Below are 72089 nucleotides of genomic sequence, written 5' to 3'. Positions count from 1 at the left end.
GGATTTTTCTCACAAGTTGTGTTTTTATTTTTATATTTGTGGCTGTGAAGTTTAATAACAATATATATATATATATATATATATATATATATATATATATATATATATATATATATATATATATATATATATATATATATATATATATATACAGTTGAAGTCAGAATTATTAGACCCTCTGTTTATTTGTTTCCCCAATTTCTGTGTAACGGAGAGATGATTTTTTCAACACATTTTTAAACATAATAATTTTAATAACTCATTTATCACCACTGTATATATACAAAGACATAAACATCATTATTAATCATAATTAACATTTTGAGTGAAAAAATCGTAATGATCATTTTGTCTGCTATCATGCAGCCCTTATCTTATATGGACTATCCTTAAATTTACCAAGTTCACAGTTTTTCCACCATCAATTCCTGTTAGTTCCTATATTTTTCCTTTAATTGCCATACAGTATATTTCCAAAATTATGCAACCCTATTAGACACTACATAACAATCAAAATGCTTTTTACATGAAAAAATAATAATTATATCAGACTGTATTTTCACATATGACTAGACCCACATGGAATCTGCGTGTGCAGAATTCCGCAGATCTTTAGCCCATCATTGATTCTGTTTGTTTACTTGAGTAAATGTGTGTGAATCTTTATTTATTCAGTTTTTAAATTAATTACAGCAATATTATTGACTAAAGTGAAAATGTTCATCTGATTTATGTACAACTGCACGGTAATATTTTCTGTATTTTTTTAGTTTTTATAAGAGCGATTTGCTTTGTTTACCAAACAAGGTGAATCTATTTGGATTTGCATTTTAAACAATAAATACAAGTTAAAAAGATATTATTTTTTTCACATATATTGAGATTTTAGTTGTGATACTCCCAAAATAATTCCACAGAAATCTGGAAATTTTTACCAAAATTCTTCGCAAAAATAGCACAAAACGTCCGCAGATTCCATCTGGTCCTACATATGACCAACCATAATTCAACCAATATAAACTAGCTAAAATCATTATTATTCATCTGTGAGAGTTAGATCTGACAGAGTTGACACAGCTGACAGTGGTGTTGAAAACCTTAATTTGTAGTCATTTTAGCTATCAAAAATGCTAAATCCATTATCCGCTTGTTAAGTGGTGACGTGTTGGTGACGTATGTAATACTGTTTCCAGGTCCAAGCCGCCACTCATTTGAGTTGAGAAATCATTTGTTTATGATCACTTTTTATTCATATCACACATTAAAGTTCATTTCATATAAAGTTATAGTGTACACAACAATCTCTGGGCTTGATGCATCACAAAGACCAAAATTTTACAATTTATAAAAAAAATGAATTACTTTCTGGCCATTGGTTATTAGGCATGCACATATATATTGTGATTGTGATTTTCGAAAGTATTAAATCGCTTTGTAAACATTTATTATTACCATTTCACGAGTCTCCCCATTCAGTTGAATAGAGCGCTTGAACACGGAAACCACTTTGCGTGACGTCACACTTAACAAGCGGATTGTATTTAAGCAATCACAACAAATGGTGAGCATGTTATTGTTATAACAGGGAAAATATTATCTAAACATTTCTAATAATTTCCCCAGCAACCGGATTACAGTGTTGATATATCATGGTTGTGACACAGAATATTTCACCATCTATATTTAAAATATTCCTAAAACAAACAAACAAACAAACAAACAAACAAACAAACAAACAAATAAATAAATAAATAAATAAATAAATAAATAAATAAATAAATAAATAAATAAATAAATAAATAAATAACACATACCTGAATCTTTTTTTGAACACACTGTTCTGAAAGTACCTGAAATAATAAAAATAAATAAATAAATAAATAATAACTTTTATTTTATTTCCCATTAATACAATAATATGTGTGTCTATATAATTGTACAGTTGAAGTCATAATGATTAGCCCCTCTTTGACTTTTTTTTTTTTTCCAAAAAAATGTTTAACATTTAACATATTTCTCAAATGATGTTTAACAGAATTTATCTTCTGGAGAAAGTCTTATTTGTTTTATTTCGGCTAGAATAAAAGCTATTTTTTAAAACCATTTCAAGGTCAAAATTATTAGCCTTTTTAAGCTTTATGTATAAAGCTTTGTGAATAATTCTAAAGAGAGTCCTCTCTGTTAAGATATATTAAGAAGACAATAAGTGCTAACCCATTTTATCTAATAATGATATGATTAAATTGAAGGAGATCATTGTGTTAAAAATGTTCTAATATCAATCCCTCAAGACATAGAGTTGAACTGTTTTCATTGTTAAATACATTCTATTATTATTACCTCATATCTAGCCTCACATAGAATCTGCGCCCACATACTCTGCAGATTGGCATTCTATATACACTCATGTAAAAAAAAAAAAAAAAAGTCAGTGTATGTGTATATATTGTGTATGTGTATTTCTTGATTTGATGTGTTGTGTATGTGTAATAGTTTTAACAAATATTTATTTCTGCTATAATTTCATTAAAATTATTATTTTTTTTTTTTTACATGTACAATACAATTTGTAAAGTAATATTTAATTTTGGATGCATTTTCTGAGAAAATTGCATAGCTTTGTTTGCCAAACAAGTGGTTAATAGATTAAATCAGCATTTTAAACACTAAATAAAAGTCCAACATTTTATTTTAAAATGATTTTATCTAATTAGCTTTTAGCTCTTATCTTCAAAGTTCATTTTGCAGAAATCTGCAGATAATAAAAACAAATATGCAGAAATATTATCTCTCAGAAAAAAATAAATAAATAAAATAATAATTAAAAAAGCCTTTTTTATTTTATTTTTAAACCTTTAAAAAATATTGGTACCACACAATTCCTTTATACTGTCCCAACACAAATCTATTTATTTATTTATTTATTTATTTATTTATTTATTTATTTATTTATTTATTTATTTATTTATTTATTTATTTATTTATTTATATATATTTTTTTTTTAATTTATTTATTTTTTTTACAAAATTAAGTTAAGCAAAAAAAAAAAAAAAAAAAAAAAAAAAACCTTGTCCCCCAAAAAATGTAATAATTGTTGTAACTGATTTTGAATTAGTAGATTAAACAAGCAACTATTTATTTATGCTAATAGCAGTTATAATTGGTGGACAGTGACTTAATTGTAACAACCAGCTTTATCTTTGTTAATGGTTGCAGGTGGTTTGTGATTGTAGCTGTTAATGTTGAAATGATTTTCAAAAGAATTGCAGCCTTCACATGCATGCTTATTTTCCATGTTTGTTCATTGCCATGCAGTCTTTATTTATTGTAAGTACAACATGTTTCTGGCTTATATTATATATAATATATATTATCCTGTCAGGGCCCATTACTTTGTATCTCTATGAAATACAGACATCCATCAATGTCCAAAAATAATAGATAGAGAAAGAGACCCAAAAAAAGTGTTGGATGGTGGAGTCAGCAGTGTTGATTTATAACAGAGGTATTAAGCTAAACATAATCTCAGTCTTGCTGCAGGACACTCAGTGATTTATGGACACTTCATCTGCCTGTAAAACTGTAGCAGATATAGAAGAGCATGTCCACCGAACAAGACAGCTTGATACGCTCAGTGATGGACAAGATAATAAAAGAACTCCATGGAGACGAAAGAAAACGGTTTAGTGCATACAACACTGTTTGTTATTCTGATACTGTGTGGTTTTGTAATCTGTGCTGTACTCTAATGTTTTACTAACACATTTAATAAAGATATGTATATTAAAGAATGTATAAGAATGTATATTTCTGCTGTTTAAGTTGCAGCTTGAATTTCAATATGAGAATACTTGGGAACCATTTTAAGAACAGTTGGTTTTGTTTGTTTTGTCTGTTGGACATGTATTGTTTACTGTTGTTAAAAAAAAAAAAAAGAAAAAAAAAGTCCAATTTCCTGATTTGTCATTGACTTTCACTGACTTAAAGCATAATTTCCATGATGTAGACTTTTTTTTGGCCATACTGTAAACAAATATCCGTAAGCTAACAGTTTTCTTTATTTTGTAATTCATGTTTTGTTTTTTGTTTTTTTCTATTGATTGGATAATTGGATCTTGATCCAAACAAGCATTTTGTTTAACTTTGTGTATTATTCAAAGCAAAATGTATTTTTCATTTTAGGCTGCCAAAAATTGTGAATTTTTGCCCAAAATCTAGAAGGACCTGTGGTGCGTTTCTGGAAACCATCGTTAGCCAACAAAGGTTGCAAGCTCCGTTGTTACAAATATGGATGTTTTCCACTATAACTAATGTGGTTCAAATGATAAATCTGCAACAAAGCAATACCGTTTTAGGACTCAATGATGCATCATACTATGGTAGTTCAGTCGCGAGTTTTGTCATTGTTTTTGAAATTCACCCCTAGTTGACCACTAAGCAGATAAATAAATCTGAGAATTTTTTTTTTTATTATTATTTATAATCGCACGTGTAAATTTAACTAATTATATTCATTTAAAAATTTTACTATTTGTATTCAACTAACTGTATTAATAATATTGTTTCTAATATGTTTAAAACCTATATATTTCTTATATATAACTTATATAGTTTCAAACCTGTTTGAAATCTAGAACAAAGTGTGTTTGAATCCTGTTTGAAATGTACTGTATAATTCATGTTCAAATACAGTTTGTATAATACTGGTTTGTATAATAACATAGGTATGACCTAAAGGTATTAACAGGAACTTTTCTAATTCAATGTCACAAATTAATTTTACTAATTAGTTACCCTGTAACAAGGACACCTTAAAATAAAGTGTTTCCTTTGTTTGTGTATTTGTTTGATAGCTAGTTAGTTAGTTACTCATAATTATTACTTACTTATAATTAGTCAGTATTTCACATGATGACCTAATTTATTATACACTGTAAAACACAAGTCAACTCTATCAAATGAAATGAGTGTAGTTCACTCAAAATTTGATGAAATGTTTTAAGGAAAATTTATTCTTCTGTTGAAGGTAATGATTTAATTAAATAACTATTAATTTATATTAATTTAGGTCAAATGGAGTTAGTTCCCAGTACTCATACAGATTGTTTTTTTTTTTTTTTTTTTACTCAAATGCTTTGTAACAATTGGTTTCCTTAAAAGGTTTGAGTTGCCTTAACGTATTGGGTTTTACTGTGCTCAAATCGCTTTGCTTACTCAAATGAGTTCACGGTGCTCATTAGGATTAGTTTTTTAACTTAAATGGTTTGTTTCAATCAGTTTTCTTTAATGGTTTGAGTTACCTTAACTTTTTGAGTTTTACAGTCTACATTTTACTAACTTTTATTTTCTATTGGTATATATATATATATATATATATATATATATATATATATATATATATATATATATATATATATATATATTTTTTTTTTTTTTTTTTTTTTTTCCATTTATTTATTTATTTATTTTTTGCAAACAAATCTACAATTTTTGTTCCCAGGTAAACTTTTCTATATATGTTAGTGCCTTAAGGTCTAAACAATCATGTAGCAGCAGCACTTTTCTTCCGCTAAACTATAAATAAAAGAGCAAATAAATAAATAAACAAGCGGCAAGAAGGGAAAATAGCTTATTGATCTTCATGCATTGTCTCGTTAATTATTCTGGAGGTGTAGATTTCATCTAATCGATGTGAGGAGATGCATCTTTATTCTTGTTTGTAACTTATTACTGTCTGAGAAATACAAGGCCGCACCGCAATTAGAGCTCCAAAGCACTCGCCAATCGATAGTCCAGATGTATGTCCGCGATTTTCAGGAAGCAATGCATTGAAAGAGCCACAGTGCATATTCTCCAGGCTAAAGGCTAATCTGCTTTAGTGCCCAGACGTTCTTTGCTGCATTTTGCTTCAGTGGTCGGGGTTAATAACTCTGACGACCCAAAGCTTTGTTCAAATGACTGGGTAAGGGAATATATGTTTAGTTAGAGCTAAGACTTTTTCTTCTCTGTTATAGATTGGTTGCCAGTCTTTGACTTGATACGTCTAAGAGTTTCTTAAAACCCACTGCTGAAGTTTATTGTCAAATAAGTCAAGCACTAAAAGAATAAACGTCATCACACTTTGATTTCATGTTTTTTTGTGCCATGTTGGTGTCACCCTGTAAAAATAGACAGCTTAACTTTATAATTAAATGATTTGACAGTTTGTTAACGAAATAAACGTATAATTAAAAGCAGAATTGAGTTTGTGAAGTGAGAAAAAAAAACAAAAAAAAATGCATAAGATTGTTTGTAAGTTAATTAACTGACATTTCACTGATCAACCAATTATGTTTAGGTTCAGTTAAAGCCCGCTCCACTGTGTTACACCCTAATAGGGTGTTTTACACTCTGAATGTTTACACTCTAAATTGCTATGGTATTTGGGTGCACTCAGATCAGTCCATGAGTGTATTTCTTTGAATCTCTAAACTATTGTGATACAATTTTCAATTTTTGAATGTTATAAAAAAAAATGAATACTTTTTTTGATTATATAGTCAGTTTAAATAATCAGTTTAACTTTAATACAGATTTAATCCATAAAAAAAAACTGAAGTTGTTTAATTTACAACTCCATAGCCGAATGTACAGGCCTATAGAAGTAGCATTAGCTTAAAGTGCATAATATTTTACACAAGTGCTACATTGGTGTTTACACAATATGAATGATTCTAGAGGTATATCATTCAAGATCATGCATGTACAATTAAAATTGTCACAATTAGTACAGTTTTAATTATTACAATTAGTACAGTTATAAGTCATAATTAATAGTCCTGTGATTTATTTTTCTTTATTAAATATTTCTCAAATGATGTTTAACAGAGCAAGTTAAATGTGCGGTTCATTCCGCTGTGTTGACCCCAGATTAATAAATGAAAAGAAAAAGAATGACTGAATGAATGTCTACAGAACAAACCATTATTATACAATGTCTTGCCAAATTACCCTAACATGACTAATTTAAGTTGCACTTTAAGCTGAATTCTATCTTGGAAAAGACCTAGTTAATTCTACGTACCTTATCTTCAGTCATCAAGGCTAAGAAAAAAAAAAGAAATAATACAAATTAGTTATTAAAATAATAAGGTTTGGGAATGTGTTGAAAAAATATTTCTGTTAAACAGAAATTGGTGGTAATCTACAGTGCGTCTGGAAAGTATTCATAGAGCTTCACTTTTTCCACATGATTATGTTACAGCCTTATTCCAAAATGGATTAAATTCATTGATTTCCTCAAAATTCTACAGACAAAACCCCATAATGACAATGTGACAAACAAGTTTTTGAAATGATTGCAAATTTATTAAAAAACAAAAAACCTGAAAAATCACATGTACATAAGTATTCACAGCCTTTGCTCAATACTTTGTTGATGCACCTTTGGCTGCAATTACAGCCTCAAGTCTTTTTAAATATGATGCCTCAATCTTGGCACACCAATCTTTTAGCCCATTCCTTTTTGCAGTACCTCTCATACTCTATCAGGTTGGATGGGAAGCCACAAAGTACAGCCATTTTCAGATCTCTCCAGCGATGTTCAATAGGATATAGGTCTGGGCTCTGGCTGGGCCATTTAGGGCATTCACTATGTAGATGTGAAGCCACTCCATTGATGTTTCGCCGGTGTGCTTGTGCATTGTCATTACGGGGTGTAGAATTATTTTAGGAAATAAATGCTTTTAATTCATTTAGGAACATAAAACAATGTGGAAAAAGTGATGCACTGTACACAGGGGGTAATAATTCAGGAGGGCTGATAATTCTGACTTCAACTGTATTTGTGATCTCTAAATAAATGCCTATAATCTTTCTCTCTCCCTCTCGTAAGCACACACAAAGCATCATTGCCTGAGATTACCAAAGCCTGTATTGATCGTTTCGAAACTGTCGGCTTTAAACAGAAGATGGCTGAAAAATTGCTGCAGCCTCAATCGTCATCAATCAACAAGCAGATCTGATGAAGGAACCTATAACGGCTCTCATAAATCACAGCTTTTTAAAGAGAAGCCAATGTAGCGTAATTTCTCCATAAACGCTGCCTCTGTTTGAAATAAATCACAAAGATACTGAAGAGCACCGATGGCATCTCACGCTCGCCGTCATCACCATTAGCGGAGGCTTGAAGTGGGTCATCTTTAACCCCCTGGAGCCGCTGTTTTCTACAGTTCTGGGTCTGCCTGGTCCGATCTCCTTTTAATTAAACTCTGAGTAAATGGAAAAAGTGGCCCCAGAGGGAGGGAGCTCTATGGAGCATGACTAAAACAGCCATTCGCCCCTCCTTCCACCTGTTGATAAAACCAAGGTCCTGTGAGGGAGATGCACATTACTGAAGGAGGATCAGTTGAGGATACATCAGATGATGCTGTTAAAACCGCTGAAGTACGACAAATGACAGGAACCAGTGATTGACTTTGAATCTCAATAACATCAGTGTTGATAACACCAGAGTTCTATAAAGATTATTAAGGGATCATCAGTTTGATATTTATATTTCTTATGGCAAGTATGACCTTGTATTGGTAAAACTTTATTGCCAAGGAATATTGGAGAGTTAATTTAAACATACATTTCAATAATACAGAAAACAGTATATGCTAAAATGTGTTTTGTAATATTTCTTATTTTATATGTTTTAGCTGATTATTATTATTTCTTTAAGACAGATTTTTTATGTGGACTCTTAAAGGGGTCTTGTGTGTGTGTATATATATATATATATATATATATATATATATATATATATATATATATATATATATATATATATATATATATATATATATATATATATATATATATATACAACAGTTCTGTCTGGTTCTTAAATCTGATTGGCTGAGAGCCTTGCAATATTCTGCAATATCAGAACTCTTACAGCCTCTTTACCCTTTGTGTATTACTCCGCCTACATACAGCCAGCAAAAAGCAGACACTACAGATCTAAAGTTTAAAAGATGCTTGCTCAACTTTTTATCTGTCAGCTTACGATTTGAATCCAATGTGGAAGAAAGTAGTTCCACATACAAAAGGGTTTTTGAGACTCTCCATGTTTGCAAGCCTCTCACCAGTGCCGATATACAGCCATATCGCACTGCTACGAGTGTGATATTGCTCATATTTATATATATATATATATATATATATATATATATATATATATATATATATATATATATATATATATATATATATATATATATATATATATATATATATTAAGGAGTAATTTAGCAAGTTGTAAAATAAGTCTCAGATGTCCCTAGAGGATGTATGTAAAGATTCCTCTCAAAACTCTTTGAATATGCCCAATTTCAGTTTTGATCCAAACTGTCGCTTCAAATTTAAATGAGAAAGCGCTCTTTTCAAAAGAGGGAGGAGCTACAAATGCCTATGTGTCAGCATAGTGGCAGATTCAAGAAAGCACTATAGTATATCAGAAGAACGTAGTCAGTGGAGACTTTAGTGTTCATTTGTGTATCATAAAACTCCACATTTACTGTATATTGCTTGCTGATAGCTGACATTAGCTTCTGCAGGTATCAAAGTGTTTCTGTAGAATCTTTTTATTAGGTGTGATTTTAAATATATACACACACACAGTTGAAGCCACGATTGTTGAAGAAATCTGCCCTCCGTTAAACAGAATTTAGGGAAAAATAAACAGGGGGGCTAATAATTCAGGGGGCTAATAATTCTGACTTCAATTGGATATAAGGTTAGATTTTCTTTTCGTTTTCAATTATTTCCTAAATGATGTTTAACAGAACAAGAACATTTTCACTGTATGTCTAATAATATTTTTTTTTCTTCTGGAGAAAGTCTTATTGGTTTTATTTTGTCTATATATATATATATATATATATATATATATATATATATATATATATATATATATATATATATATATATATATATATATATTTGAGCAATATCACACGAGTAGCAGTGTGATATGGCTGTATATCGGCACTGGTGGGAGGCGTGCGTTAGTGCCCCCACCAGTGCCGATATACAGCCATATAACACTGCTACGAGTGTGATGTTGCGTTTATACAACAGTTTGACAGCATAATCGTGTATTTAAAAACAAAATCAAACATGGAGCGTCTCAAAAACCCTTTTGTATGAGGACCTACTTTCTTCCGCGTTGGATTCAAATCATAAGCCGGCAGTTAAACAGCTGAGCTAGCATCTTTTGAAGATTCCAATGACATTTTAGATCTGTAGTGTCTGCTTGTTGCTGGCTGTATGTGGGTGGATATATATATATATATATATATATATATATATATATATATATATATATATATATATATATATATATATATATATATATATATATATATATATATAATTTATTTTATTTTTTTTAGGAGGCTGGCTATATTCGCACGCTGTTGTCACACAACTTTTTAAACTCTTTATGAAAGTGATTTTTGCATAATAGGAATAAACAAGTAGCATTTATGCTCCCAATATCCTGTTGAAAACGAAACACATGTTTATAATAGTCAGCATAGAGCAGAAAAAAGTAGTTCTGTAATTTAATAGTAATATGTCATGCACATATTTTTTCAACCTCTTATGTTATACTCACTATCGAACAAAAGGGTCATCGAGTGTGTGCACACACTAGTTGCAAAAGCAACAAGAATAATTTGACTTGTAGTTGATTATTTGGAAAAGTGGCAGACGGTCAATTTTACAGATAAATCATCTGAACTGCATTACAATCACAAATACTGTTGAAGACCTACTGAAACCCGCCTAGACCCCATTATTTTACAATCCACAAGAGAGAACAAAATCTTCACCAGCATAGCGCTGCTTGTCATATTTCACCCTCCACATCAATGTTCCTAACAGGAAAGAAGGTCAAGGTGCTCTAGCATTGGCCAGCCCAGTCACCAAACATTATTGAGCATGCCTGGGGTAAGATGGAGGAGGAGGAATTGAAGTTGATTCCAAAGAGTCTTGATGAACTCTGGGAGTCCTACAAGAATGCTTTCTTTGCCATTCCAGATGAATTTAGTAATAAGTTATTTAAGTCATAGCAGAGATGTATGGATGCAGTCCTCTAAGCTCATCAAAGTCATATGCAATATTAATTATTTTTCCACTGCAACATGACTTTACATTAGATACTTTACATTATTTCTGTTAAGTGACAAGACATTTGTCTAAGCAAAGTCAGACCTTACTGTCCTAATTAAATTATTTAAAATGCATGATCCTATTTTATTTGGGTAAAATAAGTGTAATCTAGAGGACTTTGCCTAACATATATGCCACTTATGTTAAACGAGAAATCAAGTTATTTATATTTTGTTCTTAAGACTTGGATAGGTTACTGTTAGATTATGTGTATTTGTTTTCATATGTGACTCTTCCCATGTGCTTCTTTGTTCTAGTTCCCGCTATTAGTTAATGTTCATCATTTCCACCTTTGTACCACCCCTTTTTGTGATCAGTTTAATCATTCCCAGTTTATTTTTACTCCTGTGTTTTGTTCAGTACTTTGTCTGATATTCTCAGTTGTGTCCTGTCATCATTCCTTGTCGTTTCTATGTCTACATCTGTATTCTCGATGTCCTTCCAAGAAATAAATCTGTGTTTTGATATATCCTGGGATGCCTTTGCCTTCCTTAGTCAAAGCGTTAAAGCGACAAGACTTTTGTCAGGTAGTGTACTCTTAAGACATTTATTAAAATTTAGTCTAGTATACCTTTTACAGTATATACTGTATATAATAAGAAAAATAATAACATCAAAATAGTAACATTTTCAAGTATTTTATTTCCTACATTTTTGATTGAGTGGCCTATTATTGTTTTATTTTGTATATTTACACATAATATTGTATATAGTACTTCTCCAGATTCAGAGATGAAGCTTAAGTACAGTCGTCTTGACATTACTGCCTTGACAAAAAAAAAAAAAGTTACTTGCAGTAACCAATCTTGTTTTGTCTTTGTGTTGCTTATTTATTTGTTTATTTATCTCATTTAAATGTCCTACTTTACCTAAGTTCTACCATTGCACAAAAAGGTACTTTGCTTTAGACATACTAGTAAGTATAGGCCTATTTCAAATGTGTTAATGAATAGCTAGCTTTGCTAACTAATGGAAGAACTAATTCTGTGTCTATATAATATCTGTAGCACAAAATGAGTTCTTCATTAGATAGCAAAGTTAGATATATCCATGAGTACTCAATGGTTATGTTGTGGAGTGACTCACAGATGCAATCAAAACCCAAATATGTCATAAGCAGAACACAGCTATCCATCAATCATCATTAAGCACCAGACAATCAATTTCATATATATTTTTTAAACACCCAACACCATGTTTTCTGCTCCACAACACCCCCTCTGGGCAGTTGTCAAAGAATGAACAATTTTTAACCTGGTCTTTCTATAATAAACCCAATGACATTTACTGCCCCCTGTAAGTCTCATTTTATTAATCAACTCAAAAGTCAAGGTTCAGCGCGTGCCTCTAAATGAGATATCAAGACATCCTTATCTGTTGACTGGAGAGACTGGGGCTCTGCTCAGATTATCTGTCACAGAGGAGGTGTTGTCACCAAGAGCTTCAGATCAATATCACTGCGACACTTTATCACTTCAGGAACATAACTAGACATATATTAAGCTATCACACACATTTCAGCATGAAACCGGAGTGTCAAATCAATACATTTCAAATGACACACCACCGCTAAGCTTAGTCATTTTCTATAAGTAGGTGATATTCTGAGATTTATGAAATTGAGTCGCATGTGTTAGCCTTTATAGAGTAAAGCTGGTTAATAACAAGCCGGTGTATAAATCTAAATGAGTAAACATCGGTTATATGTAGTAGGCAATTTTACTATCTGTCAAAAGTTTGAAAACATTAATATTATGCAAAGCTTTGAAAAATAAAGATGTCTTTGGCAGGCACGTGGGAATGGTGGGTGGGTGTAACTAGCATTAAAGGTACAGGCCACAAAAACAGCTACATTGTGTTCAAAGCAGAAATTTTCAATATTCTGAAAGGTATAATAAATAATCTGATGGGTGTTTTGAGCGGAAACTTTCCAGACACATTCTGAAGACCTTGAAGATCTTGAAAAAGGGGAAAAATATGTGCCCTTTAAATAAGTTTGTGCTGCATGCATATGGATCCCACTCATTCAACCTTTCACATATAAGGCAGAAGTAACACATGCACTTAGGCACATATTTACATGTATGCATACATATACATTAGAGCTGCACAATTAATCGAAAAAAGATTGCGATCTTGATTCGACCCCCTAAACCAGTGGTTCCCAACCTGGGGTCCGCGCCCCCCTAAGGGGGGCGCCAGAGTTCACAAGGGGGGCACGGGAGAGGATAAGTGTTGAGGTAGAAAAAGGCATAAAAATGCTCCACTATTATAGGGCTTTACAATTAATCAAAAATCCGATTTCGATTTGGGCTTCAAACGATCATAAAAGAGCATTAATCGAGATAAATGATTATTGCATCATATACCGCCACTTTCCAGTTGTACACGTGTTGTAGCTCTTAAAAGCGCGAAAGAGCGCGTGCTTATGTGTGTGCGCAGAACGCACACGCAGTCAGAAGTATGCGGCCGGTCAGCATTCGCTCTCATTCACACACTGAGACGAGCAGAGGAGTGCAGACATCTAAAGTCATCTTAACGTGAGCGCTTTAATGGTCAAATAGGTGTCAAAACGCGGTGTTTAGTGATTATTTATATTAACCCTGATTTGTGTAAAAAACAAACGAGTTGAGGATCAAAAGACGTGAAAGAGAAACTATTAAAGAGACAGTGCCCTATAATCCTTCTGCCGCCTGTTTTTATCATTATTAATCAAACAACGAGAAAGCCTTCGCTGCTCTTGACTGAAGAACTGCTGTAGCTAAAGTGTTTTTCTTACAGTGAAGATGCTTAAAGCACAGTTTGTTTCATATTTTTATTTTATTGTATTTATTTCTCTCTCCTTTGCAGGGTGGAAAATAACTGTATGTATACACTTGAAGTCAGATTAGCCCTCCTGAATATTAGCAACCCTTTTCCTCCCCAATTTCTGTTTCATGGAAAGATTCTTTTTTTAACTTATTTCTGAACATGATAGTTTTGATATCTCATTTCTAATTACTGATTTCTTTTATCTTTGCTCTGATGACAGCACATAATATTTCACTAGATATTTTTCAAAATACAAGCATTCAGATTAAAGTGCAATTCAAAGGCTTAGGGTAATTAGGCAAGTCATTGTATAACAGTAGTTTCTTCTGCAGACAATCAAAAATATATATTGCTTAAGAGGGCTAATAATATTGACTTTAAATTGGTTTCAAAATATTTAAACCTGCTTTTATTCTAGCTAAAATAAAACAAATAGAAGAAAAAATATTATAGAAAATACTGTTAAAATTCCTTGCTCTGTTAAACATAATTTGGGAAATATTTATAAAAAAAAAATCTCAGGAGAGCTAATAATTTTGACTTCAACTGATAATCTTTTGAATAATTGTGATTACAATTATGACCAAAATAATCGTGATTATGATTTTTCCCAAAATCGGACAGCCCTACTATTATATATGTATTTTTAAGTACCAAAAAAAATCTATAAACACATGCTTAAAATTCCAACATAATAGTAAAAATAATTAAAATAAATAACTTTAAATAATTATTTAAATTTTGCTCACTCACGCAACTTGCTTGTCAATGTGTCGTAAAGGCAAAATCAAAACAAAAATGGCAGAGAAACGTTAATGCAGTGATTCTTCAGAGGCGAAGAAAAAGATTAGACAGTATGACAAAGCCAACCTAAATTTTGGTTTTATTGAAGGCCAAGACAAGTTAAAACCGATTTATTTATATTTTCTATACATATTATACACAGACACACACACACACACACACACACACACACACACACACACATATATATATATATATATATATATATATATATATATATATATACATACATATATACATATATGTATACATATATACATATATATATATATATATATATATATATATATATATATATATATATATATATATATATATATATATATATATATATATATACATATACACAGTACATATGTGTGTGTGCGCGTGCGTGTGTATTTATATGGTGGGGGGGCTCCAATGTTTGTATATGTTCATGTGGGGGGGCCCCAGAGAAAAAGGTTGGGAACCACTGCCCTAAACAACCTTAGTCCAGCATTCTACGATTCTGCCATTTATATTTTCAGGTTCAGGGGGGAACAAAACGCAGGCGCACAAGTCTTCACACTGTTTTATATACGTTGCTCAGCGACATGCACACCTCCAAATGGTGTTGAAAAAGTCACATGCTGTATTTATAAGGTATAATTCACCCAAAAATGTCACTTCTGTCTTCAGAATGATGTATTCGCGGCCGCGAAATCACATTAGATGTGAGCTGCTGACCGTGAGCTGTTGCACAGAGAGGGTGGGCGCGCGCCCTACTTAATGATAGTCGTGCGCGTCTACTTTAGTGAACAGAACCTGGATACGCTGTGAATAACAGGTAATAAAGTTGTAAAAAACATTCAGTTTGTGGCACAGAGTGATCCTTTGGGAGTCTCAATATGAACCACACTTAGCAGTGAATATAAAACCAAAAGCGTAAACTTCATTTAAATAATCATATCGCATTTTAGAGTTATAATTATGACAAGCATTTAATGTGTTTTCCTTTCAAAGCAAACAGTGTTGTGCATGAGAATACATATTTAACAGTGTCAGGACAACTACAGTAGCCTTTAATGTTGAATATAATGCAAGAGGTTATCTGATAACGACAAATGTCTGATTTTACCAGTGAATAAATGTTTTAATGTTGTCAATGACAGATTGCAAGTATACGTCTCAAACGGAATAATTCAACTTCAGAACTATGAATAACAATAGCCTACTCATATTAAGCTTTATTTCACATCTACAGAAATGTGAGAAAATCATGATCTTTATTTTAAGCAAAAGAATCGCGATTCTCATTTTAGCTAGTATCGTGCAGCTTTATTATACATTCATATATACATACATACATACATACATACATACATACATACAGATAAAGTCAGAATTATTAGCCCCCCCAGTTTATTTTTTCCCCCAATTTCGATATAATGGAGAGATTTTTTTTTGTACACATTTCTTATCATAAATGTTTTAATAACTCTCATTTTTTAATAACATATTTATTTTATCTTTGCCATGATGACAGTAAATAATATTTGATGAGATATTCTTCTATACAGCTTAAAGTGACATTTAAATGCTTAACTACGTTAATTAGGATAACTGGGCAGGGTAGGGTAATTAGGCAAGTTATTGAGTGACGATGGTTTGTTTTGTAGAATTTATATATATATATATATATATATATATATATATATATATATATATATATATATATATATATATATATATAAATATATATTTAAAAAAAATGCTTTTATTCTAGCCAAAATAAAACAAATTAGACTTTCTCCAGAAAAAAAAAAAAAAATATTCAGGCATATTGTGAAAATTTCCTTGATCTCTTAAACATCATTTGGGAAATAATACAAAATAATAATAATAAAAAAAGGAGGCTCATAATTCATAATTCATAAATATATGTGTGCATACAACAATATTTTAAACTCTTTTATTCATCAGTGGTCCCAAAGACAGATGTTAACAGATGCTAAATTAGTCCTTTGTGTGAAATGGTAAATTAAAAAGGAAATTAAAAAGACTTAAGGAGGTTCAAAGATGATGATAGTTAGCTTGCATGCTGGATGATGATTGTGTGTGTGTGTTTGTGTGTGTGTGTGTATGTGTGTTATCATTATTATTATTTTTTTTTACTCTTTGTTTTATACATTACTGTATATGTATAGTGTATACTGTATTTTGCAGCCATACTTTGTTTATTTTAACAGCAAGGACCACAATGGAAACAAGCCCAGGTCTTTATTGTGTTTTTATCCTCAATGGTTTTATTTCAAAATATATTGGGATACCTGTATTTTTGTACAGTTTGTCTAACACCTGTTTTTAAAAAAATGTTTGAATAATAGTAGTTGTAATAAATAATTTTATTCCTTGCATCTTTGCCCTGATGACATTAGATAATATTTAATATTTTTCAAGTTATTTTGCATTGAAATGGTATTAAAAGACGTGCGAATAAAGCAGCGTTTCCATCCAAGGGATCAAAGCGAATAACAAAATTGTCACTTCCTGATTAACTTAACTCAGACGCTTTTGATTAAATCAATAATAATATAATAACACTAATACCCAAACAGTAAGGTGTTTTATAATGACCAAAACAACATTTCAGATGTTTTATAATGTGCTCAGCCTGATGGTTTGTCCATTCACACACAGTTTTATCATCACATGATCTCTTTTAACAAAATCACATAACCTTTATTTAATGCTGGAGTTTGTGTGGTAAAACTGTTTCCATCGCAGTTTATGCATATCTTTTTTTTTATCAAATAAAAAGTTTATTCTACTCAGTTATGCAGATGTTTTTTATGCGCATTTTCAAAATTTATATTCATCATGGCATTTCCATCTACCATTTTTCAGTGTGCATATGCAAAATGTGCATAAAAATAGGTGGATGGAAACATAGCTATTAATAAACACTGGTTTGTTCAACCCAGGTTCATTCTGAAAATGCACTCCTATATACATTTCTGGAGATCGCCAATTGTGCAGCTAGAACTATGCATGGCTGCATTTCGTCTTTAAAAGAGTTCTGTATGAAGCCCTTTATTTATGCGCTTACCAGCTGACTGTTGGATTTATGTAGCCAATTGTCTTTTGTAGTAAGCCTTATGTCCAGAAGAAAATTATAATAGGAAATACAGTGAAAGATGTCTTGCTCTGTCAAGTTTCATATCACAGAACAGCTGCTAATTTTGTTTTCGAATAGGTAATGTTGCGTAATGTGTACTTAACTGTATGTGTTTCTTTTAAATTATTTATTTTTTTTATTCAGTTTAAATGGGACAATAAATATTTATCTGTTTGTTTGTTTGTTTGTTTGTTTGTTTGTTTGTTTGTTCATATACAGGCCAGACATACAAAGACAATCAAACTATTTGAAAATATGAGATAAAAATGAATAAAAATAAATAAATGAAGGACTACTGAAAAATCATACTTAAGTAAAAGTAACATTACTTGCCTAAAAATGTAGTGTAAGTTGAGTAAAAGTATCAGTTGTGAAGATTACTCAAAATATAAGTAAAAAGTAGCCCTTTGAAAAGTACTGAGTAGTGAGTATTATGCTGTAATAGGCTGAAGCATGGGCGAAGCAGTGGCACAGTAGGTAGTGCTGTCACCTCAAAGCAAGAAAGTCATTGGATCGCTGGTTCGAACCAGTCTTTCTGTTGGCGTTTCTGTGTGGAGTTTGCATGTTCTCCCTGCGTTCACATGGGTTTCCTCTGGGTGCTCCGGTTTCCCCCATTGTCCAAAGACATGTGGTACAGGAGAATTGGGTAGACTAAATTGTCCATAGTAAATGAGTGTGTGTGGATGTTTCCCAGAGATGGAAGGGCATCCCCTGCGCCAAAACTTGGTGGATAAGTTAGCGGTTCATTCCGCTGTGGTGAGCCCAGATTAATATAGGGACTAAGCCAGCAAGAAAATAAATGAACGAAATTAAGCTAAAGCTTTTACATGTCATTTGTGAATGTGTGTAAACGTAACATTCTGTAGTGCATTTAGTTATTGCCCAGCAGGCACTTAATGTCATAAGACGTTAATATTAAGTTAGGTCATGACGTTAGGTGACCAAATTTCAATGTCTAGCCAGCATCGAAGGACAAAATTATTTTGATTTTATCAATGGCGTCAGATGATGTTAATGTTGATGGTTAATTTTAGGTTGAGTTAGAAAGTGACTAAAATCCAACATCTTAAATGTCATATTGACGTCAAATACTGACATTTATTCATCAGGTATGACAACCAAAATCCACATCTGATAGACATTATAGTAGTAACATCATTAGACCTTAATATTTGGTTGATTTTAGCAAGGTTGTTGGATATTGGGTTTAGATTTTGAGGCTAGATCTTGGATATCTTTTTGGACACTTTTGGTACTTCCAAACAGTTTGCTGCAATTAAAAATGTCATGAGGTTGTTCATTACCTTCTAGTTATCATTTACCTTTTATGTGGGATTTGATTGGACAGGAATCACAGGACTGATTTTTCCAATCCCTATAGACAAGAAAAAAAGAAGTAGTGACTGCAGGTTGAAGGAAAGTAGTGGAGTAAAAATACTGACACTGCACTAAAATGTACTTAAGGGAAAGTAAAAGTACACATTTTAACTACTTAGTAAATTTCAATTTCTGAGAAAAACTATTCAATTTCAGTAGTTTGAGTATTTGTAATTTGTTACTTTACACCACTAAAGGACCAAAACATTAATATGGTTAATGTAAATAACTTTGTCTACAAATGTTCCCACAAATGGCTGTTCATTTAGATTTAGTGCTGCGTAGCAAATGTTATGGAAAGAGAAAACGAAAACAAAATTAATAGTTAATGGCTTTGCCGTTTACATCTCTTAAATGCGTCTCTGGTGTTGCTGATAACAGAAAATAAGTAATGGTGCAAAAAGACTGAACAGAAATCAGATTTGCATTTCGTCCCAGTTCTTCAGCTCAGCTGATCTGAGCTCTGCTGGAGTTTTTAAATATAGTGCGTCACAAAGTGGCTGCGGAGAGAGTCACTGTGGACTTCAGGTCTGATTAAGGATCCTCTTTCTTGCTTTTGGTGTGAAATGGAAAGTGTGCGAATGGCGTCCCTCGTGCTGGAGAGGGACGCGCGATTCATTAGCGTTCGCTCTGTCTTTTCATGCCTGCTTTTCCCCAGATGCAGTACTGGCACTATTAGCCCTGGCAGAGCTGTGAATTCTGATTGCCAGGGCAGACCGACAGCTCGAAGACTCAAACTGGCTAATTTCTTTAATTAGCATTTTCCAGACATCAAACTATTTCTCATTCTACCTTCATTTCCCTAGATCAAACTGTGCAGAGTTAATTATTACCTGCTCACACCTCCCTTTCTCATGGATTTCGAAATCGTGCTCTCCCATTTTTCCATTTACCTTCATGCTCGGTGGACAATGCACTGCTTTTGTTGGTTTTGATTATATAGGACATGCTTTGTGTATAAAATCATCTGTTTGAGCCGAGCCCAAGACTGCAAGCTTTATTCTTTAATTAATAATTACTGAGGCGTCCCAGTTACTGTTGACCCAAGGCGTCAGTCATCCCGTCAGATTTAGTTGGCTAACTGTTCCCTCAGAAGACAATGAAACAAAGATGTTCAAGTGTCTCGTCGAACTGAACAGACAGAAGATGGAAAGAGTACGTACTGTGCTGTGATTTGTTCTTTGTCTGTTGTTTATTGGACGCATCTCAAGTGTAATATGCAAAATACAAATAGGGGCTTACTGATATTCTTTAAGAGGCTCAAGGCAGTTTAATAAAGGAATAGTTCATCCAGAAATGAAAAAAATAAAAAATTACTCTCCTATCCTTGGTTTATGTGACTTTATTCTGTCTGATGAATACAGTCGGAGTAGTTTTACATTTATCCTGGTTCCTCCATGCTATATAATGGTGTATAATGGTAGTGACTGTTATTTTGAATAAATTGTCCTGTGAAACAGAAGACTTCTATTAAAGTTATTTATATAAAACACATCAATCCATGTCGTGAGAAATTTGTTTACCCTATAGCAGAGTAAGGGTTACTTTGATGTTGGATTTATGTGCATTTTGAAGCTTTAAAATAAAAATCATCCTCTAACAACATTATACAGCATGAGAGAGCCAGGATCAAACATAATGAGGATGCATTGAGGGTAAATAAACTGTGATAATTTTAAATTTTTTGGGGAAGTAGCTCTTTCAGGAAGGGCTGTTAGATAGCTTATACTAATGTTAATTAGCAGAAATAAAGTATCTTTCAAAACCACCATTTAACATATATTTTCTTTCCTAAACCCCAAACAAAACTCTTATGCTGTGTTCACACCAGATGTGGCACAAATGCACTTTAGATTTGTGTCATGAGCAGGGCTTCTGTCTGTCGGGTGACTGTAGTTTCATTGCTAAATGGCTAACATGGATTTTATTGAGAGAACAGCTGTGATTTTGTGCTTCAGGAAGGCTAAAAAACATAGTAGATTCATTAGGTGCCATGTCTGTGTTCACTAGATCCTTTCAGAGATGCTCTCTGCTCTGAATTCATCAACTTCTCCAAAAACTATACCTGGATGACGGAGACTTTCAGCTGTGCTTCAGACTTAACCCAGTTTGATGAACTGTTCATGAACTAATCACAATCATTCTATGTTACAATCATTACAAGAGCAAGCTCATGATTGGTTAACACTGCAAGAATGTCCGCTGAAGTTCAGATTTTCCAACTTTAGTGATTCAAACATGCAAATCGATCAACTCACACCACTTCATTCGCCAAAATCGTGTCATTAGCGACGACTCATTTGCGCAAATCGCACCACAGGATGTTTATTCATGTTATTTCATTGACTCAACATGTATTCCACGTTCATCCGCATCTGGTGGGAACACAGTATTACAGGTCTATAAAAGTGAAGGCTTGCCTCAGTGGATAAAAAAGGGGTAAATATATTAGGAAAGGTTAACTCGACTGTTGAGAAGAAAATTTACAATTTGTTTGTGGCCTTGACAGAAACAAATACTTGTTTAGTCATTTACATTTAGTCATTTAGTAGACAGATTTTTCCCAAAGTTCTAGCATTCAGCAGTTTAAAAAGGCAATACGTGCTAATTATACAAAGGAACTGTTTGTGCTCAGATAGTTAAATACTAGATTTAGGAAGGGGGAGTTTTTTTGTTGTTTATTTATTTTAATTTTATTGTTTGTGAATCTCACTTCATAAATGCAATGTATTCAATCGTACTCATCAATCTTGTAAGAACACAGCCAAGTTGGCAAGTTTATTTATTTTTTTACTTGCATTTTTCTAATTTAATCAGGAGAGGTGAACATATTTCTCTGAGAAATTAAATACACTGTAAACATCATCATAAGTCATCAGTAGCTCATCTGTTATATGAGATGTCATTGTGCTAGTTATTACAGAAGGCTCAAGAACAGTAAGATTTAACAGATTACTCACCACAAGTTTTTTGCACTGTATTTGGACTAGTTTCAGTTTGAAAACAAACCTGTTTCAGAATATACACCTAAGATGACATCTATGAAAATGTACTGTGTATTTATACAGTGCTCAAATTCATGGATGTAATCACACACAAAAAAAAAAAAAAAGTTAATGTTGGCTGAGGTCGGTGATGCCGATGATAACGAGTGTCACCTGGGCACCACACTGGTCTGGAATCTGTTAGACTTGCTTTCAGTTTTGCGACAGTCGTCCTTGAAGGGGTGCCACTGTTTATTTATGGTGTGTTTATTTATTTATTAAAAATTGTTTAACGTTTCTTGGTTCTCTGCCTCCTTCCCAATGGGAAGTCATTAACTTCATTAGAGATGAAATATCAAGCATGCTGTAAAAAGCAGAAAAGACATCCATATGATATTATGTTAAGTAATGGCATATCAGAATTAAAAATATGTTGTGCGACTATTGTGCAGCGGTTATTTTAAGGAAATATCAGTAGTGAAATTTTGAGAAATTCTACACAAAGGTAGTAGTTCGATGCAGTGTTTAAATGTTTACACCCAGAGAGCAGCATTTAAAACGGATCTTTCAGTCCATAATATTGTAGTTATATTATTATTAACGTACAGTAAACTTAGTAACTCATTTAGTATGACTAAGGTATGTCTTTAAACACTGAAAGATACTGTTAATAATACAAACTAACTTTGCTATATTATAAACAAAGACCACTGATCTCTTACCAAATCTGTTGAGACAGGACAGTCAACACTAACTAGAACCACATCTTTTTTTTTAAAGGAGACTAGCAATAAATTGGGATTTCATCATTTGCAGATGCGAAAAGCTCTCTGGTAAAAAAAAAAATATATATATATATAAAATTTCCTTACAAATGTATTTCTGCCGCTTGTCGAATGCATTATAATCCACATGTGAGTGCAGCTGTGCTCTCATAGCGGGAAATAAAAAACAAAACCTTCGTTGCAGCACATCTATAAATGCAACACTGATGACTAGTGTCTCCAAACAATTCTTCTTCTTCCACTTGTTTTGGCAATACAATGTTGCATCTCTCTGCCATCTGAACACTGTAGCAGGTATAAACAGTATTCAAAGCTACTTCAATGCATATTACTGAAAATGCACCACATACACAATAGAGCGCTCTGACCATGCTCTTTCTCAGGATTTTTTTTTTTTTTTTGTGAAATATTTGTGTCCTAATAGTGTTTTTAGCAATGTGGGAAACATATATGACTGTCAACAGCTCAAAAAATGTGTTTCTGGTGTTTCATGACCCTTTAAAAGTGTCGACTTTGATACTGATCTAGAAATTTTTAAATAAACTCAAAGCCAATAAGCTTGATATGTCCATGAGCTGACTTATGATTGATGTGCTGTTGGATCAACTGATCGACATGGTTTTGAAATGTTCCATTGTTTGAAATTGAATGACCATGAAGAGTGGTAAAACAATGATCTTCTGGGCCAGTAACAGTTATGTGAACACAATCAATTATCTTAAAGAATGTGCTCAACAGCACTTGAATGTAACTGGGAATTGGACGTGTTAAAAAAAGGCTGTTTGATTGTATACTATTGACAACCCTAATCAAAGCATTAAAAAAATGCCTTTTTGAATCAATTAACCATGAAAACATATTGTTGCAAACTAAATCAAGACTTCATTAAAAATATAATTTAAGAAGCCGAAACATAAATCCTTGTCTGTAGAAATCTAATCAGAAACAAAAAATATTATCCAGGAGTCTGTGTCAGTATGTGTCAGTATTGTTGTGTAAATCAAATCAAATGTTTTGCAAACCCTTCAAAGACAGCTTGAGCTCATAAAAATGATCCCAAACCAGACTATTAGACTCGAGGTGAAAAGTCAGATGGTCTGATCAGCGAGTTTCATGCGTGTTTGCATGCACAATGAAACAATTATAGGTGGCAAATCCAAGCATTTAAAGTTACAGTCCTTAATTGCAGAAATAGGGCCAATTGGGCTCAAAAATTAGCAGTGCAATTGAAAACATATGTGTTGGAGGGAGCATAGACGCAAGTGTGCTTTGTTATTTCTGTATGCAATTTGTTTTTTAGCTGCACCAAAGACCTGCCAGCGGCTGTAGTCATGGACTCGGCTTTAAAGTTGCTTTTAAAATCTCAGCAGGCTAATTTATAGGTTTACCTCAGATTGCGGACTAGTGCTTGACAGGAACAACTGAAGCTGAACCCCCCACACTTCCACACTTCTAAAAAAATATATAGTAATAAAAGTTCACCTATACCAAAATGAATTGACTTTTAGATAAATAATGCAAGATAAAACATAAAACTAGTCTAAAATATTATTATTATTATTATTATTATTATTATTATTATTATTATTATTATTATTAATAATAATAATAATAATAATAATAATAATAATAATGTAAATAATAATGTAAATATTAATAGCAAATTAAAAATAACAACAGGTGGCGCAGAAGGTAGTGCTGTAGTTGTTGTTTCTGTGTGGAGTTTGCATGTTCTTCCTGCGTTTGCGTGGGTTTCCTCCAGATGCTACGGTTTCCCCTATAGTCCAAAGTGGGTAGGCTAAATTGTCCTTAGTGTATGAGTGTGAATGTGGATGTTACCCAGAGATGGGTTGCGGCTGGAAGGGCATCCGCTGCATAAAAACCGTGCTGGATAAGTTGGCGGTTCATTCCGCTGTAGCGACCCCGGATTAATAAGGGGACTAAGCCAAAAAAGAAAATGAATGATTGAATAATAATAACAACATAAATAATAATAATAATAATAATAATAATAATAATAATAATAATAATAATAATAATAATATAAATAATGATAACAATCTTATTATTATTATTATCATTATTATCATTATTATCATTATTATTATTATTATTATTATTATTATTATTACCATTTCCAACAACAACAACAACAACAACAACAATAATAATAATAATAATAATAACAAAGAAAAAGAAGAAGAATTGGACTTAATAATGTGAAAAAAATAATAATACAGAAAAGTTTATTTGTATTATTATTATTATTATAATTATTATTATTATTATTATTATTATTATTATTATTATTATTTAATAATATTATTGTTATTTTAATTATTGCACAATTCAATAATAATCATAATAAAATTTCTAAAAAACAACAACATGATCTTTGGTTAGTTATACTGACTTCTCTCATCATCCTTGTACACAGTCAGTAGGCAACCGTTCATGTCATCAGTCTCATCCATCATCTGATTGAGGTTATCCGGTGAGATTTAATTACGCGTTTTAATTACTCATTAAAATGAAAAACAATGCCTGGATCAAATATTTAGTATCATTTGGTTCACATATTCCATTGGGATACAAATTTCAGCAGAGTTTGATTGATCTACTTTATATATTTACTTCAAGTGAAGCAGTTTCATCACTCATTGTTGATTTATTGCTCTGTTTTTGAACCCACTTTGAAACAAAGACTCTATGCAGGAGAATTCAGAAAAAATGGATGCAGTGTCGTGTTCACTCCACCCTAAAAAATGTAACTAAGTTGCAGGGAGATGCAGGAAGAGTTTAGGGGAAATTGAAAGGTGAAAGATAGTGCCAAAACTCTTTCCCACAGCTGGATTTGTTATCTGTTCCCTTCTGCGAGAGATGCTGAGATGATTTTACAGGTTAATCTAAAAATGTGAAGCTGTAAAAAAAAAAGAAAAGAAAAAAAAGTCTGGGTTAAGTGCACTGAGTGCGGATAAAAACTGTTTATCACCTCAAACCTTTCAGCTTGAGTTCAAAAAACACTTTATATGTTGAAATTATGTTCAAAAATACAATTTGTGTCCAATATCAGATTTGCAGTGTGAACAGATCATTGTTTTAAACTGACCCGCATGCGCAAAAGTACAATCACAAACAGCACAAACTTATAATTATTTCTAATAATCTAATTATTCACACAATGTGTATACTGTATGAAGTAAACACGTTGTCAGATCATGTGATTATTGCCCTTTTCACAGACAACCATGGTGTATTTCATTAACTGTGAAGCATTGTTTTTCTACTACTAATGTGTATTTCGCTGTTTGTAATAAAAAATAAGTCTCTTGTGATAGAAAACACTGATCATTTGTGATTTATGACAACCATAGTGCGCGTCTTTCTGACCATTGGCGTAGTGAACTCATCAATAGTTAAAGAGCAGCTGCAGACTGAACTGTGAAAGCGGAGTTGGTTTGTTTGCAGAGCTATTTAATTTTACTTCATTATAAACAACAGCCACGTGCAGAATGAGGGTTTGGGTGCTTGAATATCTGCCCTTTTTTCCCTTGGAGAGAAAATCCCCTTTCCTTTGTGCATGAATCTCCTATCCGCAAAATTCATGATGCTCTCCAGCTTCGTGATTAACCCGTGCCACAATCGTTAACCAGATTAGTTAACAAGCACCAGTTTTGCCTTCAAAATCTTTTTTTTTTTTTTTTTTCTTTTTTTTTGAAATGAACAACCAACATTCTGTGGTAAAGTAATCCTGTGTGCTATTCTACTATGCTGGTGAGGAGTAGATGATGTCTGCAGCACAGAATGATGACCCATGTTTCTCAAAGATTATGTACTGTAAAAGTCACATGAAATCCGACAATACCGTTCACACTATGGTCACTTTGGAAAACATCTGATCTGTTTCAGATTTAATACTACATATGAAGGGCTTTGCTGAAAAATCCAGCTTAAACCAGCCTAGGATGGTTGGCTGGTTTTAGCTGGTCGACCAGCCGGGTTTTAGAGGGGTTTGGCCACTTCCAGGCTGGTTTCCTAAAACCAGCCAAGTGAAGAGCTAAAACCACCTTGACCAACCTGGTTTGAGCTGGACATAGCTGGTTTTGGCTGAGCTTCCAGTCTGGCTGGGCTGGTCAAGCAGGTTTTAACTGATCATCTCCCAGCCTGTCCAGCTAAAACCAGGCTGGAAGTGGCCAAAACCCCTCTAAAACCAGACTGGTTGACCAGCTAAAACCAGCCAACCATCCTAGGCTGGTTTAAGCTGGATTTTTCAGCAGGGGTGGCACAAATCTAAAGTGAAAAGGTCAGATTCTATGCGGTTTGGGCTGTTCACACTGACATTACCTGAGACACATTAAGGGCAAAAAAATCAGATTCGGGCCACATTTGCCTGCAGTGTGAATGGTGTAAAACATTTCAAGCTATACAACTGTAAAGTGTATTATTATTATTATCATTTTTATTCATTTGTTTTTACTTAATACTTTAATGAAAACTTTACAAAAAAAAAAAGATAGAAAGAAACGAGACAATGCTTGAGAGAATTGTTTCATGTAAACGAAATGGCATGCAACAAATCAATAAAAAAGCAACTGCTTTTCAAAGTACTTCAGTCTAGAAATGAAATGACAAGTGATCTGTGGGGACTGATCTTTCCAATATTGTGTAGAACAAACCTACATGAGCGTGCCTTGAAGGAAAACTTCAGACTGATTTAGGAATCCAGGCAAGCCTGAATGATCTGCTGGTGAGGAAAGACTCAAACAAGTGAAGTGGGGTTCCAGTAATTCTTATTGAAGAGAGTGTGGATAGAAGAATCTGATGATTCACAGTGTGAAAAGCAGCAGACACGTCTAGCAGAAGCAGAAATGAAGATTTAGAACAAGCTTTGGCAACCTGCAGGATTTCAGTGACTGATTTTATGGAATGTAACAGTAGTACAGTATGGCCTTAACATTCCAATACAGTACAATGCTGCTTTGAGGCAACCTGCCATTTTATGCAGTTTTAATTCAATTTCAATTCATGTTAATTTATATAGTGCTTTTCACAATGTAAATTTAGTTGAAGCAGCTTAAAGTTTTTAATAGTCTAATTTCCTAAAAATAAATGTAATAATATGCAACGCAAACATTTTTACAAATACTTCTGTATTAATCATTTTAAACACTTTGCTCATCTCATGAAATTTGTAGTTTCTTTTAGTTCTCTGTCAAATAATAATAATAATAATAATAATTCCTTACATTTATATAACGCTTCTCTGGGTACTCAAATCGCTTTACACATAGGGGGCAATCTCCTCATCCACCACCAGTGTGCAGCATCCACCTGGATGACACGACAGCAGCCATTTTGCACACGACCGCACACCAGCTGATTGGTGGAGAGGAGACAGAGTGATGAAGCCAATTATGAAATGAGAAGGGTTAGGAGGCCATGATGGACCCTTTCTCTTTTTTCAAAGAAAATATTGGGATTTTTAATTACTTCAAAAGATGGTGCTAATTGAGTAGTGTAGAGTCCCTGTCACTATACTGGGGCATTAGGACCCACACAGACAGCAAATTGGGCACCCAATGCTAGCCTCACTAACACCACTTCCAGCAGCAACCTAGATTTCCCATGTAGTCTCCCATCCAGGTACTGATCAGGTGCAGCCCTGCTTTGCTTCAGTGGGCGACCATGTGAGAGTTGCAGAGAGCTAGCTGCCGGCTAATGTGAAAATGCATTATTTTCACCACTATAATGCTCTGCTAGAAGCATGAATTTGATATCAGAATCTTATTATCACCCATCTTTGAGCCTTACCTTTGAGATTATTTAAATTGGTCCTCTTGGTGCATTCAAAGTGTTGATTGGCTAACAAATCTCACGTCAGAGTTCAACACTGTAGACAGCCTGTTTGCTATCTAAAATGTCACAAAATGTCCACAGCTTAAAACAATACAAACAATTACAAAAAGATATATGCATTGCATGTTTTGCCTGTCCATGCCCTTGTTTGGTTATTTAGTTTGTATTTCTGTCATGTTCCCCTTCCTCTTCATTTAAATATTTTTTGTCCATTAGTTTTTGTATTATTATATTTTATTTATTTTTTCAATAACAACCACAGGGAAACACACACACAAACACACACACACACACACACACACACACACGGCACTGTCCCAGACAAATCCAATAGGCTACAATGATTTAACAAGTAAAACAACGACAAAAAAGTTTGGTCGACAAATAAATAAATAAATAAAATAGATAAATTACATCTCTGAAGAATCCACTAAGGTTGAGTGGCTGATGTGTTCATCCAGATAATCGAGAAACACACTGTAAAAAATGCAGTGTTCCACAATTCATTCATGTTGTCCCAACACATATATTATTATTATTATTTTTAAGGTATATTTATTTGATACCATTTAAGACTTCATGAAGACTGTATCATTAAAATTTCACTTGAATCCTACCTGTTGTCCTTGTCTAATCAGAGCAACATGACAGATGCAGAGTAAGATACTACTTAACTACTAAAGAACAGGTAATATCATAATCGAAGGCAGTTGATAAGCCAGTAGTTAATAGCATAAACTGTGACCTAAACTAAGAAACAGAAATGTACTTTCACCATATCACTGTTTACATTACACATACAGCACCAAGTCAATGGCTGACATATGTGTATACCTTGTAAATCTTTCTGGAACAGCAAACACGACCAATCAGTCTGGTACTGGAAATCAGGTCTGTTTCTGTAGTTAAGCTAATTTTTGAAGGAATATAATCTACTTAAGTTTTGTGTAACAAACAAAAAATGGTTTAAAACATTCATACCTGTCTAAAAGAAATGCTGTAACCATTGCAAAATCCTTCAGATCCTTTGACTATAGTTGCCTCCAGCATGCAGCTCCGATATTGATTCAGGTTTAAGAATGGTTTGATCCAGCAATTATTTTTGAATCCTTTTCAAAGACCATCTTTTATTTCTTGGATACTATTGGCATCAGTCTTACAGAAAAGAAGGTCAGATTGATCTTGAAATATGGACTCATTAATGGCATATCTATCTGCATGAACGGCGCACAGATATGCAAATCTATATGTTGACAGACAAGTTGGCCTGCTAATTATAATATTCAGCCATTCAAACATTTTGATTGGACAAACATTTTTTAGTCCATGTTTGTCTGACTTAGACAAACATCATGGTGCAGGGAAAAAAAAAAAAATTAATATTGTGTATGAGTGTGACTCTCATAAGCTTGGACGACTGCATGCATACATCTCTGCAATGACTCAAATAACTTATTAATAAAATCATCTATCTGGAATGGCAAAGAAAGTGTTCTTGCAGGACTCCCAGAGTTCATCAAGATTCTTTGGATTCATCTTATATGCCGCCTCCTTCATCTTACCTCAAACATGCTCAATAATGTTCATGTTGGTGGACTGGGCTGTCCAATCCTGGAGCACCTTGACCTTCTTTGCTTTAAGGAACTTTGACATGGAGGCTGAGGTATGAGAAGGAGCGCTATGCTACTGAAAAATGTGAATCACAATTTTTTTGCTTAAAATCAAGATCACGATTTTCTCACAATTCTGTTAATGTAAAATAAGGTTAATATGATTAGCCTATTATAATTGTTCATTCTCAAACATATAGGAAAACAACAATAGTAATATTAGTTTTATTATTAATATGTCATCTGTCATTGACAGCATTATTAGACCATTTGTTATCACAGGTAAAATGAGACATTTGTCATTATCAGATTCCTTCTTGCATTATATTCAACATTATACTATATTTATATTTATTTTCATGCACAACACTTTGTGTTCGCTATGAACGAAAAAAAATGAATAAAAATGCTTGTCATAATCATAACTCTAAAATGCTATATGATCAATTAAATGATGTGCGCACAGGTTTCACTTTCACTTCCGAGTGTGGCTCATGGCTTCTGTCACTGTGAGAAAAAAACACATACATGCAAATTAAACCTCCCACCGTGTCCTCAAACGATCGCTCTGTTCCATAAACTGAATGTTATTTACAACTTCATTACTTTATATTCACAGCCTATGCAGGTTGTTTTCACTAAAGTAGGCGTCATGTGTGCACACGCGCATTCTCGGAAAGAAAAACAAACTCACATGTGATTTTGCATCATTACATGAACAAAAAAATGACATTTCTGAATGAATTATACCTTATAAATACAGTATGTGACACTTTTGATGCCATTTTAAGGTGTCATTGTAGCTGTGAAGACTTGCTTGTCTCCTGACCTTGAAAATATAATTGGCTGAATTGTAGAAAAAGCACAATTAAGATCGTGTGTAGGGTCGATTAGAGGTCATGATCTTTTTTTGATTAATCGTGCGGCCCTATTCAACAGATAAATCATTCAGAAAATCAGTCTTCTGCCTCTTTTCCAAATGATTAACTAGAAGTTAAGTTATTAATTGTTCCTTTTACTACTGGGAACAACGACAAGACTTTTGTCAGGAAGTGTACATATATATTTTTAAGAAAACAGTCACCTATTGCATATTTAAATACTGCTAGACAACACATAACTTCCTTTTTTAAAATGTTAGCTAGCTCAGTATTAAAGAACTCAATATTGTGGCATCAAATCACAAAAATCTAGCACACAAACACTTTTGGATGACATTCCATCACTTTGGCGTTATAAGGTTCTTTCTGCATTCTGAATGACTTTGAGAGTCATTCAAAGTTTGAGTAGCTTCAAAGTTTTTGCATTCCATAGCAAACTGTAAATGTGTAACTATTTTTTGTTTTTTTAATAAAAAGTCTTAAAATGTAAACAACTTATAAAAACATCCCATAATGTAAATAAGTTGTTATTTAATATGAATATGTCAATAACTCAATTTTGACAAATTTGTCAGATAAAACCTTATAAATCTAAGCTGATGGTTTATTGGGATGCACAAAAGCACCAAGTCTCCATTTAATTTCTCAGGGACAGCATTCACTCTTCTCTTTTTGTGCTGAAAAGAGAAAAAAACATATATTCAAACTGGTTTGGAACAACACGAGGCTGAGTAAGTGATGACAGAAGTTCAGTTTAGGGTGAACTCTTTCTTTAATGACAGTTTAAAATGATCACGTTTTCTGAACATGAACTTTTAGAGTGATGAAAACATGCTACTCAATGGGGAAAAATTCCATGGATAGGAAATGTTTTAGAATGATGACTGATGAAAAGTTTGCACAAAGGAAAATAGTCTTTCAAATTATTCTGAAAGTCTATATGCATTGATTAAACAGATGTGACCTCATGACTGAAGACCTCGGCGCAAAGTCTTGAGATGGAAGCGAGGAGACTTGACATTTTGAAGATGTTTTACTCCCACACAATCTCTGGCCAACGAAAAACGATGCTTCCAATGCCAAGTTATAATAGATAAGCATGTTTTTTTTTCAGAATCCACATCACAATATTCAGTTATTATCATGAGATGTCCAGGTCATTCACCTACAACCACACTTGATACTGAGCAAACGTTGAATCCCTGTGGTTATTTGTATGTTTGTACAGATAGTTTTCCAACATCTACTTTGGATTAAAGCAGTGGTGAGCATAGCTGTTTCAACTGCTATACCGCTGCGCTTGTGTTCTTTGAAATGTCTATCTGCTGTGATCTAAAAATGATTATACAGTGATATTTTTGTGAAATGTTTTTGGTCATCAATGTTACTATTGCTTGCTTTGCTTTTGTCATTTCATCACCCCCTTATCCTTCGTTACAAATAAAAAAACTAGAAGTCTTTTGATGATAAATAATTCATTAATTGCTTTTGACTGCAGTTTTCCTCTATAATGTCAGATCAAACAGAAGCAATTTAGTAAGTTAAAGTTGTTATTTGAAATAATAATGAAACATGAAACATATTTTTTATTTGTTTCATTATTTGAAGTATTACAACAGAAGTGTGAACTGACTGTTGTTCCCTATTTTAATTTACATGGAGTTTATTTACAAAATTCTCACAATTGCAGGACAAGAATCATGAAAAATACTCAAGTGTATACCCATAAAAATGGAACTGCACTAATCAAAAGTTGCAGATATAATATATTGCAGATGTAGAATGCAAATATAACAAATGTAAGATTCATTCATTCATTCATTCATTCATTTATTTTCAACTGTTTTTTCGGAGCTTGGTCACGGGGGCAGCAGTCTTAGGAGAGACCCCCAGACTTCCCTCTCCCCAGACATTTCCTCCAGGAGGATCCTGGGGCATTTCCAGGCAAGCAGAGAGCAGAGAGACATAGTCCCTCCGGCATGTCCTGGGTCTTTCAGGAGGCCCCCTCCTGGTGAGACATGCCTGGAACATCTCCCTAGGTAGGCGTCCAGGAGGCATCTGAAACAGATGCCCAAGCCGCCTCAGCTGACTTCTTTTGATCTGGAGGAACAGCAGCTCTACTCCGAGCTCCTCCCAGGTGAAAGAGCTCTTCACCTCATCCTGCGGAGGAAACTAATTTTGGCTGCTTGTATCTGAGATCTTGTCCTTTCGGTCATGACCCAAAGCTCATAACCATAGGTGAGAGTGGGAACATATATTGACAGGTAAATTCAGAGCTTTGCCTTTTGTCTTCGCTCCTTTACCACAATGGACCGATACATCGACCACATTGCTGTTGCAACAGCACCAATCAGCCTGTCAGCATGAACAAAACCCCAAGATACTTGAAATCCTCCATCTGGGGTATGGACTTTCCTCCAATCTGGAGATGGCAAACTACATTTTTCCGGTGAAACACCATGGCCTCAAACTTGGAGGTGCTGATTCTCATCCCAGCCGCATCACACTCGGCAGCAAACCTCACCTGCGAATAACAGATATGAAATCCTTTGGTCCCCAAACTGGACACCCTCTAGCCAAAGGTTGTGCTTTGAAATTCTGTCTATAAAAATTATAAACAGAATTTTTGACAAAGGGCAGCCCTACCGGAGTCCAACATGCACTGGAAACAAGTCTGACTTATTGCTGGCAATAAAAACCTTAACAGAATGCCTCTGACCCCATACTCCCATAGCATCCTCCACAGAATGCCAAAAGGGACATGGTCGAATGCCTTCTCCAAGTCCACAAAACACATGTGAACTGGTTGGGCATACTCCCATGAACCTTCGAGCACCCTGGTTAGGGTATGATTTGATATTGATTTGGGTTTAAGAATGACTTGATTCATCAATTATTTTTCTTTCTTTCTATTTATCTTTCATTTCTTGAATACTATTTGCATCAGTCCTACAGTAAAATAGGTCAGATTGATGTTGAAATCTGGACATTTCTATCTATATGAATGGCATACAGATATGTAAATTTATATGTTGACAGACAGTTTGGCCTGCCTATCATAATATTCAGCGCTAACATTTTAATTGAACGAACACTTCTTAGTCCATTCCTTATTTAGAATATACCTTTCTTTAAATATTACAACATATTCACACTACCTGACAAATGTCTTGTCATCTATCTAAGTTTTAGGAAAAACAAATAATAACTTGACTTCTAGTTGATCATTTGGTAAACATGGACCTTCACCTGGACTACAATTTTGTCACTTTATAAACTACATTTCACGTCATGCAACTCACACACCAGTTCCACTTATCTCCCTGATTAGAGACACACCTGGAAGCACATCATAGAGTAATTACATGGACTATATAAACACCTCATTCACACACACTCTTGGCTGAGTCTTGTTCACTGTTAATCTGTAAAACCAATCTGTCTAGTCTTGCCGTGCTTTTGACCTTTGCCTTTTTTTCACGTGTATGTTGTTATGCCGCCTGCATCGACCATTTTACCTGTGACTATGACTACAGTTTTGGACTACAGTTTTCCTCATCTATCTGTTTGTTCCTGTTTGACCATTGCCTGTCTTACAAAGCTATTAAAGAAGCTGTGTTTGGACTCCATTGTCACCCGACCCCTAATGTTACAGTAAAACTGATAATTCAGAAGAAAAAATAGGTAACAATTTATTTTGATGGTCCCTTTGTTGAATTTAAGTTACATTGCATCTACATGCCTACTAATTCACATTAAATTATAAGTAGACCTTGAGGTGGGGGTTAAAGTTAGGGTTAATGTAAGGTGACATGTACTTGCAAAGTTTTTTTAAAGTGAGTTAAATGTCTGCTGAAGGAGCAGTAGCAACAGATATTAAGCAGAAAGTCTACTAATACTCAAATGGACCATCAAAATAAATTGTTACAGAAAAATATAACATTTTTAAAAGCACACTTAAAATTGTGAAACATACATCAGAATTGCAACATGCAATTTTATATAAAGGTTTTATTTTATTTTATATATATATAAAAAAAAAATATATATATATATATATATATATGTATATATATATATATATATATATATATATATATATATATATATATATATATATATATATATATATATATATATATATATATATATATATATATATATATATGCACTGTCGCCTCACAGCAGGAAAGTCACTGGTTTAAGTCCCAGCTGGGCCAGTTGGCATTTCTTTGTGGAGTTTGCATGTTCTCTCCCAGTTTGCGTGCATTCCTCCGGGTGCTCCAGTCTTACACAGTCCAAAGACATGCCTCTGTAGGTGAATTGAATAAACTAAATTATCAGTGTATGAGTGTAGTCTAATGTGAAAGTATTGGTGTTTCAAAGTACTGGGTTGCTGCTGTAAGGGCATCTGCTGCTGCTGCTGCAAAAAAAAAAAAAAAAAAAAAAAACATATGGCAGAATAGTTGGCAGTTAATTTTGCTGTGGCAACCCCCGATAAATAATGAACTAGGCTGAGAAAAATGAATGAATTCAGGAATTTTAAATATGTGAAAGCATAACGCAATGTTTTTATAATTGTTCAAGATACTCATATTGTCCAAACTTCAAAACTCAATGTAAAACATTATTTCTGAAAATTACTATTAAACTCCAGTCGTTTATTTTAATAATGTTTTGTTTTTTATATTGAAAAAGATATTTGAAAATTACAAAAAAAAAGAAAGAAATAAACTCATCATATATTCCATATGTAAAAACATGCTTATTAAATAATTCATCTCAATACTTGCTATATTTGCCGTACAAATCCGACAAGACAGCTAGCTCTCCCTTACTCAGTTGTCATCCAGTCGCAGGTGTTTGTGGAATCATATGAGGCGCTCTGGCATTTGTCGCGGATTCATTACCATCTGTAGCTGAGAGATTTGTTTACCAGCTGATTCTCCAGCAAACCATCACAAAGGCTAATGGAGGCATCTGACAACAGCGCTTCTACAGAAAGCAATTTGATTAGTCCGCAATATCATTTTCATTGAGCTGCATTTATCAAAATGTCTGAAATGATGATTGCCCGGCCAAATAATATGATTATTTAGACATTCTAATATCTCATCGTAAAACTTCTCAATCAAAACCAACAGTGGAGATATGTGAGGGGGCTATGAAAAAGCTTTTCCATTATAATTGCAGTGTCAGTCTGATAAACAAGATTAGATTTTTAAAATGAGTTTAAAGCCTTGTTTGATGATGGGATTCTCGTTCTCCTCCAGTCTTCGACATGTCAAGATGACCCAACGTGCTCGGATGAAATTGACTATGCCTGTCTGAAACAGAGGTCTCGCTGGAGAACCCGTCTGACTCGTCTGGGTCAATAAAAAATCAGAGATGAGATCACGATTTTCTGATGCGTATGAAATTACCTCACTCGAAATGCTTCAGGCCCTCAGACACACAAAGACGGTTTGTATTTCAATAAAGGATGTGTAGATGACACTTCTGGAGTGGTAATGACACAAAAAAAACGACTAAGTAATTATCATTAAAAGTTAGTTTTTTAGGTTTTTAATCTCAACATGTTGAGGAGTTTTGAGTTTCACTGTGGGAGAGAAGCCGGTTTTATCATCTGTGAGTGGGATAAATATGGCTTTGGTATTGATTTCAGAGGCTGATTTCAAAGAATCTGACTCCTTTGCTTGAGAGATATAAGATGATATGTGTTGCCATCTCATCTGGAGCACTTTTTTTCATTTTTATTGATCTCTAAAGGACTGTCACTGTGCAGAGAAAAATGAGCCTGAAAGGAGATTGGCATGGAGAAATGGGCAGTAATGGACACAGATCATGGTTCATCATCCACTGCCAATGTGTAAAGCGAAAAATGAAAAAGGCTCTGGTGGATTTACATTTCCGTTCATAGGATTTTAAATGTAATAATAATAAGTTGCATCCCAGATGACACACTATGCACTTATGCCATTATACACTCAAACATGCAGTGAATGAGTTCAGTGTAATCCCAAATGGGATTTTTTTTCTAAGTGTAAGTCAAAATCATTTCCCGTTGATGTTTAACGATTTCCAAATAAATTAAACAAACCCAACTACCCAGTTGAATTGTACGCATGAGACTGTACATATTCAAATTAATTACCCACTAATTCAAAAACTTACAAATTGCGTGAGATGAACTACCATAGTGGTTTCTGTCACTTGTGCAAAGCTATAACTGTCGAGTGCATAAAGTGTTAAAAAATTGTACACACTTCAACTTTTTTTATTAAATAAGTAGCATCTAGATACTTTAGGTTGTGTTTTTGTTATTTCACAGTGAATGTGTCAAGCTCGGACAGAAAACAGAGAGATTTCAGTTCAAAATCAGCAGTTTATTTTGCAAAAACAGATTAAATAAGGCAGCTGCCGATCTTCCACCTCCCGTGGGAGAACGCAGACTTGAGAGGGAACTCGTGATCCGCCTCGGCTCCCTCAGAGTGGAGCGAGGGCTTTAGCTGGCGAGCGCAGGAGTGGAGCTGGAAGTCAGTGGTGAGGAGACTGCACAGATCACAGGTATGCAAAGCTATAAGTTGTTGATCTAAGAACTGAACTGAAATCGATTAGACTATGATTTAGACCTGGAAAAATGTAGAGTTTACTAGTGAGCGAGAGTAGGTACATGCGCATCGATACACACAATATTCCGACAAAGAGTAATAAGAGGGAACAGGTATATAAGGAGGGACCAATAGACTGAAATGGAAACAAGTGAGTAATGCTTGCGCGCCAGCACAGATTGAAAGGAGAAACAGCTGAAGTTAACAACACAAAAGATTAGATCAAACCTGACTCATAACAGAATGCCCTACTTACACTTTCTTTCATTCATCAATCATACATTCATTCATTTTCTTTTCGGCTTAGTCCCTTTATTAATCTGGGGTCGCCACAGCGAAATGAACCGCAAACTTATCCAGCATATGATTTGGGGGGGTGTAAACTGGACCACCCGGTGGAAACTTACGCGAACACAGGGAGAACTTGCAAACTCCACAGATAAATGCAGACTGACCCAGCCAAGGCTTGAACTACCAACCTTCTTGCTAGAGGCGATTGTGGTACTCATTGCGCCACTGTGACACACTACTTACACTTTCATACTACAAAATGGAGTTGCATCATTTACCTTTTTTATATACACTACCTGACAAAAGTCTCAATAGTCTCAAAAGGCCCTCAACACCTTAAAAACAAAGGCAATCATAGTGAATTTCAGGAGGAACAGACCAGATACTCTGCCTATATATACACACATGGGGACTGTGTGGAGATTGTCAGTAATTTCCAGTATCTGGGATTGCATCTGGATTAAAACATCATGCAAAACCAACACTATAGCATTGGTCAAAAAGGCACAGCAGCAACTCCATTTTCTAAGTGTGGTAAAAGTTAACAACTTGGCCAAACAACTGCTAGTGTCCTTTTACAGATGCACAATTGAAAGTGTGCTGTCATATTACATCCCAGTGTGGTATGAAAGTTGCACTGCCCAGGAAAAAGCTGCTATCCAAAGGGTTGTCAACACAGCACACAAAATCATCGGCTGCACTCTTCCCTTCTTAGAGGAGTTGTTTAAGGCCTGCTGCTACAGCAAAGCATGCAGCATCCTGAAGGACTCATCGCATACAGCATACCATCTATTTCAAATGTTACCTTCGGGAAGACGATACAGGACCATAAAAGCCAAAACAAACAGACTAAAAAATAGTACATAAGGGCTGTTGCAATAATAAATGGACATTAAATCGAGGGTGTTTCTGGCCAAAATCATTTTAACCTCACTCACTTTTTTAACTTGCTGCTAGGAAATGCACTTGCCCCTTTATATGCTTGGACATTAAATTGTATGCCTTCTGGGACACATTTTATTCACTTTTAAATTTAAAAAGCTGCTAGAAAATGCACTTGCCACTTTATACGCACATCATAGGCACTTTTAGTATTATATTGTTACTCTTTTAATGATTAATTATTGTTGCCATTTTATATTTTTATTTCTTTTTATTATTGTTGTTGTTTTAGATAAATAAAACTGCACTATAGGTAAGGCCAAATGTTTTTTTTTTTTTTTTTTTGTATTTTGTACAATGACAATAAAGATTCTGATTCTGAACAAATAATAACTTGACTTCTGCTTGGTTGTTTGGAAAAGTTGTAGAAGGTTGTTTTTTTTCTCATGAATCATTTGTTGAACTGCATCCCAATCATCACAAATACTGCAGAAGACCTATTGGTATCAAGACATTTGTGATGTCCATTACATTGGAAAGAACACACAGGAAAGGACAAATTCTTCAGCAGGATAGTACCTCACACTTCAGCCTCCACATCAAAATTCCTGTGCCACTGCATCGCCTATATTATTGTCTATAAAGGCAAATAACTAGACTACAGATGCCCATGTAAGTGTAGTTGGTGTCTTCGAAGTAAGTGAAAGATCCAGTAGGGCATCCTGCTGATTTGTTTCAGAGAGACACTTTTTTTTTTGTCAGACCGCTCACCAGTCAGGTATACATCTGCACTAAAATATTATGGTGAAAGTCATCATAGCTAACGTAGAATAGCTCCCAACCTGACTTTGAGAATAGATTAACGGCGATATATTTTTTTTCACGTTAATACCTATAATGGCCCACTACTAATGATAATGAAAAGATAATCACGCACAAACAGTTAAATCTTAGCCCAGTCATAATGTGTTCAAAGAATGGTTAAAGGAAAAGCAGCAATCGCTGCTACTTACAAAAATACATTAAAAAAATAATAATAATCTGGAGATTTTGAAAGCAGCAGAACTGTAGGTGCACAAGCATCACTTTTTGCCAAGTCTTTTTCAAAGAGAATAAACACATTTTTGGTTCCAGGCATGGTTGCTTTTTAATCAATCATGATCCTCTTATTCTGTATTCACCTTCTTTCTTTAGCTCACACGAACACAATTGTTCTAGTCAGTTGTCCTGTTTCTCGATTTTAAGATTGCATTTGCACACAAAATGGGCGATTCTTGTTGTTAAACCCTGCTTTTTTTAGCCAGCCAAAGTGGCTAGTGGGAGTGACTGTCTAACCTGCCACAGCTGAAATCTCTCTGCATTTAGTGGGTTGGCAGGTGTTAATGTCAAGCTCTGCTTACAATTCAGGTTAATTTTCAATATGTACAGTTTGAATCATGGTCTAAATTTAGAATCTGCATCTCATAACTTTTTTTCTCAAAATAGTGACATTATGTAATCAGAATTTTTAATAGTTTAAAAATACCATTTTTTTTTTTTTTTTTTAACTTTCTTTCTTACAATTCTGAGTTTGATCCCAAAACGATAAATAAGATGTCTTCTAACCACTTCTATCGAAGTCAGGACTGCTGCTGTGGTTTCTGGACTTTATATTGACTGTACATCAGCAACATGTTGGACCCCCTCTCTGATCTAGGCCCTTAAAATAGTCTTAACTTCTACCTGGTTCAGTTAGTAGCACTTCCATTAAAGCATGTCTGTGGTCCAGAATCCCAGGAGTTTAATGAATAATGAAAGAAGAAAAATAAACATGAATGTGGGAACCGTGAGTCAGTGTGTCTGGACAAACACTTTCCACACAGCAAAGGAAATGGTGTGGTGTTCATTTTCACAGACCCAGCTTGAGATATATAACCACATAACCACAGCATATGAACATGTGAGCTTTTTATTTAAAAATGCATGTGTGGAAAGCCAGGAGCTTTACGTGCAACATTAACAGATGTACTTGAAATTTTGGTAGACACATAAATTTAAGTTTCTTATGAACCCTACTGAAAAGATCACACTATATAAACCAGCCTGATTTTTAGCTTGTCTAAAGCTGGTTTTCATCTGTTCTTGCTGGGGTCCGAGACTGGTCAACTGATTTACATGGCCAGCCAGCTGAATTTAAGCAGCTGAAAAGTGTCCACAAACCCCTCATAAACTATTAAAATAGAGCACAAATTTAGACGTGTCAATGCGTTTTTATTGTGTAATTCTCTGACTATTTGAACTGCTTCTTTTTTTTTTTTTTTTTTTTTACTTGTAAGTTGATTTGGATAAAAGCTTTTGCTAAATGAGTAAATGTAAACGTTATATGCAAATGCATTAAGTCAGTCAGTCACTCACTCAGAATCAAAGTTATCAACATGTTAGACTATAGGACAAGTTAGCACTAACAAATGGCTAAAAATGAGAGCAACATGTTAAATTATGCTAGTAGGCATAATCCATAACAATATGCTAACAAAGAGGTGAAACGGCAACATGCTAAAGCTCACTCACTCAGGATCAAAGTGAAACATGCTAGCAACATGCTAGAAGTTACTGACCCTCATCACCCTCCATTAAAACTAACTCACTCAGGATCAATTTAATAAAAAAAAGTAGACTAGAGGGCAAATTATCACTTGTTATGTAGCTAAAATGCTAGCAGCATGGTACATTATGCTTGTAGGCCAAATTTGTATAAACATGCTAACAATGTGAAAACTGCTAATAACATGCTAGAAGTCACTGACACTGGATCAAAGCTATCAAAGCTCTCTCACTCAGGATCAAAGTTATTGAAAAAGTTAGACTGTATGACATGTTAACACTTATCTAACATGTAGCCTAAAATGGTAGCAATATGGTAAATTATGCTGGTAGGCCTAATGTGTGGAAACAATACTGACACAAGCTAGGACCCGGCTAATATGTAGCTAAGACATGGGCTGCTTCCGAAACTACATACTTCCATACTATATAGTACACTAAAATCAGTATGCGAGCCGAGTAGTATGTCGGAATTTATAGAATTCGAAAATTAGTATGCAAGAAGTATCCCGATGACTTACTATTTCCAGCGAGATTCTGAAGTGCACATATGCATGCTGCGCTATCCCATGATGCCCAGTGAGCGAATTCATGAATGGGAGTAAAGCCACGCTACTGACACAGGTAGGTCACGTGACCATGACAAAAAGGCGGATTTAGTACGTCCGAATTCACATTTTCACATTCATACCGTATAGAACGTACTTTTCTAATGAGTGTAGTACATTTAAATTCATGTGCAATACGAACTGAGTAGTAAGTAGTTTCGGAAGCAGCCATGTTTTCACTTATAAGATTATGTTAACCTTTAGCTTACTTTTAGCTAACATGCTAGTGACATGTCAATTACTCTAGTAGGCCTAATAAGTGGAAGCACTCAAATAACTCAGTGGTGTTCTTAATCATACTGGCTCCTGTTAATTAAATAAAGTAAAGATATATATATATATATATATATTCTTAGGAAGGAGCACAAACATTTATCTAAAATCAATTCTTGCAATTCTTACACATCATTCTATAAAATCAGATATGTGGAGAGAAAAAAAAAAATCTTAAATGCTTGTGAAATATTAAGCGACTTTTAATCTTAAGATATTTTTGCGGCCCTAGCATGAGCAATGTAATGTCTTACAATATTTTGTTCAGTTCTTTGACTTGAAAGGAAAAGCTCAGTACAGGTCAGTGATGAAGCAGCCTTGAACACAGGAAGGAGATTTTAAGCTGTCTTAGATCTCCCTCTCTGTCAAACTTTGCAATGACCTGTGATTATGTACGACTATCTGACCTTCATTTCCAAGAGAACAAAATTATCTTTAAATGTAACTGAACATGTTTTTCTCTTATTCTGTGGCAAGATATAAACATCTTGTTGACACATATTTTGTTCTAATGCAGAAGCAATTTTAATTGTCTCTAAAAACAAATGTGTTTATGTATATAGAGAGAGATCATATAGTAAAGGTAATGTAAGTTTTTGTAATGGTAGTAACAAAATGTAGTTTTGTAATGGTTCCAAAAACAGGTAACAATAGTTTGCAGAAACTCAGAACATTAGAAAAAAATTAGATGGTGTTACAATCTGCATAATACATTTTACAGAATAAAAAAGAAGAAAAAACGCAAGGCGCAAACGCTTTCAGGGCGTGTCAGAACGCATTTTTGCTAATTTAAGGACAGGAAAATCCGCTTTGCGCCCTGCCGCTGTCACCGACTCTGTCCCAGTCATTCCCCTCGCTGGCCAGCAGAGGTCACAATCACTGGACTATTGACATTACGTCATCCACATACACTGATTACAGTCACACCTGATCTACATTACACAATCAATCATCACACACATATAAGCAGCCCTCACACACACACCTCATTGTAAAGTTTTGTTCTGCCCGGCTAACACTACTGAGCGGTCTCATCTTTGCCTGCTTTCCTGTTGTGATCCTGCTTCTGATTCTGACCCTGTCTTGCCTGCCGCCTGCCTTGATATCAAGCCTGAATACCGACTCTGATTCTAGCCGCCTGCCTCTGAACTCTAGCCTGCTTACCGACTCTGATACTAGCCGCCTGCCTTTGACCCATGCCTGCATATTCATTCTGTGTTTACCAGCTGCCAGCCCAACGACTACACACTACTGTGTTTGATGTGAGTTTGCGCACGCACAACATCTGTGTGCTATTGTTTATTAAACTGTGTTTAATAAAAATACTGCAAATGGATCCCTCTTTGTCAGCCACTTGGTTACAGGCGCATTGTCTAAAAGAGTTGAGTTTATTATTATTATTTTTTTTTATGAGTTATAGGTGTTTTGAGAATAAACCAATCCGAGTCTCATCTACCATTCCCTTTAAGAGCCAGCTGCGTCACGCCATTAGCGCATTTGCTATTAACATGACGTAAAGTTCGCTTTTGCTCCTGTGGATAGGGAACCCTTGCCGCACAGACATCAATTAGCCTATAAATAATTAATTTTGTTTGTTAAGAGCAAAGATTTGTTTCAAAACTATTTCTAAATTCAGTTCTGATTTCCAGCAAATAAATAAATGAACAATAATAACAAAGTGTGGTCAAAATACTGAGTTGTTTCCAAATACACCTGCTGTGCCCCATATGGTTTAAAACCTGACAGGTGGGCAAGTCTGAGCTTGCGCCACATTAGGGCCCTAAGTTGTAATAAAAGAAAACTGTCAAAAGTATTTAAACAATCATCAATATTTGTATTTTCTGAGAGATAGATGCATAGTTCCATCCATAATAATTCCACACAAGTACATTCACAAAAAAAGATGGTTTCTTCCAAGTCACAAAAAGTACCGTTGTTTTTAAGATCTAGCATATATTTACAAAGTAAGCTAATTCAAGTATAACATCTATGCCATATTTTAAAGGGAATTTCTTTTACTTTGTTATGCCTAGTTCACACTACAGAATTTTAAACATCAGCAAATCGCTGTGCCGTTCACACTATGACTGGACTTTGTGTCTTTTAATCGCTGTGGTGTTACGGGACACTACGTGAATGATCCACAAGAGGAGGATCACACACTACTTGATCTGACAACAACTCATTCCCCAACAGCTCATTCAAGCTACCAAACCACAGCCAAAATAATTTTGAGGGAGGAGTCGTCATAAAAAGCTGAACACTATTGGCTGCTTGTGTGCTGATTACATCACTGACATCAAGCTTTCAAGGAAGCATTTGAAAACGTGTCAAATCAGCTGATGCATCAGCGGATTAATCACTCATCTGCAAGGTTCGAGTGGATAGATACACAGAAAGTTTTTAATTTTTGTAATTGTTTAACTCTTTGAAATAAAACTAAAATATCTATAACACCCTGCCATTTTCTAACAATCAGTGTATTTCTTTCTGACATTGTTGTTTTTTTTTTAATTACAAAACAGTAAAGAACTGAGCATTTCTGCCTTAAATTACCATATTCGGCAAAATTACATAACTAACATAAACAAAACTTTCTGATGGCAAAACCATCAATTTACTTCGGATATCTTTCAAAACAGCATATTCTGTGCCGCGAAATAGCTCCTGTTTGAAAGTGAAAAATGAAAGCCAAGACCTTTTTGTGTTCTAGTATCTTAACTACATATTTATAGGCTGTAATAACAAAAAGATTATATTTTCAGAGTAATGGTTTCATTAAATATGATGCCAGACATTTAAAGCTTAATTTTAATATATCAATAGAAGCTTTGAATGTAAATATGTTGTGACAATATGACATGAATGGTAATTCTTATAGCTACAGAATTCTAGTTTCACTGTTAATATAGCCTACTCATGTTTTAACGCAGAATGAAGCGAGTGCATCGATGCACATTCTGACCAATCACAGATGTTTCTGTTGAGCTCCTGAGCACACAAGCATTCAGCTCATGCTGATATGGTCTCTCATTGGCTGCAGCTCTTCACTACATCTGACCACACATGGGGTTGAGTCGGCCGACTGCTCTGGACTATTCAGCATGCTAAATATTGAATTTCTGTCTGCGAGGTGTTGGCGACGCGTCAGCGAGCCTCGGTAAAGCGTTGTTCAGTAGTTCACACATAAAGACTGGCGAGCGCTGGGCACCCGTAGATTTCTTCCCGATCACAGCACGATCTGTCGGCGAGCTCGTTTTCTTCCAAATCGGGCTCAAATCAGGCTTAAAATCCTGTAGTGTGAACTAGGCTTCAGTTAGCAAATATTTATGTGGAAGATTCCAAGTTACGTCCCAATTTATGTTATATGTGGCCAGCCATTTAAAAGAAGAAGATGAAATTGTTTTATGTTTTAAAAAATTTCGCATCATACGATTATTAAATTTATCATCAAATTTTGATATCCCTTCTACTGATATTGGGTTGTTTGGTCTATGAGTAGGTTTCACATTGAAAGTTTGTACACAATTAATAAAGTTCCAATCAAGTTTTTTAAACCATTGGGAATGCATTAATTATTTTGTTGTATTTTTTTATTTTTTATTGAGGGTTTAAAATGTTGCTTTTTAGAAAACGTTTAGATAAATTTAACATACCATTGTCATCTAATAAATGACTAATGAATTATTTAATAAAAAAATTACATTTAAAAAAAATAAAAAAAAATAACATTTTTTAACATTAAAAAAAAAAAATAGCAAAACATTATTATACCTATTTGCTTCACATCTGATTTTCTGTAACCAAACCAGTGGAGGAACCAAAACAAGTGAGCTGGAATGAGCCATAAAATTAAAATTTATAGCATTTTTTTAACTTTTTGATATAGGGGCTAATTCATATGAATTTGTACATTCTCATTCGTACAATTTAGTACAATTTGCTTATCCCACAATGCCTTTCCACTGCACACGACATTGGGACACGACTATCGGAATATGACCCCTTGTGACAGTCACACAGAATTTTCAGTTCTGACATGCAACATTGGAGAGAAGCTGTTCTCACAAATGTCCGAAATAAAGTAGTGCAAAAGCAATTTCACGTAGTTGAATGAATGAATCCTAGAAACTCAGACTGTTAAAAATACTGGAGGGAATGTGGAGACAGCATAAAAATATTTTTATTACTTTAATACTTACATTTATGATTTTTTTTTTTTTAGACTTTTTCTAATAAAAAAAACAAACAAAAATAAAACAAATAAAGTCCTATTTCTCATCTCACGCACACGGACCTGCTTGAACAGCTAGTCTAGTCCCAGGAGTTCAAATATTTCAACGGATCCGCAGCTCAATTCGGATCCAAATTTTCCACATACGGAGATGATCGGAACGCAGCTCCCTGACTACGCAGCTCCCTGACTACTCCTTATTGGAAATTAATGACTTCCGGTCTGTCGCTTGTTGTTTGTCGTGTGCAGTGGAGAGGAGGCTTTAGGGGTAATGTGCCATGCCTCTCTTTGAAAATCTGTACGATTTAGCCACTAAACTGACAAAACCTTAAATAGTTACATTTCCTTTTAAGATCAGGCTGGAATTACACCAACAGCTTGACTATCTACTCGATTATCACAGGAAAAGTAATTCTTTCTCTAGGTAGAATTTCTACCAGAATTTCACAAACATCTCATCCATTCTATTTCCATTCCTCTGATGATTTCATTGAGGATGATATAACATCTAATATCAGTTCTGATTATGACATTTATTATGATTTCCTGTGAGTAATCTGCTGGACAGTTGATAAGCAATCATGAATTTGGCTATCACATTTTTCTTTCTGCGTCCTTTTATAACCCTCAGTTCACAAGTAAGTCAATAACTGAACACAGCTGGCTTTCTAAGGAGATTTAACAATTTATGTTGCTTCAAACTTTACTGAGAAGAAGTAAAAATAAGATTTGGAAGTGCAGATTCTGGATAGGCGCTGTATCTTCTTTAGTGATTGACAGAATAAAGGTGAATTTTGCACCAGCGTAAAGCTTGAAGAACAGTTGAAATGAGTCCTCTGTCCTACATTACAGGGCACATGATTAGAGCAGACAGACAGTCATATCAACCCCCGCGATCAGGAGCTTTAATCAGGGCTTCTGCAAAGACGTTGGAAAAGCCTTTCATTTGAAAATGGTATTTTCAACAGTATTATCGTTTTGGCAGATAAATGTGGACCTCTGAACTGCTTGCGTGAGCAGAAATCAGAAGAGGAACTGAAGGAGAGTCTGTCAGTTGGCTGTCACTTCTGCTGTTCCACGTCTTGTGTGGCAAGAAGACCTCAAACTTTTTTTACTCAGGACAAAAATGTGTTAAGACAGAATGTCCTACAGCTGTTTTAATGGCCATCAGTGGTCAAGCCTTGCTAATTAATGATCTAATTAATCCTGAAATATCCCAGTAAATGGGGTGATGGCTATAGTAAGACTAGCAGCAATAAAAAATATATAAAATTTTCATGAATATATACATATTAACACATTTGGCACTTTTTTGCTATAATCATAATGTTGTTGAAAACACAATTTTCAAGCCTTTAAAAGTCTTTACCAACAGAATATATATATATATATATATATATATATATATATATATATATATATATATATATATATATATATATATATATTTATATATATATATATATATATATATATTTGATTGACATTTCTATATATTTCACTCACTATCCTTTGCATTAATCCCTGATTTATCAGAGGTCATCATAGAGGAAAGGACCAACAACATTAATTTAACTTTTTCATTTTATTATATCTAATATACAGTATCATAGGGGTAGCAGAGCTATATGACAGTATACCGGTACTGGTGGGAGGCATGCATGGGCTTGAGGACGCAGGCCCAGTGCCTTAGTTTCCCACCAATTATAATAGTCAAGAATATTGCTATGCTACGAGTGTGTTATTGCAATTATACAACAGTTCAATGACATTATTGAATATCTAAAAAAGAAAATCAAACATAATCTATAAATGATTTTGTATGAGGAACTACTTTCTTTCGCTATTTATTCCCATCTGCAGCTGATATCAGGACAGCAGAAATCATTGCTAATTCACCAACGTCACTTTAGAGGTAGTTTTTGAATAATTGTCTAGTGCATTATCTAAAGTGATAACAAAACAGGTGATTTTGCTCACATTTTAAGATTATAAGGCTTAACAGCATTAAATGCCATCAGTCTACAGAGAATTCCCAGTATTTCTCTTTTGCAATCAGGCTATCACAATAATTAACCCCTAATAACCAAAGCCAAGCAAAAACTGATTACTACAATGTAAAAAAATTTAAGTTAACTCTCTGCTCAACTCAATTTTTTTAAACTTTAATTGAACAAAGTTCCAAACATGCAGTTAAATAATTTTTATAGGTAAATTCAACTTCAAGCTCAAAAATATATACCCACCTAACATAAAATGTTAAACTGAGTTAACAATTTGTTGGATTTCTTTACAGTATATGGTATATTTACAGCACTACAACATACAAAAGAGAGATCAACTTAGAATGTCACTTACCTGATTTATAATAATGTGATCTGCTCTAGTTAAAAATTAAGCAGTTTTTTTTTCCTAAGGGCTTATTATTATCTCTGTCATCATCTTGTGGCAGAACGTCAAAAAGTCTTTGCTCAGCTCAGTAACAGGCTGATAGCATAGATGCACTAAATATTTAAAATAGGCACTACCTTTATAAATAAACGGTGTAGAATCAATCTAAACAACTACATTATCACCTAAAAAAGTCTCAAAAGTACACTATGTTGACCAACAGCTGCAATATTTGTCAAACTGTCGTGAGTTTTTTTCATTTTCTGTCACTCTACATGTATGTGAGCGGAGTAATATACAAGGGTAAGGAGGCTGTACGAGTAAATCAGCTTCGAGAACCAGAATGAAGTGTTGTGTATATAAACTGAATATAACTCAACATAAGGAGTCTTTTAGTAATGTTTCCTTAACTACAAAAAATCGGAATTATTATTTCAATTAATACTATTTACGTCATAAACTTCATTCGTTTGTTCATTCATTTATTCTATGACTTCTAAACTAACAGTAGTCCATATTAAATCAATCAATGTGATATTGCATCCATACAACACTTTGATGGCTTAATGCTGTTAACATAAAGAATACTACTTATAATATCAACCATATAGAGTCTTAAAACTATTTTCTCCCACCTGCTGGACTGTTTAAACAGCTAAATAAATTGCTAACTCACAAACAATACACAACCACAAGAGTACAAGAGTTTAAATATGATACTAGAGTAATACAAAAATAAAACATTAAATTTTGGCACTATACTAATAGATGAACATATTTACAATCTAAAAAAACTGCATTCTCACCTAAATAAAAGTCTCAGTAACACATTGTGTGGTCCACCAACTACATATTTGTGAAAATATAACAAGTTTAGTCGTTTTTAGTTTACACCAAGTTTAGTACTTGCTGTGGGTTGAGTGTTGTATAATAAAGAGAACACTATATTGGGACTGACATGATGATGAGTAAATAATGTCAGACACTTCATTTCTGTCTTATCCGTTTCTTTAAACTAGAAATAATTCATGCTGTCACTGTCATCTCGAGCAACACATGCATTTCAGTTAACATCAAATCACTTGCTACTCAACAGTTTAAATCAGGCCACAGCAGTTTTTATCTAAAATTTCACAAACAAAACCTCAAAAAAACTGACTAACATTCAGCACCATTTCAAAAAAGCTAGCATTCATTCATTCATATTATTTTCAGCTTAGTCCCTTTATTAATATGGGTTTTTCACAGTAGAATGAACTACACCTACTTATCTAGCCACAACCAATCTCTGGGAAACATCCATACACACTCATTCACACTCATACACTGTGGACAATTTAGCCTACCCAATTCACCTACACCGCATGTCTTTGTACTGTGTGACCCAGCGACCTTCTTGCTGTGGGGCGACAGCACTACCCACTGCGTTCCCCTTAGCTAAGATAATTAATGTTATTTAAAGTAATATATTTATTGTTTAGGCAAAGGATTTGTGTCATATATTAAAGAGACTCTTTGTTTTCTGAAGCTTTGTGACTCATATGACTCATCAAACACCAAGCAGAAAAAAGTGAGGGTGAGAAATGAAAGTTCCTCAATTTAAGCCCTGGAAATATGAGCAGTTAGTTACTGAGAGTCAGGATTTGTGTCCATCATTATAAGCTTCTGTCGTCTCTGTTCTGTAGTGGCTTTCTAAGTTTTACAGTTCAATTCCAGACTTTCCATCTGTTGCTGTGTGTTATTTGACAGATTTGGTGTACATCACATCATGTTAAGTAAAGAAAGATAACTTGGGTGCTCTGCAAACTACTTTCAAATGATAATAACCTCTAAAATCAATGTTTTAACAGGCTAAAACTGCAGCTGTGTGTGTACAGTGTGACTTAGTATGTTGCATAGGTTGAAAAACAATGACCTCCACGGCTGTATCAAAGAGATTTAAGCCTGAAAGCACCAAAGTCTGACAGGGTACATCAGGGGACTGACAGAAAAAAGAAATACAAAACCAAAACACATCTTGGAGGCTTCTCCATGCGACAGAATTATTTGATTTGAATGTTAAATAGCATTTAAGCCGATCACAAAGGCAGAAGATCTGAAATTCTTTTAAAACACAGACATCGCATTTCAGTTGGTGCATTATTCTCTGGCCAAGAGAGTCAAGCTTCATTGACGTTACGGGTGAGAGAATGAAAATAAATAATAGATAAATGTCTGCCTGACTAAATGATGGTGTTTGGATTTTTTGCACCCGGCAGTTCAGTGAAGCAGAAAATAGAAAATCTGCCTCATAGGGCAGCACAGGTTTACTTGAGCAGGAACTGCAGGTTCCCAGGAGCCACAGGGAGTCACCTCAGCAAAACACCTCAGCAGAACGGCTGGAGACGCCTGCAGTGCTAATTATACAGCACTGGATCTCATCAGAAGGTGTGCGCTTAAAAGTTACAGTGTTCGAGGTAAGGTGGTATGGGGATATCTTTAGATTGCTGTTCTTTCGTTATTTCAGTAATGTTTAACCCATCAAGAAAAATGCCTTACACTTTTGCAAACTTCTGAAAACATAACAATACTTATATATTTCACTCTAATATACCATACAGTTGAAAAAAAAAAAAAAATATATATATATATATATATATATATATGGTATATCTAATATACCATACAGTTAAATACCATAATATACCATACAGTTGAAATTTATATATATATATATATATATATATATATATATATATATATATATATATATATATATATATATATATATATATATATATATATATATTCTGATTACACGTCAAGAACAATGCAAAGTTTAAACTTGTTTCCTTTAGAGGTTCAGACTTGGAAGAACTCAGCTAGCAAAATTCATGTGGCTCAAATCCGGCCCACACCAGTCACTTGCATCCGGCCCACATACAGCATGAAATGATTGCACTTGAGTGGTTCGCTCCTCTTTGCTAGATCCAGGGCTACGATTAAGCCATAGCAATATAAAATATCAGCCAGAATTCAACCAAATGAACCAGAACTGACCCTATTCTGGGCCACAGTTTGCTTTTATTTCGGCCCAGATCTGGCCTACATCAGACACTTGCATCTGGACCACATACTGAATGGAGTGATGGCTCTAGGGTGATTCATTCCTTTTTCTCTTATCTGGGCCAAAAATAACCCAAAGCAGTACCACATATTAGCCAGAATTCAACCAAATGAATCAGAACTAACCCAGTTTCCTTTTATTCTGGCCCAGATCTGGCCTACACTTACACTTGCTGGGTGTGAAAAAGTACAAAAATCCCAGCATGCATTGCAGTAGGAATACATTCTACAGCTTTTGGATGCTACAGTTTTCACTATTTGCTTTTGATTCTTCTGTTTATGTTGACGTTGTTCATTTTGTCAGTTTTAGTGTCTTTTTTGTGATGTTTGTGAGTTTTGTTTATTTTGTTAATTGTTACCTCTTGTCTCTTTGAGCATAAGTTGAACCATATATATATATATATATATATATATATATATATATATATATATATATATATATATATATATATATATATAATTATTATTATTTTTTTACTTATAAACCTTCAGAATTCTGTGACACTTTCAAGCATGCTATTATGTTACTACTATTAAATGCACATTACTGATTAATGAATTAATGGTTGATGGATTAAATATTTGCTAACATCAGTGCATCAGTGAATTTTATCATTTCATCACAGGTTGTACCTCGCTTAATTTATTTATTTATTATTATTATTTATTTATTTTTTATTATTTTTACTTGGCTTGTTTGCCTTTAAAACAAAGTTTTTTTTTTTGTTTGTTTTTTTAAGTTACAGCAGCCTAAAGAACATTTATATTTAGAGGTTCACGGCTATGAGCCCAACTAAAGCAAACACTTTTTTTTTCATGATGGTGACTTTAGCCTATGTTTCCCTATTTTATAACCCATTATCTTCCGCTGTTTTTCACTGTTTTTTGAGCACTCAGTAGTGTTGACACTTGGAAGTGTTGATTTAAAATTGACGATTTTGCTGTGGGGGTTAAAGGGTTAAAAGTTTGAGCTGTAAAAACTGTGTAAAAAATGTATTTTAACAGTAATATACTGTGAATATAAACTACAGGAGTGGACTGTTAAAACACAGTATGTGGCTGACAACCCAGATGCCAGTATTATTCTGTAAATTTACAGCAAAAAAGTTTTACAATGTAACTTTTACATTGCCCACGTTTATATGCTATATGGGAATTAACTACCAAGGACACAAAGACACAAGTCGGGTACTTCAAATGGAATGGCAGTGAACTTTATAACATCACTTACCTCATGACAGATTCATCTGTTTCACTGTACAATTAACAAAAAAAAATTTAATTATATAAAGCACAACCTTATAATTAATCTTGTATTAATATTATAAATCAACATGTTTGATTTAGGTAAATTTAAACATAAATCCCCATAAATGTGAAGTGAAATGGGTTATTAAACACAGACTTTTGTCTTTAATTATCGCATTAATCAAACTACAATGGACATTATACTAGTAAAAAATACAAGATGTAACAAAAGGAAATAAAGATAATGATAATCAGTTAGGTAAACAAAGACAAACATTGTAACGTTAGTGTAATTAAACTATAAAACGTAACAAAATAACAATGGCAAAATAATATAAGTCATAATATATGTCAATTCGTAACTTTTTGATTTAGTTCAGGGGTGCCCAAACCCGCATAGTTTAGATCCAACCCCAATCAGACACAACCAGGCTAGCTAATTTAGCTCACAGTAGGCTTGCTAGAAATGTCCTGGCAAGTTGAAGCTAAACTCTGCAGAATACTGGCCCTCTAGGAGAGAGTTTGGGCATTCCTGATTTAGTGGCTAATTTATATGAAATGGAATGGTATCATTGGTACAATTTTGTACGTTTTGCTTATCCCTCAATGACGGTAGAGTCTAATGGGGTGGAGTTGAGTGTCATGCCTCCTTTTAAAATTTGTACATTTCTGTGCAGCCTAACTCCACTAAAACTGACAAAATATAAAATAGTTGCATTTTCTCATGAAATCAGGCTGGTTGGAGATTGGTGAGTGTCTGTTAGGCATGCTTGACTGTTATTTTCCACACATTGCCTTTTTTCTGGCTCACATTGAATATTCATTGGCCATCTTTGAAAAAGGGCACTGATTGGCTGTTCAGTAACAAATCAGAGCATAAGAACGAAAACTAAAGTGACTAAACAGCAAATGATGCAAGTCAACATGAACACAAAATGGGCTTTAATTTTGTTTCATTTCTGAAATATTTGCAAACCATATAGTTTATCAATTTATCAGACACTTTTACATGAGCAAATATATCAGTGGGGATCACAAATTACATCAGAAATTGTACATAATTGCTGCGTTGTTTACAAATTGCATGTCTGCAGCACCAGTTTCGATTTCCCTTTTTGGAATGACCAAACAGATACTGCCAGTTTTGGGTATGGACTGGTATATTCTCTGTAACATTACAATAGCAGTACACGAGTAATGACGTTAATATGTAAACTAAACATTACTTTATACTAAATAATATTCAGTTAATGTGTGCACCAATCATAAACTAACTTTAATTACAACAGCCACAACAGTCTTTAGTCACAAGAGTTCATATGTGAATTTGAGCCCATGAGCTTTTAATGTGTGATTATTTTATGACTTTACTTGGAGGGGCACATCACCACCATTAACTTATCCTTAACCACCCATTACTCCTGTGTTTAACCTGTTCATGCTAAAGTTGGCAGAACACTTGTCTAATGTTGTTCAGTGTAAACTCACTAGGCGGGCATGCATAAGGAGTTCATGAGTAGTTAAGAATGGGTTAATGATTATGTGCTCCTCCAAGTAAAGTCATAATATAATTGTAAATTAATATTTTATGAGTTTATGATTGTTAAATTAAATATGAACGAATGTGGTAATTAATACTAACAATTAAAATTAATTAACAAACAATCATATACCAACAAGTGATTAAGGTATTCATTATTCACTCTTGAACTCATGTGACTCATTTTGTAGTCAAAGTTAGTTCATGATAAGCGCAAACTATAATTTTTATACTATATTTTTTACTATATATATTTTTTTTTGATATTTTTCACTATATTATATATTTTTAACTATAATATTGTCATGTTCACCAGCGAACAACCACCACATGTCGCTGGTAAACACAAACACACACTTAGAACTACACTTCCGCCTTTTCCTGGACTACATTTTCATACATGCACTTCTCCCTGACACCCATGCTCATTAATCTAACTTGATTGCATTCAACACCTGAACCTTGTCATAGACTGAACTCTCACAGCTGAAGCCACCCACACAATGATTATTTAAACTATTTAAACCCCTCTTTTCCACACACATGTTGCCGAATCTTGTTTACTGATAGTGACATTACAACGTGTTTCCTTTGTCTGCCTTTGCCGTGTTTTGATCCTTGTTTATTTATTTAATTCTGTTTGCTTCCTGCCTCTGGCCATCTGCCTGTTATTTTGTCTTTGACTCTGGATTGCCCTCATATATCTGTTTACACCTGTGTTGACCATTGCTTGCCTGACTACGATTAAACCTGCATTTGGATCCTACCTTCTGTTGTTGGTGTCACTCCCCGTCGTTACAAATATTATCATTGGTTCATAAAGAAGTAATGTTTAGTGTACATAATTACACATAATTGTTCATGTACTTTTATTGTAAGGTGTTACTCTTATGTAGGCACTGAATGGATGTTCTCTTTTCAGTTAGCTGTCATTTGTTTGGAGTGTTCATGTGCAGATTTTAAGATATGATATGGGCACAGTCATTTTTAAGTAACACTTATAACAGGAATAATAAATCCATGCTTTGTCGGTTATTTCTGCCCGTGTTGCTACCCTAGACATGTCCCTAGTGCACCTATATGCATGTACCATGTGTGAATTATCAAAGACGAAGATCTGACAGATTCGCTGATGTGTTGCAGTTGCCTATGAAATACTTGAGATGCTAAATATCCTGACTTGTTTTTGATTCAAAATCATGCTGAGTGAAATGAGTTCTGACTGAAATATACATCAGCAATGACCCACAGCCAATGAGAGAGCAAGATGCAGGGCAGCGGGGACATTGGAGACTTATAGACCACAATATTAGTATAAATAAGCTTCACAGTAACATTATTCAGAAGCATTTGCTGCCACAGCAGCACATTTAAAAAATTAGATATTAACCTTCAAATCTCAAGACGCTTATGATCTTGTGTTGTTTCCTAAAAACTGCCTACATGTGTTTGAGAGTCAGACAGAAATTTTTGCGATTGTTTCTACTGCGTTCATGTACTGTGTACCGTCCAATCACTGATGCATTGTGTGAACACAGCAGCAACTAAATGCTACCCCAGATGCAGTGTGAAAACTATGGCAATTCAATGACTTTGGAAATCATGCAGTGTGAACTCAGCATACAGGATTGCAAATGTCTCAAAGAAACTCTTATCTTCTACCTCTTACTTTTATCACCCTAAGGAAAAACCATAAGCAGGGCCAGACGGAATCTGCGGACGTTTTTTGCTATTTCTGCAGAGAATTTTGGTAAAAATCTGCAGAATTATTTTGGGGGTATCCAGCAGAGTATCATAACTAAATCCTTTATATATGAGATAAAAAGTAATAAATTACTGAATAAAAACTGAAAAAATTCAGATTTACACATTTGCTCAAGTAAATAAACAGAATTAATGATGGGTTAAAAATCTGCAGAAATCTGCGGAATTCTGCGGAAAATCTGCTTGTGCAGATTCTGTGTGAGCCTACCCATAATTTCAAGCACTTCATGTAAGCAGTCTCCATTATATTTTGACCGCACTGTTCTTGAAATGCATCTGCTAAAAACCTACACATATGGAATCCATCAATTACTCTGAGTTTAAAGGGGTTCTTCATTTTTTGGAATATCTTCAATAATTTCAGAAGTGAGGGTGACTTGGACTAACAGAGAGTCTCTCCCTGGGACTTCACACTACCTCAAACAGAACTATAGTTCTCAGAATCGAGTAAAGAATCTGAAACTAGCAGCTTTCCAATATCTCCTCTGCTTCCCTGGGAGCCTTATAAACTGGATTGGCAGTTTATTGGATTCAAGCTTCTGCCTCTCATATTTTGTGTCATGAAGTCTAATTAGCACTCCTCTTCATGTACTGTATCTTCTGTTTTTATTTGCTTGTGTATTCCACCTCTGGGAGCTCGATTGAGACAGCTTATGTAGTGATGAATCTCGTCCTGCTGGAATTATTGTGATGAAGCGACTGCATCTCCATTTGTCAGCATCGCCCCCTTCATCAGTGCCTTCCTGTTCCTTCGATCGCTGCCCTGCCGCCAGGTTTCTGACTTAAATGAGCATGAGAAATGATTTATTCCCATTCGTCTCATTGGCAGGTCAGTGGGATGGAAATGTTGTTCCATCACTTACAGTAGGGCACCTTTTGATGCCAAGGAGTCAAAAAATGATGTGCCCCTAGTTATACAGTAAAAACACTTGCTAAAATACAGAGGAAGGCATTTCTGTTGTCTTATTTAATACATACATCTCATACATTGTTTTTTAAGACCAAACTCAGTATTAACCTATGAAGGAACCAGCCTAAAGAGACCTCAGTTCTTTTGTTTTTAGCAATAAAGAACCCAATTCTTGTTTGTTTGTTTGTTTGTTTGTTTATTCATTTGTTTACTGAATTCCCTTAGCTTTGAATCTATGTTCAATGATCTCTGTTCCTTTTTTGTCCACACCACAAATTCACAAAGTACCTGAGCTATCAAATATGATAAGAATTTGAATAAAACACCCTTTTCTTTTAAAACCAGCAGTACTTTTTTAATGGTTTCAAGCATGTTTTGTGACATATTTCATTTTACTTTAGTTATGAACCAATACAAAGCAACAAATTGCAAATAGAGGTCTGCAGATCATTAGTATCTATAAAAACCAACAAAATTTCCATTTCAAAAGCCAAACAATAGATGAAAGCTAACTGGAAACTCTAGTATGTGCATTCAACACAATGCAAAATCTAAAAGAATAATGGCTGAACATTACCTTGGTATGTCATGTTCCTACAGCCCCATTCAGACTAAACAAATTTTATTGTTAGTTATAGTTAGTCATTGTGTCAGAATATGGGCATGATTTTGTCTAGATTTTGTCTTGGTACCAAAATTGCCAGACTAAATGTTGCTTTAAAATTGATCATTGTGCCATCTATGACATAAACCAGAAGTCATATACCTCACAAGTGCCTATGTAATTATCTATGTTTCTGACAGTCAATGGTTTGCCTATATATGTTTGTGTGTTCTGAACACATAATTAGATTCATTCTATGGCAGCAAGTGATGCTTTTGGAGCTGCAGAAGTGGTTTCCCGGCAACTATTGTAAACAAAGCAGCTCTATACACTAAAAAGTACTACAAATTAAGATATGAATGCAACTTTCAGTACACAGTCGGTTACTTTTAGAGATATAATCATCTAAAATTAGCCACGCTGCATTATGAATTAAAAAAAAAAAAATTATCAGTTATCGGTCAAGCAACATTTATCTTGTCTGTCATGGCCAAGGCTTTCAAGTCTTTCAATAATACTCCATACAGCCAACTATACTGTTACTATAACCATATTTTCTTCCTTTTAATATCCACCTAGCAGCACAGCCCTTTTTCTTTTGTTTTACCGTTTGCTATTGACCATTGTCATTCATGTGATGGAACCCATTTTTGATGACAATGAAAACATAAACATGCTATATTTTTTGATTAAATCATGAAGCATTGCAGACATGACATTGTTGTTGTGCACTATGACACTATTGAAACTATTGAATCTTAAAACTATTGTGTCCTGGCACCCATTCTTCTTTACAAATCCCCACAATCTTATACATAGAGTAAATCAAGAACTAAACAGGAAATTTGTGCAATATATGGGGCTTAAGACAACTCAATCACCTTGCTAGTGTTCTTTAGCAGATTGTTAGTTTGACACATCACTGTGCTAGCACCTTTAAACATGTCATGCTGTTTCTTAGGCTTTGCTTTAAAATATTTGATTTAAAAATTTAGACTAAAGGAAAGCTTCAAGTTTTTGTAAATTGGCAAAATTTTAAACTGCACGGAAGCTTAAATGGGTCAAAAGGTCTGGAAGTTTAAATCTAAATCGTCACCAGTTGTGAGTTTGAATAGCCTTGGCTTATTTGAACTATAATTTAACTTCTATGGGAGTTTTGATTAGAAAACTGTGAATCCGATCATCCAGAAAATACACTGCTCAGCAAGTCGGACATGTCTGACCCAAGTTTAATGGATGGAAGCTCTGAGAATAGTTGTAGTGGGGATAAAGAAAAGACAAAAAATGGTTGGCCTATCAAGCTAACGTAATAGCATTTTTAACATTGATATTAAAGATGCTGTATGCAAGTTTTTGACTCTACTAAAGTATAAAAATATCATACTATGTTTGCAGATATTTAAGAGACATGATAAGTGAACATTCTTGTCTATCAGAAATCAATGCTGAGTTGGGTGCCTGAATGTCTGTCTTTGTTTGCGTTCTTTTAACTTGCCCACTGCAAGTTTGGCCTATTATATTTCAGCGTTCCCAGTTTCCTTGTTTGAAAAGTGCGTACTTCATTCAGTCTGGAAGGTTCTCAAAGCATGAGCCCACAATCGAACTGACCTCCGGTGGACAGAAGCAGACTCAGAAATGAGACGCAGATTCCACATGAGATGGTTATTAATTAGCAAATAGTATAAATATTATAAACCTAAATATTAGGTGCAGGTTACATTGTAACGCCATGTCCTAAAAACACTCTTCGTGACAAGATTTGCAATACGAAATTAAGCTGTTTGCACCAGATGCAACATGACAAAAGTTTAAATTCAGCTATTCAGAAACACAGAATAGTGCATTCGCTGCACTGCATGAAATAGTAAGGTTTATAATCAAATTAAAACATATTAAACCATTTTTACCATTATTAATTGCATGCTGAATCACTGACATGTTGGTTTGCACTCACAGTTCTAAATTGTTGGTTGGAGTCACAGTTCTAAAGTTATTTTATTTTCAAGATCTGAGGTAAACTACCTGCTGCTGCTTTCAGTAGTATAGCAATAAATGTTTTGTAAAATGTTATTTAAACATATTTGATTAGCATTTAACGCTCAATAAAGCACATGAAGTGTACCTGAGGTAATGCATTAGCTATGTTTCCGTCCAAAAATGCGAATTAACTTTATGGCCAAAACTGGATTATCGCATAAAAGATGTGAGAATAAAGCCTCGTTTCTCCCAATGACTTGAAGAGAACAAAATCAACACATCCTGATTATCAGGTGCCAAAAATCAACAGTAAAAAAAGGAATTTGTTGCAGTAGGAGAAGCTGCATGAATCTTTTCTTCATTTAATAAATGAAGATTTTAATAAATGATTCGAAGTGAACGCGTGGTGGCGTTTGAAGGCATGAGGCGCAGAGCACAGATGCCCTTAACTATTCTGGAGGTCATTAATAATATAATAATACTAATACTGAAACAGTTAAGGTGTTTTAGAATGAGGAGCAACACAACATTACAGATGTTTTACAGTGTGCTCAGCCTGCTGGTTTGTCTATTCACACAAATTTTTATCATCACTTGATCTCTTATAACAAACTCACATGGCCGTTTTTAATGTGCACTCTGGAATTTGTTTGATAAAATAGTTTCTAACGTAGTTTATGTGCATCTTTTCTTTCAAATAAAAAGTTTATCCTAATCAGTTATTTTGGATTTTGTATATGTGCATAAAAAAAATGACATAAATAAATAACATATGCACATTTTCAAAATGTATGTGAATCTTTCCATCAATTATTTTTCTATGTGCATATCCAAAATGCACATAAGTATAGGTGGATAGAAATGTAGCTACTGTCAGTTTATCCAACGCAATCTCATGGCAATTCGTAACTTTTTAATTTAGTGGTTTATTTGTATGAATTCATATGATCTAATTCGTACATATTCACCCAATGACGGATGGGGTTAGGGGTGGAGTTGGGTGCCATGGCTCCCTTTTAAAATCGTACTTTTTTTATAACTGAACTCGTACCAATTAGCCACTAAACTGACAAAATGTAAAATACTTGCATTTCCTAGTGAGATTAGGCTGGTTTATACTGTTGTTCAGCTACAAGAAATAGAAGCCATTTCTAAAATATAAATCTCAGGTGTTGGTTAGAACAAAATTGTATTTTAATATGGAAATATTCTATCGTGTGCCATTGATTTTATTTAGAACACAACTTAAATCAGCCTTAAGTCAGCCTTTAAGATAGTCAGACACACTGCTTTTGATGTCGTCAATCTGGCAACCTGTGCTTGAGTGATAGCTCAACCACTGGGTGTCAAACTTGCATACTGCACAGGTTAAACATTCCTTCCAATTTCTAGAAATTAATCAATAATCTACCTACAAAATGTATTGTTATTGTGTTGTTGTTCTTTTGCATATTATGCTGGAACCAATAAGTTTTATGTAGGCTACTCAGTATGGAATTTGTTCAAAATGGCACTTCGCAAGTGCTATTAAACTTCCACATTTAAGACAAAATGTTTTCATCTGACACCACAACCCCTCCAACGGTCTCACTGACACTGCCAGACTATGACAATTTGCTGAAAAAACTATTTCACAGGAAAGGAAGTGTGGAATTGTTGACAAACCAGTGGAGTATCATGTACAGGTGGATGAGTGTATGAACAGATGCAGCCTTTCTCCTCAGGCATTGATCTCGAGCCAGTGTTATTATGAGTCTGTGCTGCTGAGCATTCGCGTTTGCCAAGCTGATCTGGAATCAGGGAACGCCTGTAGTGACAGACAGTGATCTCGGCCTCCTGTAATGAGCCACACTGGGAAGCCGGTTATGCGAGTTTCCTCTCTGAAGGATCCCGGTGAGAGTTTGTGTGTCTATGGGAGCTAATGAAGTAAAGCAGCCACAGGCAGAGTCGCACTTCTTCAGCTGTTCAATCTCTGCACATTATCCTCCAATAATCCTCAATTCCCGTCTCATCACTGGTGGGAGACCCGACCCGCTTACAGATCTTCCCAGTGTCTCACTCACAGGCTGAGTGTATTAGGATTTCCTCATTATTAAATCTCTAAACAGCATAAGCTTACACATGAGCTTACTTCTTACAAACTGGATTTGTCTTGTTCTTCATTTTGTCAGAAGTGATGGAGTCTTTTGTTTTGTTTGTATCATTGTTAATGTTATAACACAGATTGCATTATATCATACATTTTCAGATTTATGGAATTAAAATGTTACATTAAAACGTTTTTGAATACTAAACACACAATACAGAATATCCACGTACGATAATGCTGTATTTTTAATAATTTTATCATTTTTGTTAACAATATTCAGTATGTTTTTTTTTTTAAATATTTCTGTATTTTTTATTATAATAATGTAATTATGAGCATGTTTTAAATAAAGCTGCCAAGAGTATATTATGTTATTTGTGGTTCAATCTTTTTATGTTTTTTTTTTTTTTTTTTTTTAATAAATGTATACGAAAGTCCAGACCAAACGGTTTGTTTCTGCATAATAATATATGCATTAAAACTTTATTACAAATGCTACTGGTCAAACGTTTGGGGTCAGTAGGATTTTTTAAATGTTTTAAAAATAAATTTCATCAAAAAAATTCATCATTAAATTTCATTAAAAATACTGTTCAAAATGCAAAATTGTGAACTGTTATTGCACTATAAAATAACGCTTCAAAAGTAGTTTATAATTTAATTAATTAATGATTTTTTGATTTAATTTTATTTTGTTTATTCAAGTGATTATAATGATGAATTTTCAGCTTCATTACTCCAGTCTTCAGTCACATGATCCTTCAGAAATCACTCCAATATTAGATATTATTACTATATATGCTGTGTATATGTTAATATATATATATATATATATATATATATATATATATATATATATATATATATATATATATATATATATATATATATATGTGTGTGTGTGTGTATATGCCACATATAGGCAAAATTGAGGTGCAAATATGTGCATATACTGGCCATAAGTATACTGTATTGCTTCTTTGTATCCACATATAAGCCCTATATGTACATACAAGATACGTCTCCTATATAGCTCATATCTCTCACTTTGGCAACTGTCATACATGATGCCTAGTTCATATTTTCATATTATCAAGGTAATAATAATAACCAAGAACAAAAAAAAAATATATATATATTTTTTTTAAATGCAAAAACTTATGTATGTGCGAGCACTTGAAATTGGTATCACATTTAGCTGGCATGTTATGGAATTTAACTATGGCAAATAAGTAAAATGAGATGAAAAGCTATGATGTCTACACATTACCCTGAATCATTTACAAGGTCAATTCTTTCTTCTAAGATAGTGGAAAAGAGGAAAATTTATAACACAATGGTTTGTAGTTATTATTATTATTTTTTTTTTGTCAATCAAGCCTTTTTTTTTTCAAATTTCAAGTCCCTTAGATTCATATTACAGCTTATACACATCCACATAATCACCATTGCATCCACCAAATTCAATGCAAAATACAATGTTTTCTTAATATCTTAATGCAGTTAGATGCATATGACCAAAAGGTCATTACAGTCTAAACATATATATTTACACACGTACATACACATACATACATACATATATATAGTTTAGATGCAAAAACTTCCTAATGCCATCTGAATTTTCCATCGACACTGAACATTTATCAGCCTCTTTGGTTTATGTTAAGTTATTTCACTTTAAATTACATAAAATTAACTTATACTTTGCCATAAATGTGATATCCCACACGGAAAGAACCTATGTAAACATATGTTTTAACATAGGTTTTAACAGGCCCGGATTGGCTAATCGGGAGGACTGGGAGAATTCCCGGTGGGCCGGTCCGTTTTTTTGGCTGCGAGGGCCGGTGTCCCTAGCTCCAGAATCTGTTGCTCTCAGCAGTCACACTTTTTAAATTAATGTATTTATTTACTTGACCACAGTCTTCTTATTCAATATTTTACCGCAGCTCTGCTCTTTTTATCTATTTTCTCGCAGCCTCGTGTTCAAGATGCAGCCTGCAGGTTAATTGTCATTTAACTGTTGTGGTCGAGTGGTTAGCAGGTTAGGTTTTGATGCCACCGACCCGGGTTTGATCCTCATCTGAGTATTTATTTATTTATTTTTTCATTTTTATTGTTAAGACATATAATACTGTTTTGGTTGTTGAACATTTGAAGTTCTAAACCAGCTGTTTTCTCAAAAAAAAAAAGATGTGATAGTGTAATTAGAAACTGAATTGGAAATGACCTTATTTCAATATTGTCAGTCGTGAACTGAGGTGGGCTGGTCTGAGGCTTGAAACTCCAGGGCTGAAAAGGAGTCCCACTCCGGCCCTGGGTTTTAATATGGGTTTTGAATATATGCGACATATATAAAATTGCCTGTTTTCCTATATTATTTGTACATATTTACATTATGATTTATTGCATTTAAAATACACTCTACAGTTTCAACCTGTTTGAATCACACTTAAAGTACACCTGCATAACTAGACAAATATAAATTCCCCCTACTGTCCTTTTGTTCAAAGCATGCAGAAAATGTTCTCCCCATACTTAATGGTGACAAGGAAGGAAGCTGCTGAATGGAAATAATTGAGGAGCAGCTGTGGTTAAAGCTGAGGGCAGAGCGGCTGCTTCTGGACACATCTATCAAAGTGAAAAATCTAGTGAAGTGAGGACCTTTGCCCAGTGCCTGCAGTCCTGGAGGCCGACACACTCATCTTGCTCATTACAGCTCCCCGGCGGCCTGACATTGACTCGAAACACCATCTTGGGCCATTTAGTTTCTCTTAAAAGTTTACCGTTCTTCTGAGAACAAAGTACTTGTAAACCCACGTTTGTATCTTTTCTAAATAAAAAAGCCTTCAAATGCCACAGTTATATAGACTTATTTCAAAACATATTTTCTGTAGCCTATAGTCATTTACAAAGAACAAATATTTAATTGAAATGAAATGTTATCATCAATCATATTCTCTATTGAAGTATATAGAAGTTTATTTTACAATATGTTGTAACATGTATGCAGACATCCCAAGGTGGGAAAAGAGGGGTGGAGCATAACTGAAGTGCGGGGGGTGGGGGATTGTTTGGGTTTTAGAGTGATGAGGTCATGGTGGGGTGTGCGACCTATCTGAAAAGCAGGGAGGGATTATTAATATTAAACTTTTCCTCTTGTAAACAATAATTTGATATTAATAATGTGATTAAACTCATCTAATCACAATAAGGATAAATGTATTAATACAGGTGGAATACACAATGATTTTAATGAAAGTGTAAAAACTGTGTTCACATTATACTTGTGCGTGCTTGTGAGTGTGGCAGTAGGCTACAGTGTGCCATCTGTGGAATGTGCTTTAAAATAGGGATGGATGATGTGAAACTGACTGTGTCAAGTACCTGAAGCGTTATTGTTTTGAAACACTGCATGGAAGCATCAGAGCCAGCTTCAAGTGGGTGGGACTTGAGCTCCAAGTGGGCTGTACAAACCTGGAATTTTTATTTATATAAAGTCTTGAACATGAGTACAATATTGTGCTTCATGAATGTCTACACCTACCCCAACCCTAAACCCAACCTGTTTGCAGTGTAATCCCTCCCACTTGGAGGTCTTTGGGCTGCAGCGATATCTAATTGTGACTTTAGCGATACCTACTTGGGTATTGTGACTAAGTAATACCTACTTTGGTATTGTGACTAAGCCATACCTACTTGGCTATTGTGACTTTAGCTCAGCTAATCTCAGAGTTGAAAACGGAGCCATTAAGCTGGACAGCTGGACACTTTTTTTTTTTTTTTTAAAGCTTTGTTTTATTTAAAACAACAAAAATTGTTAATTTTAAACATAAGGGATTTATCAATCTTAAACATAAGATTTATGAATTAAATGTATAACAAATGCATGAGAGAAATAAGAGAGTAATATAAACAAACGAATAGGCCTATTAAATAATAAGCAAAAATTCTGGGAGCTTAAACGTCACTTTTTAGGCCAATACTTCTTGTTTAAATGTGCTTAAAAGGGTTTTACATTTATTTACATTTATAGATATACAATTTTCCAATACATATGTGTGAAGCTCAAAGGTGTCTTGATTAAGTCTTAAACAACAATTAAGATTATGTTGAATAATGAAAGCATTTTCAAAAAAGCACTTTAATTTCCCAGGAAGAGCAAACTACTTCAATGTCACATTTAAAACTTATGTATAAACTGCTTAACAGAGAAAAAAAAAAAGTTTTTTTTTTTTTTTTTGTCTACCTTAAAGGACCACAAAGTCACGAAATGCGGAGGTTTTTTTTCCGTTTACCATGCCATATCAAATTTCATTAAAACAGAAGTCCAAAGTTAAAAATGAAACACCCTAAATTGCATGAAACTCTTTGTTAAAGTTGAGCAGATGACATTTTTATAGTATCTTTGATAGAAAATTAGACTATTTCAAACCTGCTCTTTCTAATATAGCATTAAGCAGTTTTGATTATTTTTTTAAAGAGGCTTGGTGACTGCTATTGTAAATTTTAGGAGCTAATTCTAAAAGTAGGGATGAATTAAACTATTCTTGGATCATCTTTATTACCCAGCATTTTGAATAGTGTCTACTTTTTCTGGACTTCAATATTGCCCTGACCCCTACACTTTAACACAATTAGTCTGTCTCAGGGTTAGCTTATCCCTGAAGCTGTGCTTAAGTGTTGCTAATAGCTGTAACTCACAGGTGACTAGTATTTCGAAACATCTGAAGCCTCAATGCTGCGTACGCACAAAAACTTTGCATAGGCCAGATTATTTCACCCTCATGTTTGGATTTACTAATGGTAAAATGAACGTGAGAATGAAGTTGGTGTGGACCAATGCACATCGCTGCGTCCCAAATGGCACACTATACACTATGCACTCATGCACTATGTACTTATGCACTTACACACTCAACAGCATAGTATATGTCTGTAGTGTCGTCCCAAATGGCACACTAATGTTTTTTACTAAGCGAAAATTCAAACCGTTTCCCAGATGACGTTTGACGGTTGCCAAATCAGCAAAATAAACGACTGAATTATCAGATAATACCTGCCGTGAGTATTGCCGCATTCACCATCGGGAGGCGCTATAATGACTCTGGTAGGAGAATTTTGCTTTCACCATCCAAAATAAATAGTTATTTAACATGTGCCTCCGATAGCTCTGCCCCTTCCGCTACGTTAGCAAACCTGTGGCCGTTGAGTGCATGAAGTGTCCATCATTACACACTTCATTTTAGTGGCTGAATGAGTGCATCATCTGGGTAATTAAAGTGCACTTATGATTTTTTGAGTTTTCAGTGTGAACACAGGCCGCAGGCCAGCGGGAGGTTGAGGAGAGAAGTTAAATGCACTCATTTTCGGTTTATTTGGACCCAAGAAATGGTGGAAAAACTAGTGGAGGTTTGACAGGAGCACTCGTGTCTGTTTGACGTTTCATAAAGTTAAAAAAGAAAGTTGAGGAGAAATTGCCAACTCCCTTCAAACCCAGTTAAGCAAATATGTACATTTTCTAACCCATTAAAGGCTTCTTTCTCATTATGTAGTTTGTTACGTCCTGAGAAGTATATTTTGGTGTGCACAATGTGCTTTGTGTTTTTCCTCTCTCTCTCTGTGTGTTTCTCTCTCTCCCTGCAGGTAACTGTGTCCACCTGGTAGCGATCATTGGATCTTTCCAGTGATTGGCTGTTGGGAGAGAAGAGAGAGTATTTAATTTGAGCTGCACTTAAAACCAGTGTTGGTAGTGGCTAGATCGTGCAGTGGCTCAGCGCTTCGCCACATACAGACCAGGGGCCTCATGTACGAAGACTTGCGTGGAAATCTTACTAAAACATTGCATACGCACAAAGCTGTAAATGTGCGTACGCAATGTTTTAGTAAGATTTCCACGCAAGTCTTCGTACATGAGGCCCCTGGTCTGTATGTGACGAAGCGCTGAGCCACTGCACAATCTAGCCACTACCAACACTGGTTTTAAGTGCAGCTCAAATTAAATACTCTCTCTTCTCTCCCAACAGCCAATCACTGGAAAGATCCAATGATCGCTACCAGGTGGACACAGTTACCTGCAGGGAGAGAGAGAAACACACAGAGAGAGAGAGGAAAAACACAAAGCACATTGTGCACACCAAAATATACTTCTCAGGACGTAACAAACTACATAATGAGAAAGAAGCCTTTAATGGGTTAGAAAATGTACATATTTGCTTAACTGGGTTTGAAGGGAGTTGGCAATTTCTCCTCAACTTTCTTTTTGACTATGCTAATGGCAAAACCCAACGAAAAAGCAATGTCAAAAGCAAGCAAAAAGAGAAACTTTGAACAGAATGTGAATTGGAGGTGCTGCTTTCGGAGGTAGACCGGAGAAAAGCGGTGTTATTTGCAAGTTTGTTCTCCGGAATTAACAACAAAAGAAAAAAAAAATAGAGTGGGAGAGTTTAGCTGATGCGGTCAACACAGTTGGGTCTGAACATCGCACTGAATGCATTAAAAAAAAAAAGAAATAGTGTGGTTTATATATGTAAAATGTGGCAGGATGCTTACCAGACTCAGTGGCGCTACTCGTAAGACGCATGTGATCATGAATTGACATGTTCGAGCATGAACTCGGCTCGAATCCAGCGTCTGATGAACTCTTTCTTGTTTTTTCCCCCGCTACATATCAGATTTTGCCAACTATTTATCACGAGAAAGACAAGTAGGAATCATCAATAAGTTCATATCAATAAGCATCATATTTTATTTGCACATTTATTGAATGGAAATGTTTCTGATTCACGCATGCAAATTCATCTTCAGATGGTGTCTTTATAGCAATGTGCGTGCGGTAGATCGCTCAGATTACATTGGGAAAACAGGCGACTGCTGCAAATTGTGCTTTAATGTTTAGCTGGTCAAATGTATGGTATGGAAACCTTATATACCTGCTGAACCCGTCTCATACAGCTGCCATTGCAAGGCTCAGACACTTTGTAGAGAGGAATTTAACACAATTGCCTCTAGGAGTCGCCAATGGAAATAAAACAGACACGCACAAAAAATGTGCCTACGCCTGCCAGAAAGCTGCCGTGAAGCTGCGCACATTCCCACGTTCAGTTCATCGTTAGTAAATCTAAACGTGAGCGATTCTGGGCGTGAAACCTGGCGTACGCAAAGTTTTTGTGCGTACGCAGCGTTGATACATGAGGCCCCTGTTGTTTGTTAGAGCTTTAAAGACGTGATTTAACTGCAACAACTCCTGTGTGGTGAAGCTATTGGAGTCAGACTTCTACTTTCAAATATTTTCTTGTTACAGTTTTTCTTGTTTGCTTTGACCTGGTTAAAAAAACTAGGTTCCGCTTCATTTTCATTTTCACTATACCAGCAGAGCGAAGACTGGTCTTGCAAATGTGTAAACCCTTTCTCATTGGGTTGATACATTTTCCTCACCATTTTTCAAAACAGTTAACACGGATGTCATTCAAGCAGTCCAAACTCTATTGTTTTAACTATGGTAACCAAACAGAAAACATCTTTTCCTAACCATTAGAAACTTTCAAGATCAGTATGAAATCACTGCACTGCAAAAAATGCTTTTCTTGCTTAGATTTTTTTTGTCTTGTTTCTAGTCTAAATATCTAAAATTTCTTATATCAAGAAGCATTTTTTAGACAAGCAAAACATATTGCCTTGTTTTGAGAAATAATATGCCAATATTAAGTCAGTTTTTTCCTAAAACAAGCAAAATAATCTGCCAATGGGGTAAGCAAATTAAGCTTGTTTTTTCTTTTGACGTAAGATTATTTTGCTTACCCCATTGGCTGATTATTTTGCTTGTTTTAAGGAAAAACTGACTTAATATTGGCATAATATTTCTCAAAACAAGGCAATATGTTTTGCTTGTTTAGAAAATTCTTCTTGATTTAGGAACTTTTAGATATTTGGACTAGAAACAAGACAAAAAATCTAAGTAAGAAAAGCATTTTTTGCAGTGTGAAGCACCGGTTTGACACTCCTTTACACAAATCTTCAATTAGCAATAAGTCTGAAAACATTAAAAACGATGGAAGGTCTGTGTTGTTCTGTGCCAGCATGGATGGAGGAGGTCAATAGTGGCTATGTCCTATACTCCCAGTAGATTTGACTTTACATTGGTTTAAATGTGTTTTCTTTAATATTTACAGTATTTTATTACGCTTGTCTGTTTTTACAGTATTTTAGTTTTCAGCCACAATTTGAAAATTGTCATGAATTCAATTTAAATTTAATCAAAGCATTTCTTATTCTGCATCTAATTCTTTGCAAAAAGGTAAATATGACAGCCCAAATAGAAAGACAACAAATGGCATTGGCAATAGGCTACAATGACAAGCAATGGTGCTGCACTGACTTCTGCATTTTGTATTTTGTTGTCCATTGTGTAGTGATTAATTGAAATAGCTCATATACCTGTTTGCAAGTTGTGTTGTTTTAAGGTAAAACTAGCTTTTGTTGCATATGTTAAATGTTTTGACACGATATGTGCCTTTTGCAAGCATAATGTGTCATTTTGACCATGAGTACTGCTGTTTAGGGCAGTTTGCTTTTCAAACTGTTTTGAAAAGGTGGAGTTTCAGTTGACAACTGCATCCAAGCAATCGAGAAAAACTGTAACATCTAATAATTCACCCAAAGAGAAGTGAGTCTGGTTGATTAGTTAATTTTTTTTTCTTTGCTATATTTTTATATATGTAAATAAACTTCTCTTGATTTGATCTTGTTTTTAAGTTTTTAGCCATTCTGTTTGAGGAGATGAGCTCTCTCCCTCTTATTTTCCAGCCATTGCACATCATCCACCACCAATCATTTATTTTCTGTTGCGGTCACATCCCTAGACCCAAATAGATCGTAACAAGTGAATAACAAACAATTTACTCTGGGTTTTTGCTTGTGAGAAATAGTTTGGATGAAGCAATTCTTCCTATTATAAAGCCGTGCAATATGAAAGCCCATGTCGCCGAGCCATATTCCAGTGTAAACAAACCAGCAACAAAACGCTAGCCCAGACATGCAGGGTGAAAACATCTGTGAAATGAATACTTTGAAAATCATGCAATCTGAACTCGGCATTAGTGATTCTTAAAACTGTGACCCCAAGTAAAGCAGCCAAGCTTCACTGCAATGGTGATTCTGAAAACTTGCACTGTTAATAAAACAACTAAAGCTTTTTATTATTATTAAATGTGATTAGGGACATGTGAAGACATCTAACAGTAATAAAGTCAAGCAAGTTAGTCTAAAGTGAAGCTTCTGATGCTGCTGAGTTGTTTATTGATTCTCTGCTAAGATTTTGGGAAATTTAATGCTTTAGTTGATTTCATCTAAGGATATGTCGAAGTCCAAAAAGGACGTCATAAAATACTTTTATTCAGCACCCTTAGGGGACGTCATTTCAGCGACCCCTCTTGTGCAAAAGAAACATCTAAATGATGTCATTTGAACACAATTATGTTTAGTGGGGACACTTTAACTGAATCAAGTGCTATGGGTATTATGGAATAAT

Source organism: Danio rerio, chromosome 20, assembly GCF_049306965.1.
Source record: "Danio rerio strain Tuebingen ecotype United States chromosome 20, GRCz12tu, whole genome shotgun sequence".
Classification (NCBI taxonomy): Eukaryota; Metazoa; Chordata; class Actinopteri; order Cypriniformes; family Danionidae; genus Danio; species Danio rerio.
The sequence above is the reverse complement of the archived record's forward strand: the minus strand, read 5'-3'. Positions refer to the sequence as shown.